The sequence below is a fragment of the Lithobates pipiens genome, unplaced genomic scaffold (genome assembly GCF_037356315.1).
Source record: "Lithobates pipiens isolate NorthernLeopardFrog02 unplaced genomic scaffold, aLitPip1_a1.2 Scaffold_8, whole genome shotgun sequence".
Lineage (NCBI taxonomy): Eukaryota > Metazoa > Chordata > Amphibia > Anura > Ranidae > Lithobates > Lithobates pipiens.
The window spans coordinates 494537205-494609293 of record NW_027507903.1 but is presented as its reverse complement, the minus strand read 5'-3'; the positions used below and the strand labels follow the sequence as shown (position 1 = coordinate 494609293).

The window sequence follows — 72089 nt, the reverse complement described above, 5'->3', positions numbered from 1 at the left end:
CCCACCGCTCGCCGCGATGCATGCCCCCAAGGGCACGTGAGTGCTCGTTCTGGAGAGCCGTCATGACATCCACCCAGAACGAGAGCCACCCCACCCAGCCGTCATTTGACGGCCGGTGGGTGGGAAGTGGTTAACCACTTTAGCCCTGGAAGGTTTTACCCCCTTCCTTACCAAAGCACTTTTTACAGTTTCGCCATGCGTCGCTTTAACTGGTAATTTTAAACAAATTTCTTCATCCGTTTAGGCCAATATAGATTCTTCTACGTTTTTATAGTAAAAAATTGCAATAAGCATATATTGGTTTGCACAAAAGTTATAGTGTCTACAAACTATGGAAGAGTTATGCCATTTTTTTACTAGTAATAGCGGTGAACTGCGATTTTTTTTTATTTATTTTTTTTTGCAGTATTACGACATTGCGACGGACATATTATTCACTTTTGACACATTTTTGGGACCATTGACATTTTATACAGCGATCAATGCTATAAAAATGCTCTGATTACTGTGTAAATGTCACTGGCAGGGAAAGGGTTGACACTAGGGGGCGATCAAGGGGTTAAATGTGAGGAAATAAAGTTCCTCCACCCTAAACTCGCTCATCCATGTCTTTATGGACATGTAGAAGAACAGTAAACTAGCCCTTTGTTTAGAAAGTTTGGAGACCTCTGTTCAACCACTTCCCGACTGGCGCACGCAGATGTACATCGGCAGAATGGCACGGGCAGGCATATTAGCGTACAGGTACGTCCAATCCTAAATGCCGCCCTGCCATCGCGAGTGCGCCGGTCGGGACCTCCGTGAGTCCGGTCGCAGGTCCTGCAGACTCGATCGCCGCGGGCATACCCGCGATCGTCTCACGGGGCGGCTGAACTGGGAGATGCGGTAAACAGCATCTCCCCGTTCTGCCTAGCAACAAGTGACGCTGATTTCTGCTCCATGTGATTGGAGCAGAGATCAGTGTTCACTAAAAGAATGCCCAGCCCCCCACAGTTAGTAACACACCCCTAGGAACACTTAACCCCTACACTGCCACTCACTGGTTAACCCCTTGACTGCCAGTGTCATTTACTCAGGAATCACTACATTTGTATAGCAGTGATTGCTGTATAAATGACAATGGTCCCAAAAATGTCCGATGTGTCCGCCATAATGTCGCAGTCACAATAAAAATCGCTGATCGCCATCATTACTAGTAAAAAAAAAAAAATATTAATAAACATGTCATAAAACTATCCCCTATTTTGTAAACGCTATAACTTTTGCGCAAACCAATCAATCGCTTATTGCGATTTTTTTTTTTTAACCAAAAATATGTAGAATACGTATCGGCCTAAACTGAGGGAAACTTTTTTTTTTTATATATTTTTGGGGGATATTTATTGTAACAAAGTAAAAAATTTGTTTTTTTTTCAAAATTGTCGATCTATTTTTGTTTATAGCGCAAAAAATAAAAACTGCAGGGGTGATCAAATACCACCAAAAGAAAGCTCTATTTGTGGGAAAAAAAGGACGTCCATTTTGTTTGGGAGCCATGTCGCATGATCGCGCAATTGTAAGTTAAAACGACGCAGTCCCGAATTGCAAAAAGTGGTCTGGTCTTTGGCCAGCAAAATGGTCCGGAGCTGAAGTGGATAATCATGTGGGCTGCTCAGATGTGATGGAGAGGAAATGCTTAGCATAGAAACTCGCTGAAAACTGAGCATGTGCAGAGTTGCCACCACAGCTGCAAAATCCCTAGCTGAATTGGGGACATAGACAGAAGGTGGAGATTGGGAGTAGCAGGATCAGCCAGGTTTTTTTCAGAATACAAAAAATTAATCCCATAGTGACGGATTGATTATGAACAGCATGTAATACAGCATTTATTAAAAGTTTTTTATGATGTGGGTTTAGGGACACTTTTAACTCTTCTTCTGGAGTTCCCTGCTGGTGCTATCCGCTCCTCCGCAAGCTGTGTGCTAAGGGGTAGTCATGCAGATATGCTCTCGATTTGAACTGTGCATCTGTAGACATGCACAGCTCCCGTATGTCCTGCCGTCTGACTCCTCACTGGAGTTTGACTGATAGTGGCAAGAACCTATGGCAGTTTCCTGTGAGACCAGGCAGAACCAGCAGTGGTGCTGCAGCCAGGGACAGTGCTGGATCGTGAGAGGAGGCAGATAATTGTTTGGGGATGGTGGGTGGGAGAGGGCTTTACAGGTAGTGGGAAGTGTTTTTTTTTTGTGGTGACAAAGTTTAGACTCTAGAACCACTTTTAAAGATCAAATGCTCTGTGGCCTATGAAAAAGATTCATCCTATTTTGCTTAATGTCTAGTATTCTACTGATCTGATTCGGTTATTTCTGTTCTCTACCTTTTTTATTTTCTCCTTCCATGAGTTGTTTCCTGTGTGATTTGAATATATTTGTATCCGTAGAAAAGAAACTACTAACAGCAGCTTAAGCCATGATAGGTAGATAAAGAGTTTTGCTGTGAGAGAACTCCAGGTAGACTGCTAAAAACAGAAAAAACACACGTGGGAGCTATTGCCTGCCAAAGGATTTGTATTTCTGTCCATGTGGCACTGCAGGAAACCCGATTTTTCTCTTTTAGTTAGGCAAAACTTGCAGGTTTTGTCTCCTCCAGTCTGTGACTTGACAGTAAAAGGAGAAGCACTAGAATAATCCTGAGGGGGCGTGGTTGAGATACTGATGTGAGAGGATGCTGCGCTCTACATGTCCAACTCCTTGCTTACTATCAGCCTCGCACTGGTACTGTAGCTCCCGCTTGCAGCGCTTATTATCCTCCACAGCCAGCTCTCTCTACTGCAGCGATACCAGAGCCATGACAAGGCACAAGGAGAAGACCAGGATGCCAGCCCAGGGCAGCCAAGATGGCGCTGATCCACTCCCACCTTGTGATTCCCAGGACACAGGCAAAGCAGCTGCAGTCCGGCTGGAGAGATTTGCATGGCTCCCTGAAGAGGAGCAGCCGAGGCTGACCTCCTCTAATTATCCCTTCTCTCTTGTGAACAGGCTGCATTACATGGCTGTGGGTGAGTCGTCCTCTTCTAATTGTCCTGCTAATTCAAAAGAGAACAGGTCCCCCAACTACTGATATGCTGGAGCCTGCATGGGCTGACCAGATATGTTGCTAGATACACCTCCAGAATCCACTCTGAGATGTTTTCATGGCAGTCCAAAGCTGTAACTCCTCTCTCACTACCATTACAACACAGTTTCAACACCTTAGAGAGGACATGTGACTAATTCGACATGACGTGTAAAAAGTGTGGGAGCGCACTTCTGCGCTGGAAGGCAGAGTGGGTTCACTAGAAGATGAATTGGCTCCAGTTAGGAGAGATGTCCTGGCTAACCGTGTAGTTGTTTAATGTCATGCTAATAGCATCGATGACCTGGAGAATAGACTGTGGTGGAATAACATGTGTATCCTGGGTCTACCTGAAAATAATCAAGGTTAAAAATCCTACGGAATTTATCGAATTGGTTGCTTGCTACGTTTGAGGAAAAAAATTTCACACCTACCTTTTGTGGTGTAGAGGCTGCATCACATACCCACTTGCCCAGTACCTCCTGGGAAATACCTTAGACCAGTGGTTCTCAATCTGTCTAGTGCTGTGACCCCTTGCTAAAATTTCCCAAGTTGTGTGAACCCCCTAACAGTAAAATTATTTTCGTAGTGTGGTTGTCAACACCCAAGATAAGTACTTTGCGCCCCTAACCCAGTGACATTTAGTGCTCCCCGAGTCCCTTCCACTCGTACAGTATTAAAACCCCTTATGGTACATTTTAGGATGTACCACTCTTCTCCCTTCTTTCCTTTTTATCTCTCTCTAATCACATCCCCCTCCCTCTCTCTAGCTGTGTTTCTTGTTCTCTTATTCCTTCTCTCCCTTTTTCTTTGTTCCTCCCCCTTTCATGTATTCTCTATTTTTATTCCTTCTCTTACACCTTGGTGGGGGGAGGAACTGGGATCAGTGGCAGTGCTGGGGGGAGTTTTGATCAGCTAACTTAGGTGCTCTTGATCAAAGTCATCTGCTGATCTGGGAACTGTAATGGCAACTATAATCACTGGTAGTATTACTCACTGTGTCTCAGGTTTTACTGTGTCTCCGACTTTGTGGTGTTTCGCAGCAGTGTCACCTATGCTGAAATCAGAAGATGGGGTCTCTTTCAACCCCTCCCGCTTCACATTCCTCACCAGTCAGCTGACCTATAGTCTCTGCCCCCCAGCCATGCAGTGAACTCAATGGGCAGCTCCGAAGAGGCTGAGTGGGCGGCCGCAGGCTCCAGGAACAGCCCTGCTGGCCAGCTGCAAAAAAGGCTGGGAGAGTGGTGCGGGCTTCAGGAACAGCCCAGGTTTCGGTGACCCCTGGCAAATCATCATTTGACCCCCGAGGGGGTCCTGACACCCAGGTTGAGAACCACTGCCCTAGATCATTCATTCTCAAGATGCTACACTACAAGGATTGAGACATTATCTGGCTCGCACCAAAGGTCCGGTAGAAATGAATGGATCAAAGATTTCATTCTTCTAGGATTTGTCGTGGAGATACAAAAGCTGCGAGCACAACATGACGTGAAGTGGTGGCTTCGGCCATTGCAAGTCCCATACGCAATCTGTGACTCAGTTTTCTCGTCAAATATTAAAATGAAGTCTTAGAAACATATGGCGTGTATGTAATCCCCATGCCTCTCAATATTCTTGTTGTTCCAGTACATATCTAACACTTTCTAGAATTGAGCCCTAGGTACAGACTCCCTGCTGCTGCACATAATTGATATTTCCTATCAAGCTAGAGGCCTCTCTGATCATTCCCTTTTAGTTCTTAAGATGCATTTGTCTCATTGTTATAAACGCACCTTCTGGAAGGTTAGTCCATTTTGGCTAGAGACACTCCCAAGTGGTGAATCTGAATTTTTTCGAACCAACAAGGGGTCAACCTCACTATCCTATCTATGGCATGTAATGAAATATTTGAGGGGGCTATTAATCAAGATCAGCCATTTTAAGAAATCTAGCAGGGAGTGGGAGAGTTTTTTGTCAACTGAGGTGCACAGAACTAAGAACATCCTTCAATTAATGTATAAAGAAAAACTGAGGGAAAAAGCAGAAAGGAAACAATTTTTTACTCTGATGGTATTTGGCAGATGGCAAAACTACTGGTCACCTACTAGCGGTAATAGCTAGCTTCCAATCACCTACGAATCATATTGCATCTCTTAGTTTAGCTTCAGGCCTGGTTACCCAGAAGAAATCTTAGGGGCTTTTCATGACTTCTATAAGAATCTGTGTTCTATTAAAGTACATTATGCACCACAACTATATGATTTTCTAGACCCCCTTGTGCGGCACTGATGATAGCAATTCACTTTCCCCCCCCCCCCCCCCCCCATTTCGCTCAAGGAGTTAAGTAAAGTGGTGGCTGAAGCTCCTAATAATAGGGCACCAGGCGTAGATGGCCTCCCTATGCAGATATATAAACAGTATGGAGATGTACTTTTACCAGAACTGTTAAGCCCTATACACACTATCAGATTTTCTGCTGATTTTTTCCTTCCGATTTACCAAAACCATATAATATGAGGTCAAATCTTAGGAGTTTCAATTTGTATGCAATCAGGCAGGCCCTTGCACTACATGGTTTTGGTAAATCTGAAGGAAAAAATCAGCAGAAAATCTGATAGTGTGTATGGGGCTTTAGAGGTTCTGAACTCAGTATATGAGTCCTAATTCTCTACCAGAATCTATGAATAAGGCAGACATATTAGTTCTTTCGAAACCAGGCAAGAACCGCTTATATGAGTCGTATCGTCCCATTTCCTTGCTGAATTTGGATGTCAAAAATTCTTGCAAAAGTGTTAGCCAATAGACTCAGTAAGGTGATGATGCATTTGGTACATCCTGACCAGTCAGGTTTTATACCTACCAGATCAACGTCTCTCAACATCCGTAGGTTATTTCTTAACCAACAAATTACTTATTTATTTCTGACTATATATACAAGTGTTTAGTTGGTTAGGGTTGTTTCGTTTTTAAAGGTAAAATATTTCTATTCCTCAGGGATTTGACTAAAAGATCATCCAGTAATGAACATATGTAGATTGTGGCTGAGAAGGGGGAGGAGGGGAAAATAGGATTTTTTGTACTCACCGTAAAATCCTTTTCTCTGTAATTCACTGACTGACACAGATTCTTCTCTTTAGACCATTGGGTTGTTATGCCACCTTCAGGAGAAGACTAGGCATTCATTACATGTTAACATGTGATAATAAAACTAGAACTTTCTATTTGAGTCCAAGGGGCGGTCCCTGAGGTAACAACCCCTCAGCATGCTGCTGCAGCCTCAGTACGTCAACAAGCAGTATGACGTAAAGAAAAATATGAGGGGCGGGTGCTGTGTCAGTCGGTGAATTACAGAGAAAAGGATTTTACGGTGAGTACAAAAAATCCTATTTTCTCTTATATTCACCGACTGACACAGCTTCTTCTCTTTAGACCATTGGGACATACCCAAGCAGTGCCAAAACGAGGGGTGGGAAAACAGCATAAAACTTCATCCACCATGGCATGTGGGAACTAGTACAAACTTTACCTACAAAACAACTAGTGTGTGGAAAAACCAATCACAAAAATACAGGGTGCTCCTCAACGGAGAAGCACTACCCTCAAAGCACACCAAAAACTGCGGTAACGAATGCAACAGTACATTAACTTAAAGGTACTGCGTTTTACCCAAAAAAAACAGGAAAAATTGCACATGCAATTGCAACTATACAGCCACCTGCAAAACTTTGCAGCCAAAACAGGCATCACCCGATGCATTGACATCTACCTTGTAGAATGTTGTAAACGTGTGGACAGATGACCAGGTTGCTGCTTTACACACTTGAGAGACAGGCGCTTGATGTCGGAAGGTCCAAGATGTTCCGATTGCCCTCGTGGAGTGGGCCATGACTGGAAAGGGGGGCACCTGTCCATTCAATTCGTAGGCTTGTACTACAATCTGTCTGATCCACCTGTAAATGGTGGCCGACGAGACCGCCATGCCTTTCTGTGGACCAGCCACCGAAACAAACAGTGAGTATGACTTCCAGAAGGGAACCGTGGCAGACAAATACACCTTCAGAGCCCGAGTCACGTCCAGAGCATGAAGGGCCACGTCCTTAGGATGTGTTGGCTTAGGACACATAGATGGTAACACAATGTCCTCATTGATGTGAAATGCCGAGACTACCTTCTGGGAAAGAGTCAACAGGGGAAACACTCTTGATATTTTCAAATGGCGGTTTCTAAAGCGCCGATAATACCAGGTTCAGATCCCAGGGGGGTAACGGTGGACGCACAGGAGGGACTACATGTCGCACCCCTTGAGCAAAAGTACTCACTATAGAGTGGGACGCCAGGGGTCGCTGAAAAAGGACAGCCAAAGCTGATATTTGTCCTTTAATGGTGCTTAACGCCAATTTCTGGTCCACCCCTTGCTAAAGAAACAGCAAGATCCTGGATATAGAAAAGGAGCGCGAATGCCATCCTTTCTCCTCACATGGAGATGCAGGCCTTCCAGGTACGAAGATATATCTTCCAAGAAGAAGATCTCTCAACAGTTGGGATCACCGAGTCTGAAAGACCCTGGTTCCTCAACACCTGGCACTCAATAGCCATGCCGTTAAAGCCAGCGATGGTAAAGCAGAATGGATAATTGGACTTTGAAACAGAAGGTCCTCTCGCAACGGCAGTCACCAGGGAGCGTCTGCCACCAGGCGCACTAGGTCTGCGTACCAAGGACGCTGAGGCCAAGCTGGTGCAACCAGTATTACTGGGATCCCCTCGGCTTCCACTCTGAATCTCTCTCTCGATTGAGAAGGGAGGCCAGAAGATCCACGTCTGGTGTGCCCCACCACAGGCACAGTAACATGAACACCTCCGGATGCAACACCCATTCTCCTGGGTCCAGCATCTGACGACTTAGACAGTCGGCCTGCCAGTTCTCCACACCCGGGATGTAAATGACCGACAGGGCAGGTACATGTCGCTCTGCCCACCGAAGTATGTGAGCGACCTCCCATTCGGCGGCCGAGCTTCTTGTTCCTCCTTGGTGATTGACGTATGCCACATGCATGACGTATGCCATGACTGGATCCTGATCAGACGCCCTTGCAGACTCATTGACCATGTGGAGAGGCATAGCCTGATCGCTTTCAGTTCGAGCAGATTGATCGGCAACCTGGATTCCTCCGTCGACCAGAGGCCCTGAGTCGACTGAACTCCCATCACTCCACCCCAGCCGAATAGGCTGGCGTCCGTTGTGATCACAGTCCATTTCAGAGGTAGGAACAACTTCCCGGACTGAAGTACCGGGGACCTCAGCCACCAGATCAGGGAACCCCTGACTAACTGGCTCACCTGGATCTGTCAATCCAGGGACAACAGAGATCTGTCCCACTTTGTCAAAATCTCCTTCTGCAGGACTCTGGTGTGGAACTGGGCATATGGTACTGCCTCGAAGGAGGCCACCATGAGTCCCAGGACTCGCATGCAGAAGCGCAGCGTCGACCACTTGCGGTCAATCAGCAGTTTTACCATGGCTCTGAGAGTCTGCAGCTTGTCTGAAGGGAGAAACACTCTCGCTTCCCTGGAGTCCAGCAGCAAGCCTAGGTACTCCAAACGGTGAGTTGGTACTATCACCGACTTTTTTAGGTTCAACAGCCACCCAAATTCTTGCAGGGTCTGCATGGTGATCGCCACATCCTCTTCTAACTCTGAGATGGAAAAAGCCCTCAGGAGGAGATCGTCTAGGTAACCCACGATCGCGATCCCGTGTTGCCGTAGCAACGCCAACACAGGAGCCAATACCTTGGTAAAGGCTCGGGGGGCTGATATCAAACCAAAAGTGAGAGCCACAAACTGGTAGTGGGCTTCCCCGACTGCAATCGCAGAAATTTTTGATGCCAGAGGCATATGGGTATGTGCAGGTATGCATCCTGGATGTCTAAGGACGCTAGGGAGTCCCCTTGATGGAGTGCAGCGACTACTGAGCGAACTGATTCCATTCTGAACCTCTGCACTTTCACAAAGTGATTGAGGGCTTTTAGATCCAAAATTGGATGTACCCCTTTCCTTCTTGGGAACTACAAACAGGTTTGAGTAGAACCCCTGGAAACGTTACGATTCCGGAACAGATTCACCCCGTGATTCAGCAGCTCCCCTACTTCCCCCAAGAGGGCCTCCCGGCAAGTCGGGAGAATGGGTATGCTGGAGGGGAAGAATCTGTTTTGCGGCCAAGAGAGGAAATCTATCTTGTAGCCGTAGGAAATCAGATCGCAGACCCATTGGTCGGACAGTCGAGAGGACCACCGGGCTGAAAACTCCCGAAGGCGACCCCCCACCCGAGTCATGGGGGGGCAAACCTTCATGCGGTAGCACTTTTGTTCACAGGCTTGCGGTTCCAGGGATGTTTCCGCCCTTCCGTGGTTGTCCTGGGGTTGTTTAGCCGAAGCTCTGGGCGGACGAAAAAGCCGTTTGTGAGCGGAAAGAGAGTGCCTTTGCCTACGGCATGGCTCCTTAGCCTTCCTGGCCTGTGGGAATAGAGTACTCCTCTTACCACCTGTGGCATTCTTAATAATGTCATTCAAAGAGGCTCCAAAGAGCCGGTTGCCAAGGAAGGGAAGATCCATCAGGGCTTTTTTGGATGCCTGTTCAGCAGACCAGCATTTCAACCAAATCAGGCGCCTCAGCACCACCGCTGACACAGAAGCCCTGGATAACAGGGGGAGGGTATCCAAGGCCGCTTCACAAACGTACTTAAGGCCTTGCACTAGTTGGTCTGCTAGTTCCACGCAGACAGGAGAAGCCTGCTGTTCTCCCAATTCACAGTGCAACAGTTTTGCACACTCAGTGTCTACGACACAAGTGCGGATGCCAGTACTGGTCGCATGGTTGACCCCACAACCATAAACAAGGAACGAGCCACTGCCTCAGCCTTCCTGTCCATGGGATCCTTAAATGCAGGAGTCCCTGCTACCGGGATCCTGGTTACTTTGTTTAACCTGGATACTGGGGGGTCCACGACCGGAGCAGCCAACCACTTTTTGAGAAGGCTCTCCTCAAAAGGGCAAAGCACCGCCATGTATTTGGGGACCGAAAGGTTTGTTGCGTTCGACCTCATACCTTGTAAATGAACTTGTCAAAATAAGTCAGATACGGGAACACCTTAGGTGAATGGCTGGCTTACGGGACCCAAAAGGGACCTCTACATCAGCAGAGGGATCTGCTGGCTCCTGAATCTTCAGGGTATCACGTACAGCTGTGATAAGTGCTCCAACAAGCGCTTTGTCACGCACAGACCCAGATGGGGACTCATCCTCACTGTCCGAACGGTCCTGGTTAGCATCATCTGAAACGACAGAGCAGGGGTCACCAGCCTCAGCAGGGCCCGAGTCTGCGTCCTATCCAGCCTGTCACCCAGCCGGCTGTTGATAGCAGATCACAGGATCTATCATCTTGCGCAAAAAGCCAAGCTTCTGCAGAAAAAAAGATGGACCGATGGGCCTGTCAGGGTTCCTAGGTCCTTCTCCTTCACTAGGCAAAATAAAACTGAGGCTGCAGTAGCATGCTGAGGGGTTGTTACCTCAGGGACCGCCCCTTGGGCGGAACTAGAAAGTTCTAGTTTTATTATCACATGTTAACATGTAATACCTAGTCTTCTCCTGAAGGTGGCATAACAATCCAATGGTCTAAAGAGAAGAAGCTGTGTCAGTCAGTGAAAATAAGAGAAATATATAATTACACTTGTTACTGACGAATTGTTAAAGGTACACTGAATTTGCTATGTACTATGTTTCTAAATGTATCCTGTATGATAATGATTAATTTAAAAAAATGCAGTTTAAAAAAAAAAAAAAATACTTCTGATAATGTGGGTAATGGTCATTCTTTCGCTGGATGCCGCCAACGCATTTGACAGCATGGAGTGGCCATACTTGTGGGTGGTCTTCAAGGGCTTTGGTGTAGGAACTGAATTCGTTAGATGGGTTCAGCTACTTTACTCCTGCCCTCAGGCCTCTATGTTGATCAATGGATCCCAGTCAGAGTCCTTTTCTCTTCATAGGGGAACACGCCAGGGGTGCCCTTTCACCCCACTTTTATTTGCCCTAGCAGTGGAACCACTGGCAGAGGCTATTCGCCAATCCCAGAAATATAATAGGTTTCAAAATGGGAGTATTTGAAGATAAACTAGCTCTCTATGGGGATGACGCATTACTTTTTCTAGGGGACTCTTAATGAATCCCTTTCCTCCCTTATTACTACATTTGGATCCTTCTCGGTTTCCACAATTAACTGGGACAAATCTCTGCTCTTCCCTGATCCTCTGGATCTCCCTGCTGACGCACAGCAAAAAAAATTGTTTCCAGATTTAAATATCTGGGACTCTGGGTACATCCAGGCGCATGAGATTATTTGACATACAATTTACAACCCGTTAGACAAATTTAAATCTAAAAGTAAGACATGGTGCAAGCTCCCTCTGTTGTGGGGAGGACAAATCTAAAATAATTTGGGCTCCCCAACTACTGTATATATAAGACAATTCTCCTGTGTGGGTTCTGCAAAAATGGTTCAAGAAGACGGATTCCCTTTTCCATGCTCTTTGGAAGGGGAAGCAACCCAGAATCCGCTTGCCCATCTTACAACTGCCTAAAGAGGAGGGTGGATTGGCTGTCCCATCTGCAAGACTTTATAGCGTCCCAGTTGCAGCACTTCTCTAGATTGGGAACCATGGACACCCAAGACCCCACTCAAGCATTGTTGCTATCCAGGTCATCCAAATACCATTTATTGGCCCAATTGAAAGCGGGAGGGTATAGGACTGGTTTTCAGTATCCTACCTTACTAATGATGGCCAAGGTTTGGGATGAAATGCGCAGGATTTTGGGATATGTGGGTATCTCAACTTTTCACCCAATTTGGGAAAGAGGAAGATTGGAGGAGCTTGAAAAGCTACAGGGATTTTTTAGCTGGTATAACCAAGGAATACATTTTCTTCACCAATTATACGCTAATGATCATCTTAAATCATTCAAAGATATACAGGATGAGTTTGGTGTCCCTCGCTTGTGCTTTTTTCAATACCTCCAGCTTCGCCATGCACTTCTTGCCCAAGTTAGTTCTACATCTCTAAAACAGCTCGACACCCAGATTAATAGAACTAGCTAATGTTACTGATAAAGGCCTTATCTCCTCGATCTAAGGGTCATTGGCACTTAGTTGTCAACATAGGGTGCAGGTTCAAGGTAGAAGGGACTGGTCATCGAATATCCCAACCATTGATGATGAAATATGGCAGTCCATTTTAGAACAGGTCCCATTGGTTTTCATTTCCCCTACTCAGTGCCTGCTGCTCCACTACATCCACGCTCTGCCTCTGATGGACTCCCTCCTGCTGGATGGTTCAGTGGTTTCAGATGGTTCAGTGGCACTGATACAGGGCTATTTCCTCTGCCTATCATTGTATAACTTGCTACTAGAAGTAAGAAAGTTTTTGTATAAATACATGTTTTATATATTGGTTGTAAGTGGTGGATATTGACATGTGCATTAACATGTTACAATGACTCTTCTTGCTAGTATAATACTATAAGTCTGCAAATAATGCAATACATGATGTGAGATCAATTGCAACATGTTTGTAATGTGAGCCCTACCTCTGTACAGTGCCAACTGTTTTGGTTGTATGTTTTAAGAAAAACATTAAAAAAAATTTTTCAATAAAAAATAATTGGAAAAAATAAATTAAAAAAAGAATAATCCTGAGCCTGACGTCAGTGGATTTCAGGAAGCTAATACTAGGTCAAATTCTGGTCCTTACACCATTTGCATTATTAAATAAATAGCTGCAAACTCCATAGATTTTCAGTAAAGTAAACCTATAAGTGTTTATGTTAATTTCCTCTGGCACCTAAAATGGACATGTGAGAGAAACATGAATGCTGCAATTGCTGACCACCTCCTAAAAATTCAAGTTGCCTGGCTGTCATGCTAAGCCACTAGCTTTAATACTTTTAGAAACACAGACATAAAATATATAAATGTATGAAAGCCAGAAGTCCTTAGTTACATGCATGAATGTCAGAGAATCACCAGACTTCAACGTCGGCACTTCCCCGTGCGCCTGCAGGGAAGAGCGGCACAACGACGCACGCATATGCATGATACAATACAACGTCGTACGCGCATGTGCACACGGCTATGGGCCTTACCTGATTGGCCTGACAGGCCTATAAAAGGCATCAATGTGCTCTGTCTCTTTGCTGGTTTGCAGTTTACCACTTCCTGTTGTGACCCGGATTGCCTGAAGACTCCTCTGATTCTCTCCTGACCTGACCCCTGGCTTGTTTAACGTACTTTCTGCACTTTGTCTTTCTGGCTCACGGACTGATACCTGTGTTTGACCCTCGGCCTTCACTCCAGGTGTTAGAACCCCTGCCAGGCATTCCCTTCTAACAAGTTCCAAGATCATCTGCATGGGCATCTCTTCCTTCAGAAGACCTTTTGCATACAAGTTACCTGCTGGCAACCCGTGCCTCTCCGTGCCCTGTACCCACTGTTCCATCCTCAGGGGTACTGTGCACCCAGCTGCAAGGGAAGCCGCTCTCAGCACTTCGGCTCTGGTGAGTACCTGACAATGAGGGTCAGTGTGACTGCCATACAAGTGACATCCCCCAAGCTTCGCTCATGAGTTTTCCTTCAATTGCTTCTAAACTCCATCAAAACCATATAAAGTATGTGGTTATACATGGGTCCCCACCTGAATAAGATGCAGGGATATCCTCTAATGTTGCTCTGGACACTGGATTCTGCATGGCGATTCAACTTGCCACATAGTGCATCATGTTGATTTTGCATGCTAACTGCTATTCAGGTCCAGGGCCATAGTCTGCACCCATCATAGAGGATGAAGCCTCTATGGGGCTGGTCCCTATGCATTTTTTTTAGACTAAGAAGACAAGCTATGGTAAATAACAGGGCTTATGCTCTTCTATGATCCAGTGTGCGTGTGCTCCGTTGCCATATGGGTGTGAGTAAATGTTGGACACTTAAAACTGTAATAACATGCAGGAGGGTTTATGGTGGTTTTGGTTTGGCCCCACTGTTCATAAATGGATAGCACTATTATATAGTGTTAAGCTCCATGGGATAGTGTCAGAATTTAAGATAGTTTGGGGGAACACGTCAGGGCTGTCCACTGTCTTCGGGTTTATTCGCCTTAATGATTGAACCTTTGGTGGCGTCCTTTGGGGTGCAGGGGATCCAGGTGGGCGTGTTAGAAGAAAAAATGGCAGTCCATGCCAATGATATGGTACTTTAAGGAGGGACCATGAGTCGCTATCCTTGGTGCCGTCTCTATTGAACAAGTTTTCTAGATTTCCGGGTCTCAAGGTTAATTGGGGCAAGTCCCAAATTTTGCTGCTGAAGGTTGCATCCCCAAGTTTGGGGGCTCCAGTGGGTTCCCTGCTTCAATAGGTTAACAAGGTAAAATACTTGGGTTTAACTATATCGCAGTCTGTATTGGACTTTATTCCCTTAAATGCTACTCCAATTCTACAACACCTCAAACACCGAATGCAAGCCTGGTGTAACTTACCACTTTCTCTGATTGGGAAAATGTATTTGTTGAAAATTAAGTTTCTTCCTCTCTTTTTATACATTTTCAGGAACTCGCCCATTTGGATCCCCAAAACTATCTTTCAGGCCATATATAGAGTAGTCTCGGATTTCCTGGGGAAATCGTATTAGACTACAAGTGCTGCAGCAGCCTTGGAAGGAAGGGGGACTAGCGGTACCCAATTTAGCTAGATATTTTTTAGTAGGACAATTGGTCTTTGCACGCAGATGGTTGACACAGCCTGACAATGCTGTAGTTGACACAGCCTGACAATGCCACAGTATCGCTGGAGGCCACTGTCATAGGATCCTGTGAGGCATTGTCTCACTTAGTGTTCCATAGGTGTAAGACCCCTTATCCCTTCATGGGTCTATGAGATCTGTTGTTAGGGCGTGAGAGGTAACTAGGGGAGCTGAATCTCAAGTTGGTGTGGTGTCCCCTTTAATGCCATTGTGGCATAATCCTCAGCTGACACAGTTCTTTTCCTACCATGACCCAATTACTTGGACGAGGTATGGGATTAAGAAGGTGGGTTCTGTTCGCTATTGACATTTGATGTACTCAAGTGCCAATACCAGCTTCCAAATTCACACTTGTTTCATGATCTCCAGTTTAGGCACGCTTTTTCTGCCCAATTTGGATCTTCCAGTCTGTGTGAAGTTTGGGATCAGGACCTTACTAAAGCCCTATCCACTATTTATAAATAACTGTTCATAGATACCACCAAGGTTTTGTCCTCCTGTCGCGCTGCATGCCAGTCAGACTTCCCACAACTGGGCAGTGATGACTGGGACAACGTATGGTTTCACTTTTTCTAGGCAGGCGGTCCTCCGAAGAGGCATCTCCAGGGAGCGTCCATGACCAGCTGGCCCATGTCAGAGTACCACAGACCAGTCTGAAACCACCAGAAAGATCAGAATCCCATCGCCCTCAAACCTACAAACCTGTGCAGTAGACAAGGGAGCAGCTAGAGAGGAGGAAAGGTGTAAATGATACTATACTGGTCCCACAAGGCCACCACGCATCTGTTGCATCTGCATGGGGGACCCGCACTCACGCCTCAACCGCGCCACCTCCTCACTGGGCAGGACGGCAGGAGATCCATATCCAGGGTTCCCCAGCATAGGCAGATCTGATGAAACACATCCAGGCACAGGGCCCCCCATCACCCAATCCAGTGTTGGACAGCTGAGGGAATCCGCTTGCCAATTCACAATGTCAGGAATGTGCACAGCGGAGAGCCAGATCTAACTGGTCTGCCCACTGCAAGTCGTGGGAAGCCCATAGACTAGTAGACCATTTCAGACTAATCTGGTTGAAAAATAAGGCTGTAGATTATTCCCATGGAGGCAGGTGTTCCTGCTGCAGAACTCCCATGTGGAACTGTGCAGTTGGGACCGCCTCGAAGCTGGACACCATAAGGCCCAGAGCCTGTATTCAGGACTGCTAGTGGAACAGGAGCAGGTGGACAGAAATCCAAAGCCGCTGGTAAATGTATACCACGAGAAGCATTTTGGCCTGCTTTGAGTCATGAAAGAGGCCCAGGCACTCCAGTCTCTCAGACAGGGCAGACTTCCTGAGGTTCTGGACCCCACCAAAGTCCTGCAGGGAGCGCATCACGAGAGCTACATCCGACCGTGAGATCTGAATGTCCGACCGCAAGTGTAGGTCATCCAAAAACCCAGTTACCAATCACCGTTTTTTCAGAAACACCAGGACTGGGGCCAGCAACTTGGAAAACACCCAGGGAGACCACCCCGAAGGGAATGTCCTAAATAGATGTGCATCCCCAACGCAAAGTGTTAAAAAAAAAAAAAAACGCTGATGTCTCTTCTCTCTTCATGATGTTTACGGATGCTAAAATCTCCCCTCGAAAAGGGGAGGGCACCACCGAAACAAATGAATTCCAGATGGAACCTCTGAACCAGCACCAAGTAATTCAGGGCCTACAGACCCAGAAAGAGACTAACCCTGTCCTCTTTTGAGACCATAACAGATTAGAGTAACACCCTCAGAGCCGGTGTGGATTGGGGCCACCCTCAGGAAAAAATAGGATTTTTGTATTCACCGTAAAATCCTTTTCTCTGTAATTCACCGACCGACACAGCTCCTCTCTGTAATTAAATGGGTTGTATAGCCTGCCATTAGGAGAAACTAGGCAAAATTGTTACACAATACACAGAACTTTAATCCCGCCCCAGGGGGGGCGGACTCCGTGCTATCAACCCTCCTCCTGCTGCTCATTGATATGAAAAGCCGAAACCACCTTCAGTAGAAAGGCCGGTTGCGGATGCAACACCACCTTATCCCTGTGGATGACCAGATAAGGCAACTTGCAGGACAAAGCCGCCAGTTCCGAAAACCTCCTGGGCCGATGTGATGGCCACTAGAAAGACCACCTTCTGTGAAAGGGTCAACAGAGGAATCTCCCTGATATTCTCAAACGGCGGCTTCTGAAGCGCCGACAACACCAGGTTCAAATCCCACGGAGGTAATGTAGGACGCACCGGAGGGACTACATGTCGTACCCCCTGAACAAAAGGTACTCACTAATGAGTGAGACGCTAGGGGTCGCTGGAAAAATACAGCCAGAGCTGAAATTTGTCCCTTGATGGTGCTCAACGCCAACCTCTGGTCTACCCCTTGCTGAAGAAACAGCAGGATCCTGGATATAGAGAAGGAGCGTGGATGCCACCCTTTCTCCTCACACATGGAGATATAGGCCTTCCAAGTACGATGGTATATCTTCCTGGAAGATTTCCGCTCCCTCAGCATAGTTGGAATCACCGAGTCCTACAGACCCCGGTTCCTCAACACCTGGCTTTCAACAGCCAGGCCATTAAAGCCAGCGATGGTAAAGCAGGGTGAGAGGTTGGACCTTGAGATAGGAGGTCCTCTCGCAATGGCAGACGCCAGGGAGCGTCTGCCACCAGGCCCGCTGAGGCCAATCTGGGGCAATCAGAATTACTGTAATCTCCTCGGCTTCCACTCTGCGAAGCAGATGTGGCAACAGTTTTAGCGGAGGAAAGGCGTAGATCAGCTGGTACTGATCCCATGGAGCCACCAGCGCGTCTGCCCACGGATCTCTGGTCCTGGACACGAATCTCGGTACCTTCCGATTGAGATGGGAGGCCAGTAGATCCACATCTGGTGTGCCCCACCTCAGGCACAGCAGCCTGAACACCTCTGGATGCAATGCCCACTCTCCTGGGTCCAGCATCTGTCGACTCAGATAGTACGGCTGCCAATTTTCCACCCTGGGATGTAAATGGCCGGTACATGTCGCTCTGCCCACCGAAGTATGTAAGCGACCTCCCGAGCAGCGGCTGAGCTTCTTCTTCCTCTTTGGTGATTTATGTACTCCACAGCAGTGGCGTTGTCTGACTGTATTCTGCTTTGACGCCCTTGAAGACTCATCGACTATGTGTGGAGGCACAGTCTGATCGCTCTCAATTCGAGCAGATTGATCGGCAACTTGGATTCCTCCGTCGACCAAAGGCCCTGAGCTGACTGAATCCCCATCACTCCACCCCAGCCGGACAGACTGGCGTCCGTAGTGATCACCGTCCATGTCAGAGGAAGGAGCGATTTTCCGGACTGAACCTCCGGGGACCTCAACCACCAGTTCAGGGAGTCCCTGACTAGTTGGCTCACCTGGATCTGCCGATCCAGAGACAACGGAGATTTGTCCCACTTCATCAGAATCTCCTTCTGCAGGACTCTCCTGTGGAACTGGGCATAAGGTACCGCCTCAAAAGGAGGCCACCATGAGCCCCAGCACTCGCATGCAAAAGCGGAGCGATGACGACTTGCGGCTCATCAGTAGATTTGCCACCGATCGGAGAGTCCTCAATTTGTCTGAGGGGAGAAAAACCCTCGCTTCCCTGGAGTCCAACAGTAACCCCAGGTACTCCAGATGCTGAGTCGGTACCACCAACGACTTCTTGAGGTTCAACATTCACCCAAAATCGTGTAGGGTCTGCAAGGTGATCCCCACCTCCTCAAGTAATTCTGAGGCGGAAGAAGCTCTCAGGAGGAGATTGTCTAGGTAACCCATGATCACGATCCTGCGTTGTCTCAGCAACGCCAATACTGGAGCCAGTACCTTGGTAAAGACTCGGGGGGGCTGATGCCAGGCCAAAGGGAAGAGCCACAAACTGGTAGTGAGCTTCCCCGACTGCCAAACGCAGACATTTTTGATGCCGAAGGCATATGGGTATGTGCAGGTACGCATCCTGGATGTCTAAAGACGCCAGGAAGTCCCCTTGATGGAGTGCAGCGACTACTGAGCGAACTGATTTCATTCTGAACCTCTGCACTTTCACAAAGTGATTGAGGGCCTTCAAGTCCAAGATTGGACGCATCCCTTCCTTCTTGGGAACTACAAACAGATTTGAGTAGGACCCCTGGAAGCGTTCCCGAATCCAGAACTGGTACGATCACCCCCTGACACAGCAAGTCCCTCACCGCCCCTAACAGGGCCTCCCGGCGAACGAGGGACACGGGTATGCTGGAGGCGAAGAATCTGTTTGGCGGCCAAGAGAGAAACTCTATCTTGTAACCGTGGAAATCAGATCGCAGACCCATTGGTCGCATAACCGGGATGTCCACCGGCCTGCAAACTCCCAAAGGCAACCCCCCACCCGGGACATGGGTGGGGGCAAACCTTCATGCGGTAGCACTTTTGTTCAAAGGCTTGTGGTTCCAGGGACGCTTCTGACCGTCCGTGGGCATCCTGTTGGGCTGGGGGCGTTTTGCCGAAGCACTGGGCGGACGAAAAAGCCACTTGTGAGTGGAAAAAGAGGGCCCTTGCCTGCTGCGTGGCTCCTTAGCCTTAGTTGGTCTGCTAGCTCCACGCAGACAGGGGAGTTATTCTGCTCTCCCAATTCACGGTGCAAAAGTTTTGCCCACTCAGTCAGTGTCTGCGACACCAGTGCAGATGCCAGTAAAGGTTGCACGGCTGACCCCACAACCATAAACAGGGAACGAGCCACAGCCTCGGCCTTCCTGTCCGTGGGATCCTTGAATGCAGGAGTCCCCTCAACCGGGATCGTGGTTACTTTATTTAACCTAGATACTGGGGGGTCCATGACCGGAGGAGCCGACCATTTTTTGAGAAGGCTTTCCTCAAAAGGGTAACGTACCGCCAAATATTTTGGGACCGAAAAGGTCCATTGCGGATGACCCCATTCCTTGTAGATGAACTTGTCAAAATAAGTCAAATACAGGAACACCTTAGGTGAACATGCTGGCTTGCGGGACCCAAAAGGGACCGGAACATCAGCAGAGGAATCCGCTGGCTCCTGAATCTTCAGGGTATCATGCACAGGTGTGCACCCTCCTGCTGCTGCCACGTGGGGGGGGGGGGGGGGGGGGTGGGGAGGTCCTTAGAGCTACCTGGGGCGTTCTGTGAATGCCAACAACAGTGCCTGTAGTCCCTAGGAGGTTCCCAGTTGCAGAGAGGAGAAAAAACGGCAGCAGCTCCAACAGCGGTGCAACGATCTGCAGAACAGCTTCAGCACAGAGCCATCCAGTGTCCCACATACAGTAGATACAGGAAGTAACAAGAGAAAGTACATGTCATGCTGTCGCAAGAGGACAACAGTGAAGAAAGCATTCAGGCTTTCACAAAATGGCCGCCAATGTAATCAATAGGAATCCTAAGGAAAATGGCTGTTGAAGCTCACCAGGGGAATCTATAGCTTTCCCAAATCCAAGATGGCCGGCGGAACGGAGCCATGCGGTGAAAAGAGCAAAAATAAAACCGAGCTGCCTGCTGACAGACAGACAACCTCCACAAAAACTGCTTTTTGGGACCCCAGACCTTGGCCAGGACTGAACAGCAGCCGCACAGAGCCCCCACAGGTGAGAAACAGCGACACACACACACCGCCCACAGCGCATGCAGACATCCCCCTCAGAAGGGGGAGGGAGGAGTGATAGGGACTTGGGAGAGAAGATAAGGAGGTGAGGTGGCCCCCGAATCCACCCCCCAGGGAATCCCCAGCTGCTCCCCCCACTGAAGCAGGGAGAGCCATACACTTACCAGTCCTGAAGAGCTGGGAGACATTCCATCACAGGCCTACGCCTGCGCAGTTACAGGGTAGCTATTGGCCTCGGTATACTGTGATCCAGACATCAGTAGCCCGGTCATATATATACTCCGGAGCATTGAAGCTCACCGACCACCTCTGGAGCATGAGGTATGTCATGGCCTGCCGAGCCGTAGCTGCGGCCTGCTCACGCTCGATGGCCGGACTGGGGAGACTACAAGGATATCATTAACCAGCCTGTCACCCAGCCGGCAGTTGATAGATCTCAAGATCTCTCATCTTGCGCAAAAAGCAGCAAACCTGCAGTAAAAATATGGACCGAGAGGCCCGTAGGGTTTCATAGGTCATTCTCCTTGCTAGGCAAAATAAAAACTGAAGCTGCTAGCAGCAGGAGGGGAGGGTTGACAGCACGGGGTCTGCCCCCCTGGGGCGGGATTAAAGTTCTGTGTATTGTGTAACAATTTTGCCTAGTTTCTCCTAATGGCAGGCTATACAACCCATTTAGTTACAGAGAGGAGCTGTGTCGGTCGGTGAATATAAGAGAAAAACTTGTCCTGCCCTCCACCTTACAGGGCTGAAGGTGGAGGATGAACTTAGAGCGAAAAAATTCCATTCTGTGATCGGACACAATCCGATTAAGGAGCTACTTATCAGGAACAAGGGTAGTCTACGGGCCTGAGAATCAGCAAAGACGATTTAAGACCTATACTGAAGACTGGCCAGCAGCCAAAGCACCCGCCAAGGAATTGAAGAGTACATACAGCAGGCCCTGGACCAGCTGGTTCGCCAGATCCACATGCACCTGATTACATGTCCAGTGTTCAAACCCTGCTGCAGAAGCTTGGCCCATCAGGTAAACGGCAAAGACACCAGGGCCATGGCCAACCCAGGCCACAACACTGAACACGCAGCTGAAAACATAGAGAGTGACCGAGTCCGCAGGATTCACAAGAGAGGGACACTCTGCTACCGAAAACATGGTTGCTTGTCCAACCGTAGGCATGTGAAATAAGCTGATGAATTCAAATAGTAGACTCAGAAGTTGTGTGACCTCTCTTTGGGCCCCTGGGAAGCACAAAGTGGAGACTCCCATTGCCAAAGCATGGCTGTCGACTTCGGGTGAAGCCTAGTACCACAAAAAACATTTAAACTGTGAAGAGCTTTGTCCCCCAGCATCTTAGGACTACAAAAAAATTAAAATAAATAAAAGACAATAGAATGTTCTGTTTATCTGGATGCAAAGATATCGACACCCAGAGTGCTCCATTTTTCATTGGGATGCAGGTACCATTTCCCTTTGCATACAATACCCAACATGGATAATACAGTCCAAAAGGAGTCAAACCTGGGACTTGTAGTGCTCCAGCGAAGTGTATCCAGGGGGAGATGAAGCATCTCTGACCCTTTATAGATCCAGGTGTCGTCAGCCAACATGTAGCGCTGTGATGGATGGAAGAAACTGGTTCAACCCATGTATGCGCCCTCCAAGAGGTCACACTTTTTCCTGCCACTCTGTACAAGACAGATGTGGCAGCCATAGCCGCTAGCAGCAATCATTGTATTCTGCTTGCCAGGAAGGCCCCACCCTGCTGAAAGGACACAATAGCTCTGCTGAAGGAATTGTACCAACAACACCTACTGTGTTAATAGGGGAATCTAGCAATTTTCTTTCCTTCCACCTGTGGTGAAAGGAGAAAAAAATGGATTAATCTATGGCTTGCCTCAGAAATACTGGTTGCATGCCTGTTTTGTTAATTTACAAGTATCTATATACTTTTACTCACATTAGTTATGCAGATCAAAAGTCCTGACTTCACTGGTGTCAAGCTTGGCCAGTTCTTTAACCACTTGCTGCCCGCCATATAGCAAAATGACGGTGGCAAAGTGGTTTTAATATCCTGACCGGACGTCACATGACATGATCAGGATATTAACCCGCTGCGCGCCCCCGGGGGTGCCCATCGCGGTGATCGTTGTTGCGGGGTGTCAGTCTGACACCCCGTAACTACGATCTCGGTAAAGAGTCTCCGATGGAGACTCTTTACCACGTGATCAGCCGTGTCCAATCACGGCTGATCACAATGTAAATAGGAAGAGCCGGTGATCGGCTTTTCCTCACTCGCGTCTGTCAGACGCGAGTAGAGGAGAGCCGATCGGCTGCTCCTCTGACAGGGGGGTCTGTGCTGATCGATTATCAGCACAGCCCCCCCGAGGATGCCCACACTGGACCACCAGGGACGCCACCAGAGCACCAGGTATGCCCCCCTAGACCACCAGGGATGCCAGCCAATGCCCATAATGAATGTCAATCAGTGCCCATAATGGGCATCACTGATTGGCATGCATTATTGTTTGGCACTGATTGGCATCCATCCCTACAATACTTTAAATTACAATGCCGCCTATCAGTGCCCATCCATGCCGCCTATCAGTGCCCATTCGTGTCGCCTATCCGTGCCACCTATCTTCATTGGTGCCACCTCATCGTTGCCCATCAGTGCCACCTTATCAGTGCCCGTCACTGCAGCCTTGTCAGTGCCCATCAGTGAAGGAGAAAACTTACTTATTTACAAAGTTTTGTAACTGAAACAAAAAAAAAACATGTTTTTTTTTCAAGATTTTAGGTCTTTTTTTATTTGTTTAGCTGAAAATAAAAACCCCAGAGGCGATCAAATACCACCAGAAGAAAGCTCTATTTGTGGGTACAAAATGATACAATGGATACAGTGTAGCATGATCGCGCAATTGTCATTCAAAGTGCGACAGCACTGAAATCTCAAAATTGGTCTGGGCAGGAAGGTGTATAAATGCCCTGTATTGAAGTGGTTAACCTTTTCTTCAAACATCCAATCTTGTGCTTCCCCATTCCCCAATTTTTTCATGAGCCATCTTTTGCTCACAGAGATTACTTTTAGTGTTAGCAAAAGAAATCTAGATAGAACTGCCTGTTCTGCTCCATACAAGAACATAAGAAGCTGCAGACACCCCAGTACAACTATTTTATTTTATTTTTATTTAAAGAAAATGCAAAATGAAACAATCTGAGAAGCCAAGTTTATTGTATGTATTTGCAAAAGCAAATCTAAATAACTGCTAATTGTCAGAGGAGTTGCTGGCAAGTGCTTTCCCTGCAGGAGGAGTAAATTGGAGTGTGGTGACAGCATGTTGCTCAAATTTCAATATGACTACTTTAATTAACCCTTCAAGTGAAAAAGAATGGAGTGGGGGCTGTAAAACAAACAGGAGGCTTTTGTATGCTCAGTTAGTTTGTTATAGAAATTATGTTAAGGCAACCTCCCAACCTGCAATCATATATTCCTGAATCAGGCACTTTTTGTTTTTTGGAGAAATGGATCAGTCGGATGATGCAGTCCCTCCTTGGCTTCACTCCTGACTGCTGAACTATGCATTCTACATAACAAAGGCTAGACATCGACTAGAAAACGCAAGAACACAACCACGGCTTTTACCAGAGACACATCCACTCAATACTCAGCAATGAACGGGTAGTCCTTATGTTTTCTGGCTCTGTAGGGCAAGAAAGAAGGCAAATGTATTTTATACAAAAAAGCAACAAATCTTTCAAAATGTAATTTAGGGCAGAGCATTGTGTAACATAAAAGAAGGAACAAACCACTTTTTTAAGCTACTGATGCTGGGTAAAGAGTAAAAACTGAGTTTAAGAAAACCAAACATCAGGAAAACAGAAATAATCAACCTTTAATCTAGTTAGATATTCATTATAAACCATTTTTACCCTTTCATGACTAAGCCTATTTTTGACATTTGGTGTTTACAAGTGAAAATCCATATTTTTTGCTAGAAAATTACTTGGAACCCCCAAACATTATATGAATATATTTTTTTAGCAGAGACTCTAGAGAATAAAATGGCGATTGTTGCAATATTTTATGTCACACGGTATTTGCGCAGCGGTGTTTTAAATGCAACTTTTTGGGAAAAGGGACACTTTCATGAATTTAAAAAAAAACGAAACAGTAAAATTAGCCCAATTTTTTTGCATAACGTGAAAGATAATGTTATGCCGAGTAAATAGATACCAAACATGTCACACTTTATAATTGCACGCACTCGTGGAATGACAACAAACTACGGTACCTAAAAATCTCAATAGGCAATGCTTTACATTTTTTTTCCGGTTACCAGGTTAGAGTTACAGAGGAGGTCTAGTGCTATAATTATTGCTCTCGCTCTGACAATCGCGGCGATACCTCACATGTGTGATTTGAACACCATTTACATATGCGGGCGCGACTTCCGTATGCGTTTTCTTTGTTGCGCGAGCTTGCGGGGGCGCTTTAAAAAAAAAAATTCTTATTTATTTTAAAATTAATAATGTTTAGAAAAAAAATAAATAAATAATAATTTTGATCACTTTTATTGCTATCACAAGGAATGTAAACATCCCTTGTGACAGTAATAGGTGGTGACAGGTACTCTTTATGGCGGGATGGGGGGGGGTCTAAAAGACCCCCCATCCCTCCTTTACACTTCAAAGTATTCAGAAAGCCGTTTTAAATCCGGCGCCATTGTCAGCCGAGTAAAACGGAAGTGACGTCACTTCTGTGTTTACAATTAGGAGACTGGAATGAAGCCGCTTACGGCTTCATTCCAGTCCCTCCCTAGCCGCCAGAGGCATCGGATTGTGCATCGGTGCTCCCGATTGAACGGGAGCCCCGGTAAGAGCGAGAGGACGCCCCCTCCTGCATAACAGCCGAGCGGCTTTTAGCCGCATCGGTTGTTATGGCTGGAAAGTAAATTGCCCGCTCTAGAAATCAGTACCGGGATGATGCCTGCAACTGCAGGCATCATCCCGGTATAACCCCCGGAAGCTGAGTACACATATCTGCATACGCTCGGCGGCAAGGGGTTAAATACAGCTAGTGTAAGTACTGGAATGCTATTTGCCTAAGGAACTTCTGAGCTTAGCGTTATTTGCTCACAAAGATGCATGCAAGCATTCATATCGCCATGGTTGAAAACTCTTATGATATCCATAGCCATGTGGTAAGCTATCATACGTTTCAAGGATAAAACCAACTTTGCCTCATCCCTCTTCCAATCTATTTTCAATGTTCACAATGAGATCCTTCAGCGAAGGAAAAATGACCAGGAAAAGCAAAATGAATACTTACGTAGACAATGCACAGACCCTCCAGCCCCGATCAAAGTTCATTATCTCTTTCATTTCTTCCTTAGACAGCTCAAAATCAAACACCTGCAGATGACAGAAATATGAGGGTTCATAAAAATGTATATTACACAGGCAACGGGACTAACCCAAAAATACAAACATAAGTTTCCATACCTGAAAATTCTCCACAATGCGCTGAGGAGTTACAGATTTTGGGATAACAACCAAGTTCCTCTGAATTGGGAAGCGGAGCAGAACCTGAAATGTAAATCATATTAGCTAATGTGTCTTCATAATCTTAAAGCGGTAGTAAACCCGCTAATGTTTTTTTTTTTACCAACTTCAAAGCAAAAGGAATAATGGGCTAGTATGCACCGCTCCACGCCGAGGGAGCCGACATGCTCCCTCAGCGTTTCTTCCGAGTATACAACCACTTTAACAGGACAGATGTCTTTTTATGCCTAGCAGCAATCTCTGATTTTGGTTCATCTAAATCCCTGGTGCCCAACCTGCAGTCCCTTGTCACTTATTGTGCAGGTCTCAGGGGCTCTGCAGACAATAGTCTGTTTTCCTTTGCCAAGGCACTTATTATTCAAGGCAGAGATAGAAAACTTTTCTTTAGACTAGGTTCTAGTTAAATAGCATGTTTTATTTCTTTCACACTATCGTATTTGTTTCTGTGTTGTCTGTCCCTTTCTACTTTCTTTTCCCCCCCACTGATCTTTGATAATAGATCTTGCCCACTGAAAAACCAAATAAGTTACAAGTCATTTTTAAGGGAAACAAAATTGTGGAAGCCCTGATTTCTAAAGGTGTACATTTGGAGAGCTGTGATGTCTAGCAGTCTCATATAATGTGTCTCCAGTGACTGGTCTTTTGAAGCGTGTCCCCAGTCTTCAACTGCTATAGCATTTTTGCAGTCTCTGACCATCTCTTGTAACATGCCTGCATTATATTCACTGAACATTATATGTGGCCCTTGGTGCTGTCAAGAGCCGTATCTGAAGCCCTCTATATGAACAAAGGTACCGTCATTAATCAAAATAATCTCACCTGGGCAGATGTCTTTTTATGTCTATTAGCAATCTCTTTGATTTTTGGTTCATCTAAAAGGGATGGATCCTCTGGCTTGGCCCTTTAAAAACAAGATATGGTTCAATTTTGCAATTGTGCTTACTGAAAGAAAATGTAAAGCAAAGAATTTTATGACTACAAACCTAAGTTCTCAAATTTATAGAAATGATATCACAAAAAAAAGTGATAGCAGCAGGTAAGGGTGTTGATCTAAAGGGGGCTAAAGACACACACAGTCCAGAGCATAAAGGCTACTTCAGAGATATTTGACGGCGCCATGAACCTGAACAGTATCTAATTTGAGATTAGGAAACCCGGGTAAAATTGAAGTATTGTTACAATAAATAAAATTCCTATAAGAATTAAATTGTATGCATTATTTAGAATTAAATCTAAAGCTTAATCTGCTAATATTTTACTTTGATCATCCCTTTCCTTTATTAAGATGCTAAGGAATAAAAAAAAAAAAAAATTAACCTGTTTTAATTACTTAATGACTGCCCACTGCATATATATTGTGGCAGGGCGGCCCTATTGTACGAAACAACGTACTCATACATCGTTTGTGCAGGAGACACTGCACACCAGCCTGCCACACAGCGGGTGGAGCCAATGCACAGTTCTGGCGGCCACCTGCGATTGCTCCTCAGAGAGGCAGAACGGGGATCTGCCAATGTAAACACAGCAGATCCCCATTCTGACAGGGGAGTAGTGTGATCGTCTGTTCCTAGTGATCAGGAACAGCGATCACTCTGCACTCCCAGTCAGTAAATACCCCCCCCCCCAGTTAGAAACACCTCCCTAGGAAACACTTAACCCCTTGATTGCCCCCTAGTGTTAACCCATTCCCTGCCAGTGACATCTATACAGTAATCAGTGGATATTTTTAGCTCTGATCACTGTAATAATGTCACATCTGTCCGCCGTAATGTCACAGTCCTGCTAAAAATCGCTGATCACCGCCATAACTAGAAAACAAATAATAATAAAAATGCCATAAATCTATCCCCTATTTTGTAGAAGCTATAACTTTTGTGCAAATCAATCAATATACGCTTATTGTGATTTTTTTAACCAAAAATATGTAGCAGAATACATATTAGCCTAAACTGACTGCAGAGGTGATCAAATACCACCAAAAGAAAGCTCTATTTGTGGGATAAAAGATCAATTTTGTTTGGGTACAACGTTGCACGACCGCACAATTGTCAGTTAAAGTAACGCAGTGCCGTTTTGCAAAAAAAATGGCCTGGTCATTAAGGGAGTAAATCCTTCCGGGGCTGAAGTGGTTAAACCCAGTAATTCCATCACTGGTATTCTGTGCTTCCTTATGCAATGCAGAGAGATCATGGCTGGTGGGAAGGATTGCACATAGCTTCTTGAAAACATCAGACCACCGTAGGTAGAGTGCCCGCATGTGATGCCGAGCCTTCATGACTAATAGTGATAGTACACCTTCATTTTTTTTATTTAAAAAAAAATTTATACTTACCTGCTCTGTGCAGGGGTATTGCACTGAGTGGTACCTGTACATGATCATTTGTGTACATCTGTCCGTGATCACACAAACCAATTAATATGCACTTAACTGAATTTTTTTTACCAAAAACATGTAGCAGAATACATTTTGGCTTAAATTTATGAGAAAATTCGATTTTATTGGATTTCTTTTAAAATAGAAAGAAGAAAATATTGTTTTCTTTCCAAATGTCCGCTCTTTTGACGCTTATATCGCAAAGAAAAAAAAAACAGTCCTGAATAAATACCACCAAAAGAAAGCTCTAGTTGTGTGAAGAAAATTATCAAAATTTCATTTGGTACAGCATTGCATGACCTCGCAATTGTCAGTGAAAGTGCGAGAGCGCTGAAAGCTGAAAATTGATCTGGGAAGGAAGGGGGTGAAAGTGCCCAGTATTGATGTGGTTAAAGCTGAAAATAACGATTAAATAGAATATATTAATTTTACAGTCTACAAAATGAAGAGAATGCATTCAAAAATCACAAGGATCCGTCTTACCAGGGTCGGTCTGGAGATCCCAAGGGGCTGTAAGCAGTCACTGCAATGCCTTTGGAATGGCAGTAATCAATAAGCTTCTGCTGGGTTAGGTAAGGATGACATTCAAACTATTGGAAGACAAAAACCATGAGTTATTAATGTAGACAGACAAAAAAAGTACCGTTCTAATGCTCCTATTGCTGATATCAGTCACCTGGTTGACAGCTGGTTTGTGTTTCAAGTTTGGTTTATTCAACAACCGCTCAATTTGTTCATGGTTGAAGTTAGATATTCCAATGGCTTTCACATACCCTGCATCCACAAGCTCCTCCATTGCCTGGGGAGGGAGTTAGGGAAAAGACAAGACAAAGATAAGACAAGCAAACAGGTCTCAGCTCGTAACTTACTTTTAACGTTTTGTCCAGTTTTGAAGCTCCCAAAAGGAGCATAAAGTATCCATTCATCCATAAGCTGAAAATGTACAATTTGATGAGATAGAAGCAAACACCTACCTCCCATGTGTCCAAGAAGTCTGTGTCACTTTGGACCACAAGTCCTTGCTCATCAGTGGGAAATAATGCATCTCCAGCCTGCAAAAGGCATATAAAATATAGACCTTTATTTTGAACATATATTGATAATAACCAATTTCACTTTTAAAAATACAACCTTTAGCCTAATCCTCCATCTGTATCAGCGTGTAAGGGTATGGTTAATAGGGCTGCACCCTTATTCAAGGCTACAAACATTAGCAAGAGCAAACCACAAAAATTTGATAAGGTGTGGGGAAGTTGGATGAATAGTGAAACTACGCTGGCGGATTGAGCGATACATAATAGCATGCACCTGCTGTGGGCTTTTTAACGTGTATGTAACTATCTGACATACTTAACCACTTCAGGACCGCCGTATTGCCAATGTACGTCAACACAATGGCACAGGCAGGCACAATCACGTAGATGTACGTGATTGCCTTCCAGCGGGTGGGGGGTCCGATCGGACCCCCTCCCGCTGGTTACGGCGGTCCGGTTCGCTCCAGGAGCGCTCCGTGATGAGGGGATGGCCGTTGGTTTTCGGCCACCCCCTCTGGATCGCTCCTGGCCAATGAGAAGCTTCCTCCCACTGTGTATTGTTTACACAGGAAGGAGGAAGTGATGTCATTCTCCTCGGGGCGGTCTTTTTGACCGGACTACGAGGAGAAGACTAATAGTAAGTGTGCACCAACACTACACTGACATGTAGGTACACACAGGCACACAAACCCCCCCCCGATCGCCCCTCCCCCCCCAGTCACAGTGTCACTGATTGCATTGATCATTTCTTTACTGATCAATGCATTCAGTGTCAGTTGTGACAGTAAAAACTGTCAGGACAGTTAGTGTTAGGTCCAGGGTAGCCCCCTATCACCCCCCAATAAAGATTTAACCCCCTGATTGCCCCTAGAGTTAACCCTTTCACCCCCTTTTGCCAGTGTCACTAAGCGATCATTTTTCTGATCGCTGCATGTGTCGCTAGGTAGCTAGTTATTTTTTTAGGTTCACCGCCAGGTTTTTATATCGCTAGGTACCCCGATATACTACCCAATAATGGTTTTAACCCCCTGATTGCCGCTAGTTAACCCTTTCACCCCCTTTTGCCAGTGTCACTAAGCGATCGTTTTTCTGATCGCTGCATTAGTGTCGCTACAGTCGCTAGGTAGCTAGTTATTTTTTTAGGTTCACCGCCAGGTTTTTATAGCGCTAGGTACCCCGATATACTACCCAATAATGGTTTTAACCCCCTGATTGCCGCTAGTTAACCCTTTCACCCCCTTTTGCCAGTGTCACTAAGCGATCATTTTTCTGATCGCTGCATGTGTCGCTAGGTAGCTAGTTATTTTTTTAGGTTCACCACCAGGTTTTTATATCGCTAGGTACCCCGATATACTACCCAATAATGGTTTTAACCCCCTGATTGCCGCTAGTTAACCCTTTCACCCCCTTTTGCCAGTGTCACTAAGCGATCGTTTTTCTGATCGCTGCATTAGTGTCGCTACAGTCGCTAGGTAGCTAGTTATTTTTTTAGGTTCACCGCCAGGTTTTTATAGCGCTAGGTACCCCGATATACTACCCAATAATGGTTTTAACCCCCTGATTTCCGCTAGTTAACCCTTTCACCCCCTTTTGCCAGTGTCACTAAGCGATAATTTTTCTGAACGCTGCATCAGTGTCGCTAGGTAGCTAGTTATTTTTTTAGGTTCACCGCCAGGTTTTTATAGCGCTAGGTACCCCGATATACTACCCAATAATGGTTTTAACCTCCTGATTGCTGCTAGTTAACCCTTTCACCCCCTTTCACCAGCGATCACAGTATAAGTGTCACTGGTGACGCTGGTTAGCCAGTTAGTTATTTAGGTTCCCCGTCAGGTTTTTATATAGCGCCAGGGACCCCCATATACTACCTAATAAAAATTTGAACCCCCTGATTGCCCCTAGTTAACCCTTTCACCACTGATCACCGTATAAGTGTTACGGGTGACTCTGGTTAGTTTGTTTTTTATAGCATCAGGGCACCCACCATTTATTACCCAATAAAGGTTTAACCCCCTGATCACCCGGCGGGTGATATCAATTAGGTTTTAGGGTCAGGGTCTGCGTCGCCCCAGGCAGCGCTAGGTTAGTGCCAGTACCGCTAACACCCACACGCAAAGCATACACCTCCCGTAGTGGTATAGAATCTGAACAGATCAATATCTGATCTGATCAGATCTATACTAGCGTCCCCAGCAGTTTAGGGTTCCAAAAAAACGCATTGTTAGCGGGATCAGCCCAAATACCTGCTAGCACCTGCGTTTTGCCCCTCTGCCCAGCCCACCCAAGTGCAGTATCGATCGATCACTGTCACTTACAAAACACTAAACACATAACTGCAGCGATCGCAGAGTCAGGCCTGATCCCTGCCATCGCTAACAGGTTTTTTGGTAGCATTTTATATTCAAATCCGGAAGGCAGTGCTTGGTTTTCGGGGTCCCGTACGTGGCTAGGCTCCCAAAAAGTCCCCCACATGTGGTATCCCCGTACTCGGGAGAAGCAGCAGAATTTATTTTGGGGTGTAATTTGACTTCTGCCCATAGCATGTGTGAGCAATATATCATTTAGTGACAACTTTGTGCAAAAAAAAAAAAAGTTTGTAATATTCCCGCAACTTTTGGCAAAATATAAAATATTCCATGGACTCAACATGCCTCTCAGTAAATAGCTTGGGGTGTCTACTTTCCAAAATGGGGTCATTTGGGGGGGTTTTGTGCTATTTTGGCATTTTATGGCCTTCGAAACTGTGATAGGTAGTGAGGAGTTAAATCAAAAATTTGCACCCTTAGAAATCCTGAAGGTGGTGATTGGTTTTCGGGGTGCCATGCGCGAATAGACTCCCAAAAAGTCCCACACATGTGGTATCCCCGTACTCAGGAGAAGCAGCAGAATGTATTTTGGGGTGTCATTTCACATATGCCCATAGCATGTGTGAGCAATATATCATTTAGTGACAACTTGGTGCAAAAAAAAAAAAGTTTGTAATATTCCCGCAACTTGTGGCAAAATATAAAATATTCCATGGACTCAACATGCCTCTCAGTAAATAGCTTGGGGTGTCTACTTTCCAAAATGGGGTCATTTCGGGGGGTTTTGTGCTATTTTGGCATTTTATGGCCTTCGAAACTGTGATAGGTAGTGAGGAGTTAAATCAAAAATTTGCACCCTTAGAAATCCTGAAGGTGGTGATTGGTTTTCGGGGTGCCGTGCGCGACTAGACTCCCAAAAAGTCCTACACATGTGGTATCCCCATACTCGGGAGAAGTAGCGGAATATATTTTGGGGTACAATTCCACATATAACCATGGCATGTGTGAGCAATATATCATTTAGTGACAACTTTTTGTAAAAAAAAATTTTTTTGTTTTTTGTCATTATTCAATCCCTTAGGACAAAAAAAAAAAATATTCAATGGGCTCAACATACCCATCAGCAATTTCCTTGGGGTGTCTACTTTCCAAAATGGGGTCATTTGGGGGGGATTTGTACTGCCCTGCCATTTTAGCACCTCAAGAAATGAGATCGGCAGTCATAAATTAAAAGCTGTGTAAATTCCAGAAAATGTACTCTAGTTTGTAGACGCTATAACTTTTGCGCAAACCAAAAAATATACGCTTATTGACATTTTTTTTTACTAAAGACATGTGGCTGAATAAATTTTGCCCTCAATGTATGACTAAAATTTAGTTTATTCGATTTTTCTTATAACAAAAAGAAGAAAATATCTTTTTTTTTCAAAATTTTCGCTCTTTTTCCATTTATATCGCAAAAAAAAAAAAATCGCAGAGGCAATCAAATACCATCAAAAGAAAGCTCTATTTGTGGGAAGAAAAGGACGCAAATTTCGTTTGGGTGCAATATTGCATGACCGCGCAATTACCAGTTAAAGCAGCGCAGTGCGAAATTGCAAAAAGACCTCTGGTCCTTAAGGTGTTTATTGGTCCGGAGCTGAAGTGGTTAAATCTACCATTGACTGTTATTGGGAAAAAGTGGCCTTATTATGTTGATTTTTTCACTGAGCAAGGGTCTGGAAGGAGGAGCAAGAGTCAATGCTGAAGAGATGTAAATAGTTTATTTTTGTGTGGCCCATTGGGTCTTGTATGTACCTATTATGTTAAAAAAGTAATACCGTATATACTCGAGTATAGGCCGACCCGAATATAAGCCGAGGCCCCCAATTTACCCCCAAAAAAACTGGCAAACTTATTGACTCGTGTATAAGCCGAGGGTGAGACATGCCTGTCCATCCCTGTGTGTGTGTCCGTCCATCCCTGTGTGTCCGTCCATCCCTGTGTGTCCGTCCATCCATCCCTGTGTGTGTGTGTGTGTCCATCCATCCATCCATCCCTGTGTGTGTGTGTCTCCATCCATCCATCCATCCATCCCTGTGTGTGTGTGTCTCCATCCATCCATCCCTGTGTGTGTGTGTCTCCATCCATCCATCCATCCCTGTGTGTGTGTGTATCCATCCATCCCTGTGTGTGTGTGTGTCTCCATCCATCCATGTGTGTGTGTGTGTGTGTGTGTGTGTGTGTGTGTGTGTGTGTGTGTGTGTGTGTGTGTCCAGCCTACCTGTGTCCCGAGCCTTTGTCCCGAGCCTCCTTGCCTCCTTGCCTCCGTCCCGTGCCGTGCCTTGCCTCCGTCCCGTGTCGTGCCTTGCCTCCGTCCCGTGCCGTGCCTTGCCTTGCCTCCGTCCCGTGCCCTCTTCGTCGGCGCCTCGGCGGCCATTGTAAAATTCAAAAGCCGCGCCTCCGCCTTCGCCTGTGATAGGCGGAACACTGAATTTCCCAGCAGCCTGTGTTCCGCCTATCACGGACATCGTATCATCCTCGTCCGTAGTACGAGGATGAGACGATGTCCGTGATAGGCGGAACACAGGCTGCTGGGAAATTCAGTGTTCCGCCTATCACAGGCGAAGGCGGAGCCGGAGGCGCGGCTTTTGAATTATAGAATGGCCGCTGTCTGTCTGCTCGACGCGCTGATCGAGCGGGCAGACAGCGATGACTCGAGTATAAGCCGAGGGGGGCACTTTCAGCCTCAAAAAAGAGGCTGAAAATCTCGGCTTATACTCGAGTATATACGGTAAATAAAACTTTTCAAAAAAAATTAAAAATAAATACAACCTTTAAGGTTGGCCCCTTCCACACATATACCGTCTGGTCCCTTTAGCTGGTTCCCAACCGCTCTATAGTCAAAAGATGGCTACAGCGTGGCTTTCCAGTTTTGGGAGGATGTTCATGTACATCCTTCCACGTGCCCCCCTGGGGTGCACATCGGGTGTGCTCTGTGACCGCTGTGTCCTTTAGACACAGCTATTCACAGATCGTGGTAAAGGGCCAATCATAACAGCCATGTGATCCAGCTAGGTCCAACAATCATAGCTGGTCACATGTAAACAGACTTTTTACAGGAAAGGAAAGGAGAGCAGATAGCCAGCAAATCTGACAGGGCACAGTGAGTACATTGTTTATACTGGTTATTAGGGCACTGCCCATCACAAAGAAAAAAAATTACCTTTTTGCAATATTTTATAACAGAAACTAAGAAAAACTTTTTTTCCCCAAAATGTTTGGTCTTTTTCGTCTGTTTAGCAAAAATCATAAAACCAGTGATTAAATTCCACCAAAAGAAACCTCTATCTGTCTCAAAAAATGATAAAAATGTTGTTTTAGTACAGTATTGCATGACCGTGCAATCGTGTTTAAAAGTGCGACAGTGCTGAACGTTGGAAATTAGCCTGGGCAAGAAGGGCGTGAAAATGCCCTGTATTGAAGTGATTAACAGGGCATCCATGAACAGATCATCTACTGAATTTGAGCATAACGGGACATATGTTTAACTTCTTTAAAAACCTGAGGGCTGGATGAAAACAGACTTGCATCTTTTTACATCGGACTACATCTGATATGTCATGTTTAGGTCTGAATAAAAGGAAAAAGAAAGCGGACCTTTTCCATTTTTTTTCCCAGACCTGTATGGACTTAAAAATAAGTAAATGGACAAATGTCAGTTTACATGCCTATAGACTTACATGGAGCTTCTTAAATAGGTTCACCTGAAAGGGGCCGTAACCCCCTTCATGACAAAGAATAAAACAAATCTAATGCCGCGTACACACGACCAGACTTTTCGAGGGACTAGGTCCGTCAGACTTTCGACGGAGTTCTGACAGAGTTCTGACGGACTTTACGAATGAGCGGACTTGGCCACACACAATCACACCAAAGTCCGACGGATTCTAACGTGATGACGTACGACTGGACTAGAATAAGGAAGTTCATAGCCAGTAGCCAATAGCTGCCCTAGCGTCGGTTTTTGTCCGTCGTACTAGCATACACACGAGCGGATTTCTCGGTAGGAACTGGGTCTGGCAGAGTTCTGGCGGAAAAATTTGAAACATGTTCCATTTCTAAAGTCTGTCAGACTTTTGCGAATCAAAAGTCCGCTGAAGCCCACACACGATCGAATAGTCTGCCGGAATCATTCCGTCAGACTTTTGATGTTGAAAAGTCCGGTCGTGTGTACGCGGCATAATGCCCAAACAGTTTGGCAACTTTGACTAGTGTTAGTAAAACTGTACATATCTTCGCAACTACTTAATGTATCCCAAGTGAATTATACCTTGTTTTGTTTCAGGACAAATTGGGCTTTTATTTGGCAGCAAGTGTTAATGGACTTTTCAGATTTTTTATTTTTAAAGAAAACTTGCACAAACTATTAAAAAACTAAATAAGTTCTCCTAATATTATTTGTTTGTTCCCATAGTAGGGACCAGAAACAGTATGCATTTTGCTTTCTTTTTTTTTTAATACTACCTAAAACAGATTGACCCCAACTGTCACTGGCACTTTTCAAGCCTACTTGATCACTGTGATAGCTAATCAGAGGCAATCAGGAATTGGGCCTCCTGATCATTAGCACGAGACCCGGGTTTGTGTGATTTTGGTCTCTGTGCTGGGAGAGAACTATACAGCACACTCTCAACACAAATGCTACTGCGCATACATAATGACCCATCCTTGAGGCTGCAAGCAAGTGCAAGCTCAGCGGGAAGAGGTTAATCTCCTCAGCTAATATACCCCCCTTCAAAACGACTTAATATACAATGACAGAAAACTATTACTTAAGCATAACCATTTACTGATGATTTACTTTCATGTGGAGACTTCTAAGCTACGTTTTTCTAAATTACAAAGCTCAGTGAAAAAAAGTCTCCAGTAGCTAAACCAGGTTATAATACATGAAACAGATGATGTATAGAAAACTTGATTGCAAAAAAAAAACAGAAAACAAAAACAAAACAAAAAAAGCAACAACATCTCTCACTAGGTCTGCTAAGGATTATTTATGCTTTAGTATCTCCAAACATTATACATGCAAATAAATACCTTAAATCCTGTTGGCCAGTGGATCAGATACAGGTCCAGGTAATCAAGCTTCAAATCAGCAAGTGTTTTCTGACAGGCTCCTTTTACCAGAGACTTCTCATGGAAAGTGGACCACAGCTACAAATAGATGACAATAGCACTTAATTGCGGACAGGAAACCTTCCATAAGAGTAACACGAGACTGCCGCTGCTGACCCCTCCTTTTGAAATTGCTAGTTGCATAGCTGTCAGTTGACACTCTTTCCCCCATACCTTTTAGATCACTGACCCAAAACATTGAAGGGCTTCCAACTTTTCTCTGACGGGTATAGTTCTTCTAGGTGACAGACTTAAAGGTACAAACGTCTGACAGGCAGCTAGCATTTTTTGGTAAGTAAGCAAACATTCAGTATTTGCTTGCTAATGTTTTGGCCAGATGAGTGGAATCAGGTGTCAGGCTTTTATTTCTGAAATTCCACTGCAAAATTTTAGTCTATTCACCATAGAACAGAATTATTAGTACTCGTTGCTCCTTGTTTAACACATCCTTGATTTTCAATGACCACATTTCGCCAACCTTACAGATCTCATAATGGAAATTTTGTTTGCCCAAGTGGTTTTGGGTACCATACTTCTCAGAAGAGGTGCAGGGAAATATATAGCATTTAGAGATGCGTTCATCTAGCTAGGCAAATATTTTTACAAATCTAAATGTTTTACCTTGCTGGTGATGAAAAGGTCTTCCCTTTTCACAACACCCTCTGTGACCTTTTTCTGAATGCCCACTCCGACTTCGTTCTCATTCTGATACACATAGGCGCAGTCCAAATGCCTGTATCCCGCATCTAAAGCTGCCTCCACAGCCGCTGTCACTTTGCCTGGTTCAGACTACAAGAAAAGAAAAAAACATATTTTTCATTCACGTTTTGCCTTAAAGCTGAATTTTTGTTTTCAGCTAGTTCTTCGTCAGAATTATGTAATTATCAAAAAGCATCAATGGATGGATGTCAGCATAGAGGAGTGGGCATTCCTAGGCAGGCAACATTTGAATACAGACCACCCTAGGTAATGCCCACATGTGAAGATCAGCCTTCATGATAGAAAGAACTGAAAATGTCAGCGAGGCACAGTAATACTATGAAGGAAAGGACTAGATACTGCACAACATCTTCCAGCCAGCAAATGAGCTGAGCTCTATCTGGCTTGTCGCATCTTTTAATACATACTGCGAAAAGCTCACAGTATGCAGCAGAATCATAGTCAGCTATTTCACTACAGGAGAGGAGCCTGTTCAACTCTACAAGACTGAAAGAAAAGTTTGAGATCAGATTTAATTTTTGTTTAGATTTGTCTGTGCTGACAAGAAGCGGAATTAAAGGGGTTGTAAAGGTAAATGTTTTTCACCTTAATGCATTCTATGCATTAAGGTGAAAAAACATCTGACACTGCCTGCGCCCCCAGCCCCCCCATTTTACTTACCTCACCCCTCGAAAATCCTGCTCTCGCCCCCATCTTCCTTTCCACTGTTCAGCCTGGCCGCTGATTGGCTGGAGTGGATGGATGGAAAGCAGCGCAGCCATTGGCTCGCGCTGCTGTCAATCACATCCACTGACGCGGGGCGCCGGGCCATGTGATACAGCGAGCGGCTACAGCCACCAGCTGTATCACGGGAGCGCGCCCGCAGATGCTTCTCACCATGCGAGGGAGCTCGGATGAACGTGAGAAGCATCTGCGGGAGGAAGCCGAGACAGCCGCCGAGGGACCCCAGAAGACCAGGTTCAGGGCCACTCTGTGCAAAACAAGCTGCACAGTGGAGGTAACATGTTTGTTATTTAAAAAGAAAAAAAAAGTTCACTTTACAATCCCTTTAAGGCAAAATTGTAAAAGTATCAATAAAATGTGAATTCTTCCCACCTTGCTGGAAGACCAATATAGTGCAGACAATGCTACGCTGGATACAGGCAAAATAGGATAAAAACAAAAACACCACTGGGCTTGTGTGCACACAGGGAAAGCATGTTAGGTTAGATGGCTTGTCTGCTAATCCAGTGTTCAGTAAGCTGTATTTTTCAGTGCAGGATAGGATTGTAAACATTGCTCTGAACAATAAAACTTATTGAGGGCTGACAAAAGTGCCTGCGGTCTCACTGGTCTGCAAATAAATAACCTAAAGTATTTGGTAAATGATGTCACCAGGTTCACAAACAACTATATCTATACATTTAGCTGAAGATAAAAAGAGAAATTTACTTTTTATTGCAGTTCAGTTGTAAACGTTAAGCTTTAGGTTAATCATACAGCTGCCACTAAAGGTTATATGACTGATCTACACTGACGCAATAACCACTTGTGTGAGCACATGTAAATAGTACTACACATCATACACTAAAGTCTTTATGCCCTCATTACTTCTTGTATCTGCGATCATGGGAAGAATTGGGCAAGTCTGCCCGTGATTCCAAATCATGCTAAAATCACAGCAAAACACACAACGCACTAGGGCTGAAACAACTAATCAGCATAATCGATTATGAAAATAGTTGTCATCAAGTGGAGAAAAGATGGCACAACAGTGACATTACCAAGAACTGGACGACCCTCCAAAATTTATGAAAAGACGAGAAGAAAACTGGTCAGGGAGGCTGCCAAGAGGCCTACAGCAACATTACCACTTGTCACCCAGGCCAATTCTGACATTTCTCTCCTACATGTAAAAATCATCATTTTGTTTGCTAGAAAATTACATAGGACCCCCAAACATTATATATGTTTTTTTTTAGCAGAGACCCTAGAATATAAGATGGTGGTTGTTGCCACTCTTCATCTCGTATGGTATTTGCGTAGAAATTTTTTAAAGTTTCATGCATTAAAAAAAAAAAAGTAAAGTTAGCCCAATTTCTTTGTATAATGTGAAAGATGATGTTACGCCGAGTACATAGATACCTAACATGTCACGCTTCAAAATTGCACACACTGCAGGCATCATTCAGATATCACCGTTCAAAGTCAGCAATGTCATATGACGCTACGCGGGCAGCAAGCAGTTAAAGGAGCTGCAGGAATATCTGGCAAGTACTGGCTGTGTGGTACATGTTACAACAATCTCCCGTATTCTTCATACGTCTGGGCTATGGGGTAGAGTGGCAAGATGGAAGCCTTTTCTTACAAAGGAAAACATCCAAGCCTGGCTAAATTTTGCAAAAACACATTTGAAGTCTCCCAAAAGCATGTGGGAAAATGTGTTCTGGTCTGATGAAACCAAGGTTGAACTTTTTGGCCATAATTCCAAAAGATATGTTTGGCGCAAAAACAACACTGCAGCACTAGGGCCGAAATAACTAATCGATTAATCGGCAACTAATCAATTATGAAAAAAGTTGTCAACTATTTTCATAATCAATTAATCGCCAGCCAATTAGTTGGCCTGCGTACAGAATGCATTATTTGTTTACATATCAGGAAATACAATGCAGCACACATACAGCTCAGTACACCATCCATACATGTCAGAGGACACAGTGCAGCACACATACAGCTCAGTACACCGTCCATACATGTCAGAGGACACAGTGCAGCACACATACAGCTCAGTACACCATCCATACATGTCAGAGGACACAGTGCAGCACACATACAGCTCAGTACACCGTCCATACATGTCAGAGGACACAGTGCAGCACACATACAGCTCAGTACACCATCCATACATGTCAGAGGACACAGTGCAGCACACATACAGCTCAGTACACCGTCCATACATGTCAGAGGACACAGTGCAGCACACATACAGCTCAGTAAACCATCCATACATGTCATTAAAGGGGTTGTAAAGGTAAATGTTTTTTCACTTTAATGCATCCTATGCATTAAGGTGAAAAAACATCTGACAGTGCCTGTGCCCCCAGCCCCCCCCGTTTTACTTACCTCACCCCTCAAAAGTCCCGCGCTCGCCCTCGACTTCCTCTTCACCACTCAGCCTGGCCGCTGATTGGCTGCAGTGGATGGACGTAAAGCAGCGCAGCCATTGGCTCGCGCTGCTGTCAATCACATCCACTGATGCGGAGCACCGGGGGGCGGAGCCCTGTGATACAGCGAGCGGCTATAGAGAGCTCGCATGAACGTGAGAAGCACCTGCGGGAGGAAGCAGAGACAGCCGCCGAGGGACTCCAGAAGAGCAGGTTCGGGGCCACTCTGTGCAAAACGAGCTGCACAGTGGAGGTAAGTATAACATGTTTGTTATTTTTAAAAAATATATATATTTTTACTTTACAATCCCTTTAAGTGCCTGAGAACTTGTGAATGGAGCAAAAAAAAAATGACTTTAAAGACTGTGTGCAGGAAAATCAGCATCTGAATCCAAACAAGGTGGAGGCTGATAGACTGGAGGTAATATAAGACATTACAATTACATTTAACCACTTGCCGACCAGCTCATGCAGATATACTGCAGTAGGTCGGCTCTCCTGCTCGAACTGCCGTACCTGTACAACGGTCTGTGCAAGGAGGATTTCGGGCACGCGCGCCCATGGACTCGATGTCCACCAGCATCCTGCGATCACTGTGTACAGAGGCAGAATGGGGAACTGTAATGTAAACAAGGCGATTCCCTGTTCTGCCTAATGACGTCAGAGATCTGTTCCCAGTGATCGGGAACAGTGAACTCTGTCATGTCCCAATGGGCCCACCCCCCTTACAGTTAGAACACGCCCAGGGAACACACTTAACCCCTTGATCGCCCCCTAGTGTTAACCCCTTTCCCGCTAGTGTAATTTATTTATTGTAATCTAGTGTAATTTTTACATTGATCAGTGCATTTTTATAGCACCGATCAATGTCACTAGTCCCCAAAAAGTGTAATTTGGGGTCAGATTTGTCCTCCGCAATGTTACAGTCCTGCTAAAAAATCACAGATCGCCGCCATTACTAGTATAAACAAAATAATAAAAAGGCCCTAAATCTATCCCGTAGTTGTAGACGCGATCACTTTTGTGCAAACCAATCAACATAAGCCTATTGCGATTTTTCTTACCAAAAATATGTAGAAGAATATATATCGGCTTAAACTGATGAATAAAGATTTTTATATATTTTTTGGATATGTATTATAGAAGAAAGTAAAAAAAATAAAATAAAAACCAAAGAGGTGATCAAATACCACCAAAAGAAAGCTCTATGTGTGGGTAAAAAAGGACGTTGTTTTTTTGGGTACAGCACGACCGACCAATTGTCAGTTAAAGCGATGTAGTGCTGTATCGCAAAAAATGGCCTGGTTATTAAGGGGGCAAATCCTTCCGGGGCTGAAGTGGTTAAAGTAAACTTTTACCAGTATTGTGCATTAAAATTATTATTTAAATTGATTAAATCCATGAAGAAAAAAGTCTCAGTTTTTAGTACTACTTTAATATAAAAGATTTATATCTTTATCTCCCTTCCACCCTTCATATAGCTTCATGTCTGACTCCTGGTTATAATGCCCATATATCCTACTTCTGGGTGTATTTATTTATTATTATATATAGGATATAAGTAATCTATATCACTTTCACTGTTTCACAGTATAAATGAACCCCTTATTATAGTAGCGATTATATGCTTTTTGTACTATAAAGTGCTCATTTTAGTTTTGCTGCTGCTACTAAAAGGCTTAGGCCTGGTTCACATCTATGCATTTTTTGGTGCTTTTTGCAGAAACGCACTACAATTCATTTAACATGGTTTCCTATGGTACATGTTCACATCTTTGCTTTTTTCAGCCACTGCGTATTTGCAAAGGGTCATGGACTATTCAACTGACAACTGTGCTTTTTTGGTTCAATAGACTTCAACGGAGAAGCTACAGGAAAGCATGTAGTGTGTTTTTGCAGCAATTTGCATTTTTTTATCTGCCCAACAACAAATTGCCAAAATGCAAATCATAGAGAAATCACGTGTGCAAAAATGCAAAATGCACAGCAAAAAGCACTATAGAAACAGATCAAAAGCAAACTACATAGGTGTGAACTGAGCCTTATGCTGGCCATACACGTATCGATTTTCAGTTGAGAATATTCATACGAAAAATCTTTGTACATTCGCTGAATGAAAGAATATAATTTGAAAATGTCACTTGCTTTTAACATTCAGTTTTAAAATGAATGTAATTTGTGAACGAAAGCCACGTACACTGTCTGAAAATTCTTTTGACCAAGAAGTACTGTGGTAGAAAAGAACATCAATTTGACCCAAGTAATGATTACAAAAATCGAACAAAAGTTCTTAAAATTTAATTTTCTTAACGTACATCACGGGACACAGAGCCATAGTAGTTAAAATTTGGGTTATAGGCCACCTTCAGGTGATGGACACTGGCACACCCTAAATTAAAAAGTGCACTCCCTATATAACCCCTTCCACTGGCGCGAGTACCTCAGTTTTTTTGGCCAGTGTCTAAGTTGTTGGTCACGAGTAAAGATGTGCTGTGTTGAGCTCCACTGGAGCAATCCTTGCTGGGGCTAGCCATGCTGGCCGGATTCATTCAAAGTGTCTTATTTTTGGCCAGACTGAATAGTACCGGACCTCGTATCCGAAGAAATTAGGTTTTTCCTGTGAATGCTTCTTTTTTAGAGAGCTGGACCCTGGAATCCACAAGGATCCCCTGCTCCTGAAGGTTTAACAGAACCCACAGTGAAGGGTGAAGATTGGGTCTGTTGGTTTACCACAGAAAACCCTGCAGCGGGAAAGGCAAGTGGAGTTTTCTAAGAAATTTTTTGAATTTTCTTATGAATGTCTCTTTTAAACATAATAATGTTGCCATGCCTATGTCTCACCACTGGGGGGCTGTATTGAGCACTCACCGCCTCATGCTGGAAACAGCACTGTCAGGAGCCGAATACTTCCTCCTCCTCCTCCAGCCGAACAGATCCTCTAGTAAGCCTAAGGGGGTTTGTCTCCCCGCCTATTGCCCCCTATGCTGGTTTTTCCCCTGTTGTGGGGTAAAAGCGCTCGGATTTGTTTAAAAAAAAAAAGCTTTGCGAGGGGCGGGGCTTAGCTGCGCAGACATACTTCAACGCCAGGTGCACGTGGAGGCAAGTTTTTAAAAGCACACTGTGTGCTGCTGCAGGCTGTGGAGGGACACAAGAGCAAAGAGGTGGGCATTATTAGGTCGGTGGCACAGGCATTTCCTTTGACACATTGTTACTGCTGCATCAGGTTGGGCATTAATAGCAGCAACTGTGCTGAACTATATCTCAAGCAGTATATGCATTCCTTCTTGTACTACCTCTAGAAGGGGGTTCAATAAAGGGCTCTAGAAAGACTTATCTAGTCACACGGAAGCCTAGATCCATCCCAGTAATCCTCCCCTGAGAGTAATATGGCTCCTCATGGTGAGCCGTCAGGAGGGGTAAGTGTTGCAGCTGCTCTTAAACACTGCAGGCCCTGTGTGTGTATGACCCAAAATATGAATATATAGTTTGCCTTTAAAGTGATTGTAAAACTTTGTTTTTTAAAATAACAAACATATCATACTTACCGCCACTTTGCAGATCGCTTTGAACAGAGTGGCCCGATCCTCTATTTCTGGGGTCCCACATCAGATAACCCCCTAGGAGAAGCACTCTCCCAGGGGGTTACCTTGCCGGCACGCTCCCGAGTCCAGCGTTTGGGTCCATAGACCCGAAGGTCGGACTCAGCCCCGTCCCCGCATCATTGGATTTGATTGACAGCAGCGGGAGCCAATGGCTGCGCTGCTATCAATCTATCCAATCAAGTGCCGAGAACCCCGGGCAGAGGGACAGCTTGTCCTCGCCGTTGGAAATTCAAGGGCTCAGGTAAGTAAACGGGGGGGAGGGGCGATGACTGACAGAATTTTTTTTGCCTTAATGCATAGGATGCATTAAGGTGAAAAAACTTAAGGGTTTACAACCCCTTTAACTTAAAAATCAAATGAAAGCACACCCATCACTGGTCATTGCATACATAGGTCTTGAAATCAGCAGATAATAAACAAGGAACAAAACTAACTGTTGTGTAATGTGATTCCAGTCAAAATACACCAGTATAAGGCTTAATAACCACAAAATGCCTTGTAATCTGCAAACAATTTGAGTCGATTTACACAAAATTTGGGGATTTTGAAAAAGTATGGAAAATTTAAAAGAGAAGTATGACCAAAGCTATTTTGGTCATACTTCTTCTATCGAACACAGGAGTGCAGTCTATTCTGCAATCCTGTGAACTGTTTTCAGCTGACAGTGGGCTGAAGTCTGCTGTCGGCTGATGTCACAGAGCCGGCCCAGGCTCTGAAAAGATCCTGACCATATGGTTGGTATCCACCCAGAAGCCTGGATCGGCACCTGGCTCAGCCTCTTCTGAGCCTGAGCCATCCCCTCCTGCCCTCTCCACAGCCTAGCGCTCCTGTGAGCACTGTAGGGGAGAGCAGAGAGCCACTAAGTTAGAGTCACCACTCTCTGCTCAGAGCAGAAGAACAGTTTCACTACAGAGCCAGTGGGGGAAAGATGTAGCATCGTCCACCTAGGTATACATTTTTTTTTTTAATCCAGAACTTCTCTTTCAAGTGCAATACTCACCCCGCGTGGACACAATCACATTTTTTCTGTCATAAATATATAGCAACCTCCTAATTTTAAAGCAGACGTTTATATCTAAACCCAAAATGCCACATCCCAAAACATCACTGCTTCATTTGTGTAGTGAAAAGGTCTTTTGTGAAGTGACATTTTTTTCCTCGTTCCTCCAGGTTCTCAATAGCCATTGGTGGCATAGCCAGGGCATTGCCCTCTGGGAAAGCCAGATTACCAGTGCTTTCCATGGAGATCTTGCCTATCATGCGTGTGCATCGAATGGGACCTAGGTTGGTTTCACTATTCTATAACAAACTGTACAAGATCTCATAGGCAGATGTTTCAATCCTGTATATGTGTTGTACAAGACCTGGCAATCGGGAGATTTCAGAAAACCTAGCCATTGTTAATACATTTATTGATCGTCATATTAGGAATGCATTATGGTTATCAGTTTTATGGGGAGGTCTCCACTTACTTTCAGCAGTCAGTGAAAATGTTTTTACTAAAGTTGACTGAACTTCTGTATGTGCAATTACTAATTTGAACTAAGATGTATAAACCTCTGATCTATCTATGAACATACAGTGTATGCAACACGAGTGGATATTTTTTTCAAATTCTGATGAAGATACAACTTTCTTATAAACAATACAGTAGATGGCCTCATAATATTAATATATTCATCTATAAGGTTTCGGTTTTACTTTTTTTTCTTATATATATTGGTTTTTAGCAGAAATAATATATGCATTAGTATTTATACTTTTGTTACTAACATTTCAGTTCTACAATAACAACTTTGCCATATTTTTTGTCATGCCTAAATGATTTGACTAATTTAACAGCAGCAAGTCAGTTAACCTAACAAATAATTTACATTTTTATATAGTTTGTTTTTTAAATAGAAAACTGTTATTTTTCTTTAAATATTAACTTTTTTTTGTAAACACTGCGCTAACTTCTTTTAAGCCGCCCTCCTATCCCCAAAGCAATAAAACAAAGTTGCATGTAAAAACGTTCTAGTACAATGTTGAATAAACATTATTTGAGTAAATTTACATCTATTTGACACACTTTCTGCTCTTCTGAGGCACAGGTGATATATCCAGCTTCCTTAGCTGCCCCATGGGAAGGCTACACAACCAGTGCCTTTCTGGAAGACCTCATGGGCAAAATCCCAGAAAAATACTTTATTTTTGCAAAGGAGATATGTAATGTCACCTGCTCATGTTTCTTATGCCGCGTACACACGGGCGGACTGTATGGCGTACTTAGTTCGTCATACAATCCGACGGACAGTCCGTCATACTTTCGACTGAACGGACTTGACCACACACGGATACCCAAACAGTCCGTCGAAAGCTTGCGCGATAACGTGTACAGCACGTACGACGGGACTAGAAATAGGAAGTCCAATACACAGCAAAGCACCCTTCCGCCGTGTAAATCCTTTCTGGGCATGCGCCATTCTTAGTCCGTCGAACTAGCCTACTGACGAGCGGATTGTCCGCTGAAACCAAAGTACGACGGACAGAATTTCGAAAAATCCAAAATACTTAGTACGCCAGACTGCACGCTGAAAAAGTCCGCTGAAGCCCACACACGAGCGGACTGTCCGCTGAAATGTGTTTCGACGCCATACAGTCCGCCCGTGTGTACGCGGCACTAGGCCCCTTTCACAATGACTGATGCACATATCTCCGCTGACACCCACCAACATCCAATTTGCTAAAAACAAACAGATGGGGATCCGTTCCCCATCTGTCTATCAGATCGTATGACAGTTGGGCAGAAACGGACAGGCGGTCCTTTTACATCCAACAGCCCATTGAGGAAAGCAGGCGGTGTTCATGTCTGCTCCGCATTAGCGGAGCAAACACTGACTTGTCATCCGCTTGCTCAGTGGGGATCAGAGAGGAGAGATCCCGTGCTGTGCGGGCAGATCTGCTGGTGGACTTCGCTAGTGTGAAAAGGGGCCTTAAGCAATATAGAGCAGTTTGTAAATGTTATACATTGTTTATAGCTCTTACAGCATATGTGATCTGGCACAAGACATCTTTTGTGGGTCAGCCCAGAATATGCAGAAGAAATCAGCCAACAATTACTTTTTTTTAAATTTCCGTGCAGGTTTCCTTGCTGGGGTGGAACGGAGCAATAGAATGTGGGATACTAGAAAAAAAAAAGAAAAAAGGAGGGCAAGTGACAATATGTTTATTTCTATATTTTATTATTATTTCATTCATGGTAGTTTACTAAGACTGATGCACTCACAATCTGGTGTAGCTGTGCATGGTAGCCAATCAGCTTCTAACTTCAGCTTGTTCAATTAAGCTTTGGAAATAAAACCTGGAAGCTGATTGGTTTCTATGCAGAGGTGCACCAGGTTTTGCACTCTCCAGTTTTAGTAAATAACCCCCTGTGGCATTTAAGAGGTGTATTTGATATCATAGGACACCATTTAAAAAAACAGCCCTGTGAGCACCTCCAGCGGCCATGATTTACTATCGGTGCAACAGGGACACTATGCAGATTTTGCATTTGACCAGATACAGTGCCTTGCAAAGGTATTCACCCCCCTTGGCATTTTTCGGGTTGCCCCACAACCTGGAATTAACATGGATTGTTTGAGGATTTGCATCATTTAATTTACAGAACATGCCCACAACTTTGAAGATGTTTTTTTTATTGTGAAGCAAACAACAAATAGGACAAAATAACAGAAAAAGTCAATGTGCATAACTATTCACCCCCCTAAAGTCAATACTTTGTAGAGCCCCTTTTGCGGCTATCACAGCTCCAAGTCGATTTGGATAAATCTCTTTTGAGCTTGTCACATCTTACCACCGGGATTTTTGCCAATTTATCTTCATCTTTAGCTACTTCAAGTTGGATGGTTTGCCCGTGTGAACAGCAATCTTTAAGTCTGGTCACAGATTTTCTATTGGATCTGGGCTTTGACTAGGCCATTCCAACACATTATGTTTCCCCTTAAAGTGGAAGTAAACCCACTTTTTTAACTTTTACCTACAGGAAAGCCTATAATAAGGCTTACCTGTAGGTAAAAAAAATATCTCCTAAACCTGTATGGTTTAGGAGATATTCCCCTCGGTATGCGCCGCTGACTGCAGCGGCGCATGCGCACAAGGGGGTTCTCTCCGCGAAAATCCGGCAGCGCTCGTCCGGCCGGATTTAAATCTCCCGCGCGCATGCGCGGGAGTGACGATATCGCGGCTCCGGCCACTCACAGCGCCGGAGCCGCGATACCCGGAAGAGACGCCGAGGGAGCATGTCGGCTTCCTCGGCGTGGATCGGGCGAGATGTCGGGGCCTCGTTCTAAGGTAAGTATTTCATAATGAGCTAGTATGCGGTGCATACTAGCTCATTATGCCTTTTGCTTTGCAGGTTTAAAAAAAAAAAAAAAAAAAAATGCGGGTTTACTACCGCTTTAAATCACTCATGTGTTGCTTTAGCAGTGTGTTTGGGGTCATTGTCCTGCTGGAAGGTGAACCTCAAATCACACACAGAGTGGTACAGGTTTTTCTAAAGAATATCCTTGTATTTAGCACCATCCATCTTTCCCTCAACTCTGACCAGTTTCCCAATCCTGAAAAACATCCCCACAGCATGATGCTGCCACCATAATGTTTCACTGTGGGGATGGCGTTCTTTGGGTGATGTGATGTGTTGGGTTTGTGCCAGACATAGCACGTTCTTTGATGGCCAAAAAGTTCAATTTTAGTCTCATCAGAGCACCTTCCTCCATACATTTTGGGAGTCTCCCACATGACTTTTTGCAAACTCAAACATGCCATTTTGTTTCTTTTTGAAAGTAATGGCTTTCTTCTGGCCACTCTGCCATAAAGTCCAACTCTATGGAGAATACGGCTTATTGAAGTCCTATGTACAGATACTCCAGTCTTTGCTGTGGAACTCTGCAGCTCCTCCAGGGTTACCTTAGGTCTCTGTGCTGCCACTCTGATTAATGCCCTCCTTGCCCGGTCCTGAGTTTTGGTGTGCAGCCATTTCTTGGCAGGTTTGCCGTTGTGACATGTTCTTTCCATTTGGTTATATTAGATTTGATGGTGCTCCTAGGGATCATCAAAGATTTGAATTGTTTTTTATAACCTAACCCTGAACATTGTCCCTTACTTGTTCGGAGAGTTCCTTGGTCTTCATGGCAGTTTGGTTAGTGGTGCCTCTTGCTTAGGTGTTGTAGCCTCTGGGGCCTTGCAAAAAGGTTTGAATATGTAATGACAGATCCTGTGACACTTAGATTGCACACAGGTGGATATCATTTCACTAATTATGTGACTTCTGAATATAATTGGTTGCACCAGACATTTTTATGGGCTTCAAAACAAAGGGGGTAAATACATATGCACATGCCAATTATCAGTTTTTTATTTCTGAAAAGTTTTATGTATATATTTTTCTAATTTTACTTCACCGACGTAGACTATTGTGTTCTGATCTATCACATACAGTGTGATACCTGTTTGCTAACTAGTTAATAAACTTTCTTTTTGTCATTTCCTACTTACACTTTTTTTTAAATATCTAAGACATACATTTCTTAGGTCCCAGGATCTCGAGGCTATGGCCTTGCTGTCTTTGGTTGCTAAGCAACTGTTGAACATCGACTCTCCATCACGTTTAGGGGATATTTCCATTACATGCAGCCAGTGACATAACTGGCATATGTGCACTGAAGGATGCTGTTCCTTCCAAACCCTGTGGCATGAACGGGGGCTCCTGCATGCACGGGGTTATGTCATTCCGGTTCCGACCACCATTATCCTTATATTGATTGGTGTCTGTATGCAGAATGATTCCTATATTGGTGTCAGTGCAAAGAATGACTCTTATATTGGAGTCAGTTCAAAGAATGACTCTTATATTGGAGTCAGCAGGAAGAATGATCCTTACATTAGTGTAAGTGAAAAGAATGCTCAGTATATTGGTGGCCTTTGGGAAGAATGCTCCTTAGACTGTTGGTCAATGGGGATGCTCTTTACATTGGTGGTCAGTGGGGAGAATGCTCCTTACATTGGTGGTCAGTGGGAAGGGTCCTCCTTACATTGGTGTCAGTGGGAAGAATTTTCCTTACAATGGTGATCAGTGGGAAGAATGATCATTGAATTGGTGTCAGTGGGAAGAATGCACCTTACATTTGTGGTCAGTATGCTCCTTACATTGATGTCTGTATGAAGAATGACTATTATATTGTTGTCAGAACAAAGGATGACCCTTATATTGGAGTCAGCAGGAAGAATGATCCTTACATTAGTGTAAGTGGGAAGAATGCTCCTTATATTGGTGGTCTTTGGGAAGAATGGTCTTTACACTGGTGGTCAGTATGAGGAATGCTCTTTACATTTGTTTCAGTGGGGAGAATGATCTTTACATTGGTGTCCGTGGGAAGAATGAATTATAATGGTATCCGTGGAAAGAATCACTCTTATATTGGTGTCACTCCCCTGCGGCTTGCTACACTGTATTCCAATCGCAATGCCCTTGCGATCTGCTGCAGGGGTCACTTCAATTTGACACTCTAAACGCAGTTCGTGAACACACTGCGTTTGCCCGTATTGGATCACATGGTACAAAAGTATCATGCAATGCGATTGCCATACTTTTCAAAAAGTCATGCATGCACTATTGGTGTCTGTGGGTAAAATGGTAATTTGACTGGTGGTCAGTGGGAAGAATAACTCTTATATTGGTGCCAGCAGGAAGAATGTTAATTAGATTGGTGGCCAGTGGAAAGAATTCTCTTTACATTTGTCAATGGGAAGAATGATTTATAATGGTGTCAGTAGGAAGAATGCTTCATATGTTGGTGTCAGTGGGAAGAATGTTCTTCATATTTGTGTCAGTGGGAAGAATGACTTATATTGATGTCAGTGGGAGAACTTCTGGTGGATTACTGTGATGAGCTGACTAGACGTGGGAACGGGTACTTTTTAAAATCATGTACCCGCTCCCTTGCCCTCAAAAAAAGGACCAAAAGTAGAAAAGGAGGGAGAGAGGAGAGCATAAAGGAGAACTTCCTCTTTCACATATGTATCAGTGGCAAGAATGCTCCTTACATTGGCGGCAGCAAATAAATGCTCCTTTATATTGGTGATCTGTGGGAAAATGCTTCTTACAATGGTGACAGTGGGAAGAATGTTCCTTACATTGGTGATTTGTGGGTACATTTTTTTTATCAGTGGGGGCCATTGGGTAACTGCTCCTTACACTGGTGATTGGTGAGAAGAATGCTACTTACACTTACACTGTGGGGGGTCAGAACGGCATACATTGGGGGGTTGGGAAGGGCACACACCAGGGGGGCTAAAAGAACATACACCAGGGGAGGTTCATGAGGGCAGACACTGGAGGAGGGCACAGACCAGGGTCAAGAGGGCACACAAAAGGGTGGTCACAATTCTTTAATGAGCCCAATTTCTCACTGTGCTACATGAAAAGCTAACAGCACCTCTATGCTAAGCTGCAATAACTCAGCAGACTAAGCATAGAGGTGCCTGTAAACTAACCCATGTTGTACTGCTAGTTAAGCTTACCTCCAGGAAGTTCACAGTCACTCGTCTCCCTCTGCTCATACCTCCCTCTTCCAGGTGGGCGCTATCTTGGGGGTCAGGCACATCCCCATCCCTCCCTCTCAAGCAGCAGAAGCCAGGAAACTCCAGCCTACTTAAGTAGCAGTCTGCAGAAGAGAGGCTGGGAAACTGCTGGGGGGGGGGGGGGGGCTACAGGGATGGAGAATCCAGTCCCAATGTGTCTGTGCAGTAATTCCTAATGCTGTGAGAATGGCTGTGAGCTGTCCCATCTCCTGGGGCATGCTCAGCCTCAGAGTCTGTAATATTTTCTCAGGGGGAGCAATTGCCCCATTGACCCCCCCCCCCCCCAGAGCCGCCCCTGCTTATAGCAAAGTGAATTTTCCCATAAGAAATAATGGAAACTCAGATGATTCGTTCACAACCATATTGCTACACTTGGAGGCACAAAAAAGGTTATTGGCGCACTCCAGCTGGGTTTGTTTCCATTACCATTAGAGGAGAGATATACTGTATATACTATTAGAGAAGAGATATACTGTATATATTATTAGAGGAGATATACTATTAACTGGTCAATCTGGTAAATAACATCAGACCCATTAACTTTAACCCCATTTTGTTACTGGCCGATTAATTGATCATGAAAATAGTAATCGATGAATTTCATAATCGATTAGTTGTCGATTAATCGATTTGTTGTTTTCAGCCCTAGTTTAGTAGACTTTTTTCACTCATCAATATTAACAATATTTTATTTAAGTAGCGCTGTTTATTTTTTGATTTACTGTTTATGGTGTGTGTATATCTCACATGAAAATGGCAGCTTATATGGTCACATTCATTTTTTTTTCATTCAGCGCTGATCTCATATATATATATATATATATATATATATATATATATATATATATATATATATATGTCTGTAGATATCTATACAGACTTATGAATAAGAGAGAAGAAGGCACACTGGCTAATCCATACAACATTGACAGTAAGTACAGGGTGTAGAGAATGCACAGATTTCAAGACATAGAGCACTATGGGGTTGATTTACTAAAGGAAAATAGACTGTGAGTAAATGAGGTGAAGCTTCACTTTTCAAAGAATTACCCAATCACATGCAAGGAAAATATTAAATAAATAAAAAAAACAGCATTTTTGCTTACATGTGATTGGATGATGGGAGTTAGCAAAGCTTCCCCTATTTACTAAGCTATGGAGCAACTGTCGAAGTGCACAGTCTATTTCCCTTTAGTAAATCCATCTCAATAGGGTTGAGTTACTAAAGGCAAACAGACTGCATTTTGCAAATGCAGTTGCACTCTGTAGATCGCCCGCCTGGATAGAGAAGACATAGACACAGAACATGGATATACAGATGATTACAGACGGTATACACGAGTAGATATAGGAAGTGATGTGTGGGGGAAGGGCAGACTACAGACATAGCAGAACACATGGGCACAGCAGTGCCAAGCTTCACAGTCATATATTCAACTAACAATAGTATTTAAAAAAGGAAAGTCCTTGTGATATGTGTATGGAGATGTGTGTGTGATATGGGGGTCAGTCATTTCCTATAAATAGGAGTTATAGAGGCGGAGGGTCCCTATCACACACAGGCAGGTCTCTGTATGGGAGGGTAGATTCCATAGAGGACAGGGTGGCACACAAGCCCACAATAGCCCTCACCTTCCATGTGCCCAGGCCCAGGATGGGCATCTTGGCCCCGGTATAAAGCTCCACATACAGCGGTCCCTTCATATCTTCTGCAGCTCTCAGATGACTGCTCAATCTGCCTCCGATCTCTGCTAATACCAGCCGCTGGGAGGATTCCTATTGGCGGAGAATGAGAGTGGGACGACGCTGATTGGAGGCTGTGTGTGGTGGGGCGGGAACCTGGCCCTTCCTTCAGGCGGGATGGTTGAGACTCACTCGACTTTAACTGGCGCTGTGCCAGCCGTGTGCAGCGTATGACTCCCCTCCCCCTCCCCCGTGTAGCTGCCATTACCTAAACTGTTGTACCCAGATTTCTCCTCACTCTTTGTGACATCTTTACCTTGACAGGAATAGGAGGAATCTCTCCAAAAGAGTTCTGACAACCATAAAATCCTGACAGGAGTTCCAATTCTTCCTCACTCTAAGAACTAAGATGAATGTGTATTGTGTTCATACACTGTGAGTGCAGTTCTCAGAGGAGCGCAGTGCAGGAAAGCCACATTCTGTGCACATTGGACCGATGCCGTCCCCACTGACTCTAAGCCCCCGTACACACAGTCGGACATTTCGACAACCAAATCCGTTGGATCTTGTCCGAAACTGTTGCATACACATGGTCGGACAAAGTTGTCGAAAAATCCGATCTTTCAGAACGTGATAACGTAATTTCGTTACGATGGGACTACGTTCAGGCTAGTAGCCAATAGCTTTGATGTACGAATTTGATCTGAGCATGCGTGGCACTTTGTCCGATCAAAGTTCTCTACACATGATCGGAGTATGTCCTATCGGACCAGTTTGTCGGAAAATATTTCCAGCAAGTTGGAAAATTTGGTCCGACGGAAACAGTCCGATGCATACCACACACAGTCGGATTATCTGACAACACGGTCCGATAGGACACATTCCGACGGATTCTCCGACCCTGTGTACGGGGGCTTAGACTTCAGAAATGAGCGATCGCTTGGCAGGTGATCGCTCACTACTCCGTCCTCCCTGAGAGGAGAGCAGTGATGTCATCCACCAGCTCTCTGCGCTGATAGGCTGAGCCAATTGTCAGTCAGGCATCTGGTTTGACCCCAACATTATTGTCAGCATCTCTCCAGTCTGCAGTGGCTCTGTGACAGGATTGAGGCCTCTGTCGGCTGAATCGGGGTCACAGAAGTAAAGAAATAAGGGCACTCCTGTGAGCCAGAAAAGAAGAATGACCAAAAAAGCTTTGGCTGTTCTTCTCTTTTAACACCTTCCCGCCCGGTCTATAGCACATTTATGGCCAGGTGGTGGCTTTACCATTCTGACTGGACATCATATGATATCAACTATGCCTCTGCCTACTGTCTATTTCTGCCTTTTACCTCCACTGACCTCAGCCTGTTGACCATGTTTTTTCCTGACCCTTGGAGTGATCTTTCACCCTGCTACACAGGGGTTTTACATATGTGAGGGGCTCCAGAATAGTGTTCTGAGTTGAGAAAAACTGTTTTTGGTTTTCTGTGTTCCTAGAACAGGGTCTGGTTGCCCAGCGGCTTCAAAGCGATTTGGGTGGGAGAAGCCTCTACCCCGTCCCCATTCTTTCCTGACAGATGCCCTAAGCTTGATGGACCATGTACTAACTATGGACAGTATTCCTGCCTGCTGCATGGACGATCCTTTTGCTGCTGCTAACCACATCCCTGCCTGATATCTGGACCCAATGCTTTGGCTGTGCCAGGGCCGTTTTTAAGGCAGGGCAAAAGGAGCAGCTGCCCTGGGCCCTATCATTGTTGTGGGGCCCAAAGCAGCTGCCTCATACTTCCCAACTATCCCAGTTTAAATTCCCTTATCCCTTGAAGTTTTAGTCCCGTGCTGTGTCCCGATATCTCAGTGTAAAGTTCTGTTGCTGCTGCCCAGCTCTGCCCTTTTGCCATGTACAGAGGACTCACCTGCAGACCCTGTGTTTACATGTAAATTAATATGTAAATAGCCATGGACCACTGCATTGATATGTAAATAGAGGCGACATTCATATGTCTATCATGTCCCCCTGAGGTCATATCTACCATCACTTCTGCTGAATGCTGCCCACTGGGGAGGTAAAGGAGCATGCTTGAAAGTCCTGCCCACAACTATAGTCATTAAGCTGAACATCAGCCTGTTCTACAAAAGGTAAGCAAACTGAAGGTGGAAGCCTTCTTCAAAATAACACGCTGCCACAGCACCCTGAATTTTGGTGCATGTGAACAGTCATTGCACGGTAAGGATATGCAGTTACCTCTAGGAACCAATCAGTGAGCAGTAATAATGTGCAGTAACCTCTAGCAACCAATTAGTGAGTGGTATAGATGTCCAGTAACCTCCAACAATCAATAAGTGAGCAGTATTGATGTACAGTAATCTCTAGAAACCAATCAACAAGCAGAAGTCATGTGCTGTAAACTCTAGAATATAGACAGTGAGCCATAATGTGTGCTGTAGCCTCTAGCAGCCAGTCAATGAGCGGTTATGATACACTGTAACCTCTGGCAACCAATCGCAATCGCTCTGATTCAGTAAACTGATTTTAAGTCTTGCTGCTATTTATTGTATGTCTCAGAGCACGTGGAGAGCGAAATTGGATGGGGGGGCCCAAGAAAACATTTGCCCAGGGTCCAATCAATAATAAAGACGGCCCTGGGCTGTGCTGACAACATCTCTACCTGTACTGACTATTCCTGCCTGTTTTGCTGTCGCTGTCCACGTTCCTGCCTGCTGCCTGGACCGATGCTCTCCTCTGTGGACCACTGCACTACTAAAACCACAGCTAATCTTTTCTTTACCCTTTGCCCAGCAGAATGTATTTTGTTTTGTAATTGGTATGTACAATACATGCTATGTGTTAGAAATATGAAGGGCCTTTAACAATGTGATTGGTTGGCAGGAACGTATGTGTGTATTTTATGCTCCTATAACACCTGACAGTTCTACTTGGATGTTGGGCCTCTGTATGTGACCAGGCTATGTAAAAGTTACACCATACTCAGGAGGAGTAGCAGAATGTATTTTGGGGTGTCCTTTTTGCTACGTACATGCTGTGTGTAGGAAATATCTTATAAATGGACAACTTTGTGTAAAAAAAATGGGTTTTCATTTTTTTTTACACATTTTCCCAAAACTTCTAAAAAAAAATAAACTATTCAAAACACTCATTATGCCTCATAGATTATACATTGGGGTGTTAGCTTTCCAAAATGGGGTCATTTTGTGGGCGTTTCCATTGTCCTGGTGCTCCAGGGTCTTCAAAACTGTAATAGGTGGTTGAGAAATGAGATGTGTAGTTTATGCTTGTAGAACGCCTGACAGTGCTACTTAGATGTTGGGCCTCTGTATGTGGCTATGTAAAAGTCTCACACATGTGGTATCACCATGCTCAAGAAGAGTAGCAAAATGTATTTTGGAGTGTCATTGCAAGTATGCATGTGCTGTGTCAGAGAAAAAACTTGTTATTATGGCAATGTTATGTAGAAAAAAAAAATGTAATGTTCCCAAGAATTGTGGGAAAAAAAATAAAATTTCAAAAAACTCACCATGCCTCTTACTAAATACCTTGGAATGTCTGCTTTACAAAAAGGGGTATTTGTACTTTCCTGGCTTGTTAGGGTCTCAAGAACTGAGATAGGCCCTTCAGTACATCAGGTGTGATCAATTTTCAATGATTTGCACCATAGCTAGTAGACTGTATAACTTTCAACGAGACCAAATAATATACACTAATTTGGGTTATTTTTACTAAAGATATGTAGCAGTATACATTTAGGCCCAAATTTATCGGTTCTCGGCTATCTTCAGCCGTTCTCTGCTATTTTCGGCCACATTCGGCCGTTCTCGGTGGCTTTTGGCTTTCCGAAAGCCGCCGAGAACGGCCGAAAATAGCCGAGAACGGCCGAGTGCGGCCGAAAATACCCGGAAGCCACGAGAACGCCAAAAAGTCTTAGAAACAGCGGGGGATCGGCGTATAACACGCACCCCCGATTTCCCCCTGATTTTAGGGGGGAAAAAGTGCATGTTATACGCCGATAAATACGGTATTTGCAAAATTTTACAATAGAAACTAAAAAAAAGTGTTGTTTTTTTCAAAAATGTCTCTCTTTTTTTGCTCATATTGCAAAAAATGAAAAACCCAGCAGTGATTTAATACCACCAAAAAAAAAGCTCTGTTTGGGACAAAACAAATGATAAAAATGTAGTTTGGGTACAGTGTAGCATGACTAAGTACTTGTCATTCAAAGTGTGAGAGCGCTGAAGGCTAAAAATTGGTCTGGGAAGGAAGGGTATATAAAAGCCCTTTATTGAAGGGGATAAACAAAAAATAGACAATTTTGAAAAAAAATATATATATTTTTACTTTATGCTAGAAAACTTTTCCAGAAAAAAAGAAATATATTTATCAGTTTAGACTGATAGACAAAAGGTACAGTGTCTACTAAATAGGGTATAGATTTATGGCATTTCTATTATTATTTTTTTTATACTAGTAATGGCAGCAATCAGTGATTTTTAGCGGGACTGCAACATTGCGGCAGACACAGACACCTAACTGACATTTTTTACACTTTTTTTGGGGACCAGTGACATTATTACAGTAATCAGTGCTAAAAATATGCACTGTTATTGTACTAATGTCACTGGCAGGGAAGGGGTTAACATCAGGGGCGATCAAGGGGTTAAATGTGCCCCCTGTTTGTGTTTGGGGGACTGTGTGAATGGGGAAACACACAGATCTGTCTCACTGCTTAGCAGAAAGACAGGATCCGTATGATCTCCGCAGTCAGAACAGAGATTTGCCTCGTTTACACAGGCAGATCCCTGTTCTGTCACTGCGAGGAACGATCGCAGGTGGCTGGCAGGACCCGCTGATTGGCTTCCCCGCTGGCCAATGGGAGCGCACGTGCCACCGGCCCACAAAAGCGGGTTTCATGAGCCGACATACAGCTATGGCGATTTGCGGGATCGTGCTATCCTGCTGTAGTATAATGACGGCGACTGGTTGGCAAGCGGTTAAAGTGCAACAGTGCTGAAAGCTGAAAATTGGCCTGGGCAGGATGGGGGTGAAAGTGACCAGTAGGCAAGTGGTTAAAGATAAGGTTCACCTTTACAAAAAAAAAACTGCCTATGCAGATAAGGGGCATCTGTAGATAAGAGTAAAGTGTGCAGCTTTGAGCAAAGTTGAATAATGTCCTTGTTATAACTGTAGGCCATTTGTGTACCTTATAAAAGCTGACTTCTAGGACATTGCTAAGCGAGGCCCAGCTCTTACTGTTCACCTTCACCAACACAGAGCGAGCTCTTTCTCTGATTCAAGCTCCCTCACATGCACTTCCTCTCCTCTGTTGCAGTACCTCTGGGCTCAGCGTTTGAGAGCTCACTCCTATGATGGTGAAGGTGAACAGTTAGGCAGCTATTAGCAACATCCTTAGCATTGTCCTAGAAGTTTTCCCACCAGGCTTCATTAGGTACATGCATAGCCTACACCTATAGCAAGGGCATAAACAAAAAGAAGGGGGGCTTAAAGTGGTTGTAAACCCACAAAAAAAACCTGCAAGACAAAGGCATAATGAGCTAGTATGCATAGCATACTAGCTCATTCTGAAATACTTACCTTAGATCGAAGCCCCCGTAGCGGTCCCTGCACACCGATCCTGCTGGCGACATCGCTACCGGAGTTACTTCCGGGTACCGCGGGCTGCGATGACGGCACACTAACGCGCCGTTTCTTCAGTGCGCATGTGCCAATGACGTCGGCACATGCTGATACAGGGGATAGCACCTAAACTGTGACGGTTTAGGAGATATCTGGGTAGCTACAGGTAAGCCTAAGGCCTCGTACACACGATACAAAAATCAGAAGGGAAGTCTGAAGACAAACTGTCTGCAGATTTTCTTATCGTCAGTACAATGAAGGCCCCTTGAACCACTTTTAGGGAAAGGGAGCCTTGACTGTTGGAAGCATGGCATCACTGTGGGTGTGAACCTGAAAGAGAAGTTAATTAGTTCCTTTAGGATTGGCTACAAGACCTGAGGTGACTGGGTGGAAAGGCTATGGCAGTGGTCATCAACCCTGTCCTCAGAGCCCACTAACAGGCCAGGTTTGCAAGATAACTGAAATACATCACAAGCGATATGATTTGCTGCTCAGTGATTGCAGTATTCTAGTCTGCATCTCTCCAAGGTAATACATAAAACCTGGCCTGTTAGTGGGCCCTGAGGACAGGGTTGATGACCACTGCGCTATGGTGAGGCACATCCAACTGCTCTGAGGAGATTCAGCTGTCACAAGAGTTGCTAGGTGAGTATCCCTCCTCTGTTCCCAGGCCCTTCACAAAAAAAATCTCACAGGTGCTCTGATCCACCATGCTGACTGATCCCCAGCCCCTGTAAGGTCCTCAGTACTTCAGTCAGACATTGGATTAGTACTGGAGCCAATGGTAAGGATGAGCTCAGGGTGTTCGCATGCTCCACGTGCAGAGCCCGCCAGGAAGTCGGCGCAGCGCTGCGCTAATCACAGGCAGTGAGACATCGTGCGCCTGCAGAGATTGGGCAATGTCTCACTGCCTATGATTAGTGTAGCGCTGCGCCGACTTCCTGGCGGGCTCTGCACGTGGAGTATGCGGACACGCCTGAGCTCATCTCTAGCCACTGGCAATGAATTTGCTGGCTCCACTCCTACAATCCCCACTCTGCGCATAGCTCTACAGGATCATTTACATGGCCCTGACCTTCCTAGAATTCATGGACCTCTGTTGCTACCCCCACCAGAGTGCGTCTCTCAGCCATCACATCCCCTGAAAACTGCTGCTCTGACCAGAAGGTGTCTCTCCTCCACACCCAGCGGCCTTCCCCTATGCTCATTCCTGCATGGAATGGGGCCCTTCACCAGATACTGGCGCTAGCTCCTCTTCTGCTTTCATCGCTCACTCCTCTGCCCACAACCTGTGAAGACTTTTAATGCAGCATCTTCCTCTATTAATGGACACCGCCTTCCCTATCCTTGGATCCCAGAGCACTGCCATCATGTGTGAATGGACCTCAGACCTTGGACACTTCACACCCTGGATTCTATCAGAGAGACTGAGTTTTCTGTGCTCTACAGGGCTGGAACTGATGTGTCCTGTCAGCTCTCATCTCCTCCAGCATATAACTCATCTCCTCTCACTGCCTGTGTGAGAGATCAGGTTTCAAACAGCAGGAGGCACCTATTAACTCTTTGCATCCCTGCCTCAGCCTGCATGCCAGCCAGCTCTCATCTTCAGTGCCATGTGATTTCAGTATTATAGCCTCCCCAAATGACATGCCTCAGATTCTCAGGGCTTCTGTGTCACTTGAGGCAGGAGGCTCCTTCTTATTAACCCTGCATGTCCCAGCACAACCTCTGACACACAGGGTCAAATCCTGGAATCCAGACTCTCCTTCCAGCTCTGTCTACAATCATCAGTCCTCCTACTCTACCTTCTTTGGGTAAGGCCTGTTTCACACGAACTGTCCCCATTAAGGTACGCCTGTCAGTTTTTTAGGCGGACCTGAACGGACGCACCATAGACTTCTATGGAGCATCAGATGTCAGCGGTGACATATCCGCTGACATCCGACCCACTTTTCCATCCGAGGATCGGATTGGGTAACCACGGACTCTACGGTCCATCTTCATTCCGATCCCCCATAGGGGAGAGCAGAGCTTTGACAGGTCCGTCCCTGCACAGTGTGCAGAGACAGACCTGTCATGTTCCTGCTTAGCGGGGATTGACATAGCGATCCCCCGCTGAGCAGAGCAGGCTCCGTACATGGACACGTCCGTGTGAAGGAGCCCTAAGTATAATTATGGGGTGGTCTGAGATAAGTCAAGTGTAGCTGTTTTAGGGCCCCTGATGCATTTGTGCAGCAGTCCAATCAAATGTTATGTTTGCTTTATTGTCTGTCTAGCAAGCTGTGGCTTCCACCCCATCCCTAGGGTCTGGTTCTCACCTACGTGGCCCTCTATAATCAATTTTGCCATCAATTTGCACTTAGTACAGGGGATTGAATAAATAAATGTTAAAAATGGCACAATGAGTTCACTGATGTGCTGACGCTGGTGCTTTCCACAGACATTTGAGATATAGAAAGATATTGATGTTAATACTAAAGGGGAAAATCTAAGCAGCTTCCTTGTATTGTTGGGAACTGGCTGCATAGTTTCTGTGCCTATGCATTTCTATACAAAAAAATAAAAAATGAATTACAGAATTAGTCCCTTCTTCCCTATTCAGTTCTGCGGATCTCAGTTGGGAGATCTACAAAATATATGGAAGGCTGTGCTGTTTCATTTTGATACCCAGTTTTGCCCAAAAATTGGCTGCCTGAAAATAACTACATTTTGACTGCCGAAATGTTAGTCTATGGCAGTGATGGCGAACCTTGGCACCCCAGATGTTTTGGGACTATATTTCCCATGATGCTCATGCACTCTGCAGTATAGTTGAGCATTGTGGGAAATGTAGTTCCAAAACATCTGGGGTGCCAATGTTTGCCTGGTCTATGGTATATGTATATTGACCTGCGTTGGTAGCGGCCAACTTTTTTCACTCTAGCGCTGACTTTTACTCTGCATATGGTTATTACTCATGTGCCAGCACAGGCCAACTTCTTTTCAGTCACATGCAAAGATCCTCAGTGGTATACAAATAGGCAACTGCTTATCTGTTTAATGAGAGCCACTGTGTGCACACGACTTTTCCCTTGCCGGTGGTGCCCACTCAGTAGTCGACTGTCTGAATGGGGAATACACCACCAGATTCCAAGTTCAACCCTCCTAAGATGAAGGATGCCAGTGAAAGTCTCAAGGATGTTGTACTGGCTAGACCTGTACCCTCACAGTAGGGAGGCTTGGATCTTACAGTTGGGATTTAATCAGGGGTTTTGGATCCCTTTCATCCACCCCTAACGCTCCTTTGGGTTTCCTCTCTTGGTTTAGTAACCAAAAAAAAAATGTGTGTGTGTGTATATATAAATATACCAACTTATACAACACTTTCTTTCCTTGCAGGCTTGTCAGTTAATGGTGGTATTGATCAGGAGAATTATTGGGACCAATACTTTTTTGATACAGCACTTTCTTTGCTAAGTTCTCTGGTGCTTCTACACTTCTGGTGAAGGCTGACATTGAATCTGCCTTTCGTTTCCTTAATGTAGACTGCGACTGTTCCATCCCAATAACATGGAAGTCCTGCCATCTTCTGTCCTTTTGGGCATTGAGAATGACATTGTGGGGATGGTCTGCCGACTTCCTGGGGTTAGCTTCTTTCCTTGCTTAAATTCCCAAGGGACTCTAGGAAGCTATGGCTGTAGCAGCTTCAACCTTTTTGGGCCATCTTGTTTTCACATTCCACATGCTTCTGATGGGCAGCGTCTTCTGTGGGTGCCTATGAATAATAATGTATAACAGATGTATATCAGATGTATATCAGATACACGTCATTACGTACCAATTATCAGCTCCTATGTGTGCTCACTTGGAAAGGCGGTTGTCCTTCTTGCACTCCTCTAATTGTCCTTCTTTGAAGAATGGAGGAATTGTCGAATACTGCTGAACTTTGGTCAGCCTCATTGGCCCAACTATTTGTTGTGTAACATTATGCTCTTAGAGCCCTTACCTATTATGGTCAAGTGGTTAACTGTGTCTCTGCACACTCTCCACCTTTGTTCTCCCTGTTGTGTTTTTCTGGTGCTTGGATGTCTTCAGTTGACTGTGTGGTTTAGATGTAGCTAATTGCTGTGGGTCTTCCTTGTCTTTCCTTTTTTGTGTAGTCTCATTTTGACTCCTGTTGCTCCCCCTCCGTGCCACCCCTCCCAGACCTCCCAGGTAACCCGTCTGCAACTTTTGGATGAATGGGCTCCTCCACCTGTCAATGATATCTATCTTTACCCCTGGGGTCGGGCAGCTGGATCTTTTCTCCTTCCTCCTCTACCTGCAGGATATAATTGTGGCTGGTTCGACAGTGGGTACCGCTCCCTCTGCTGTATTGTTTGGCTCAGACTATTTAGCTGGGAGGACATCGCCAAAGTTTTCTTTCAGAGGATTTTAAGGAAAATGGTTGGAAACATCTGACTTGCTTCCCTTATTCTTGGCACCTGTTTTCTGTGCACAACTTAACTGACATCCTCTTCATTTTGCCCTCTGTCTGTTTTTGCATATAGATACAAGGTAAGGTCTGGTGTCACCAGTAACACACCTCCATCCCTGTAATATGCAAAAAAAAAGAGAAAAAGTTGCCCTGGGACTTTAGATGAGGTGAGCACCACTAAGCCAATAAAAAGTAACAAGAGTAAGTTCAGTATATGTTTTTATTCAGTAAAAGTATTACAAGCATTATTGTCGTCAAAGAAAGCCACTTAGTACAAGGTACATAAAACTGGGTTGAATAAAATTGGTAGTAATAGTACATTTGTGTATGAACAATCACATAACATAACATACAAACATCAGGTGTACCCGACATGTTTCGCGAGTCCCAGCTCGCTCTTCAGGGATAGATGTGTATGAATTGTACCTAAGTTGAAAGGATACAGTTTGGTATATGACATGAAACTTGGTATTTTAAGGCAGAGGGTAAGAGGGGCCTAATAAGTAGAGGCCCCATACTCACCATTACAGATAGCCGAGCCAACGTATGTGAAGCCTCCAGACAGTGGCAGCAAGTGTATCGCCAGGGAGCTGAGGAGGCAAAGCCAGAAGAAACCCCACACAGGGCAGATTGGAGGGAAAGCATCGCATGGATGGAAAATGTGTATCCCTATTGGTCTCACTTTGTCCATGGTAAGTATTGACTGTAAACATAAAGGTACCGTATATACTCGAGTATAAGCCGAGATTTTCAGCCTCTTTTTTGAGGCTGAAAGTGCCCCCCTCGGCTTATACTCGAGTCATCGCTGTCTGCCTGCTCGATCAGCGTGTCGAGCAGACAGACAGCGGACATTCTACCCTTCAAACGCCGCGCCTCCGCCTCCGCCTTCGCCTGTGATAGGCGGAACACTGAATTTCCCAGCAGCCTGTGTTCCGCCTATCACGGACATCGTCTCATCCTCGTACTACGGACGAGGATGAGACGATGTCCGTGATAGGCGGAACACAGGCTGCTGGGAAATTCAGTGTTCCGCCTATCACAGGCGAAGGCGGAGGCGCGGCTTTTGAATTTTAGAATGGCCGCCGAGGCGCCGACGAAGAGCGGCGATCCTGGCAAGGCACGGGACGGAGGCAAGGCAAGGCACGGCACGGGACGGGACGGAGGCAAGGCACGACACGGGACGGAGGCAAGGCACGGCACGGGACGGAGGCAAGGAGGCAAGGCACGGCACGGGACGGAGGCAAGGCACGGGACGGAGGCTCGGGACACAGGCTCGGGACACAGGTAGGCTGGACACACACACACACACACACACACACACATGGACACACACACACAGGGATGGATGGATGGATGGAGACACACACACACAGGGATGGATGGATGGAGACACACACACACAGGGATGGATGGATGGATGGAGACACACACACACAGGGATGGATGGATGGATGGAGACACACACACACAGGGATGGATGGATGGATGGACACACACACACACAGGGATGGATGGATGGATGGACACACACACACACAGGGATGGATGGACGGACACACAGGGATGGACGGACACACAGGGATGGACGGACACACAGGGATGGACGGACACACACACAGGGATGGACAGGCATGTCTCACCCTCGGCTTATACACGAGTCAATAAGTTTGCCAGTTTTTTTGGGGGTAAATTGGGGGCCTCGGCTTATATTCGGGTCGGCCTATACTCGAGTATATACGGTATATGTCAGATAATCTGGAGTAATAGGTAAAATACAAGAGTAATAACATGGACAATTCTATATATAATATATACAGTGCCTTGCGAAAGTATTCGGCCCCCTTGAACTTTTCAACCTTTTGCCACATTTCAGGCTTCAAACATAAAGATATACAATTTTTTTTTTTTTGTGAAGAATCACCAACAAGTGGGACACAATTGTGAAGTGGAATGAAATCTATTGGATTTTTGAAACTTTTTTAACTAATAAAAAAATGAAAAGTGGGGCGTGCAAAATTATTCGCCCCCCTTGCGGTAATACTTTGTACAGCCACCTTTTGCTGCGATTACAGCTGCAAGTCGCTTGGGGTATGTCTCTATCAGTTTTGCACATTGAGAGACTGAAATTCTTGCCCATTCTTCCTTGAAAAACCGCTCGAGCTCAGTGAGGTTGGATGGAGAGCATTTGTGAACAGCAGTTTTCATCTCTTTCCACAGATTCTCGATTGGATTCAGGTCTGGACTTTGACTTGGCCATTCTAACACCTGGATACGTTTATTTGTGAACCATTCCTTTGTAGATTTTGCTGTATGTTTGGGATCATTGTCTTGTTGGAAGATAAATCTCCGTCCCAGTTTTAGGTCTTTTGCAGACTCCAACAGGTTTTCATCCAGAATGGTCCTGTATTTGGCTGCATCCATCTTCCCCTCAATTTCAACCATCTTCCCTGTCCCTGCTGAAGAAAAGCAGGCCCAAACCATGATGCTGCCACCACCATGTTTGACAGTGGGGATGGTGTGTTGAGGGTGATGAGCTGTGTTGCTTTTACGCCAAACATATCGTTTTGCATTGTGGGCAAAAAGTTTGATTTTGGTTTCATCTGACCAAAGCACCTTCTTCCACATGTTTGGTGTGTCTCCCAGGTGGCTTGTGGCAAACTTTAGACGAGACTTTCTATGGATATCTTTGAGAAATGGCTTTCTTCTTGCCACTCTTCCATAAAGGCCAGATTTGTGCAGTGTACGACTGATTGTTGTCCTATGGACAGACTCTCCCACTTCAGCTGTAGTTCTCTGCAGTTCATCCAAAGTGATCATGGGCCTCTTGGCTGCATCTCTGATCAGTCTTCTCCTTGTCTGAGCTGAAAGTTTAGAGGGACGGCCAGGTCTTGGTAGATTTGCAGTGGTCTGATACTCCTTCCATTTCAAAATTAACGCTTGCACAGTGCTTCTTGGGATGTTTAAAGCTTGGGAAATCTTTTTGTATCCAAATCCGGCTTTAAACTTCTCCACAACAGTATTACGGACCTGCCTGGTGTGTTCCTTGGTCTTCATGATGCTCTCTGCGCTTTCAACAGAAACCTGAGACTATCACAGAGCAGGTGCATTTATACAGAGACTTGATTACACACAGGTGGATTCTATTTATCACCATCAGTCATTTGGGACAACATTGGATCATTCAGAGATCCTCGCTGAACTTCTGGAGTGCGTTTGCTGCACTGAAAGTAAAGGGGCCGAATAATTTTGCACGCACCACTTTTCAGTTTTTTATTTGCTAAAAAAGTTTAAATTATCCAGTAGATTTAGTTGCACTTCACAATTGTGTCCCACTTGTTGGTGATTCTTCACACAAAATTTACATTTTATATCTTTATGTTTGAAGCCTGAAATGTGGCAAAAGGTTGAAAAGTTCAAGGGGGCCGAATACTTTCGCAAGGCACTGTAAGACTAGAGCCATGAATGGCATGGACAAAGGACTATAGGGAAATGTGGTAAAGAAACACCAGAGACTGGCACGAGTAGAAATAAATAAGGTGAGCAAAAAGAGATGAAAAAGTAATGAAGTGCAAAATGTGGGAGAAAGCCAATGTGATCGGAAACAAGCTACAGGTGAGTACTTGAGGAAAACCAATGAGTATACCTGAGTGAGATAGGTGTATAATTGTATCAGTGGTAGATTCCAGTAAGGGGCATCCACAAGCATGGGTGTCCAGTGAAAGACCAGCTGCAAATGAATCCATGCAGTGCTAAACCTCCAAGTTATATCCAGAAAGGGCTCAAGAGGCTCCGCCCCCAACGTCATGTGTGGATGACAGGAAGGTGCACAAGCACTCCTATAGGTCATCCAGATGGTACAATGCGTGCAGCCGTAATAACGACGCAAAATCTGAGACATTGATCGACTGGCGCATGCACATGGCGCCGATGTGTACTAAGGCCGCGTACACACGGGCGGATTGTCTGTCCAACTTAGTCCGCTGAACCGTGTTTCAGCGGACAATCCGCTCGTGTGTGGGCTTCAGCGGACTTTTTCAGCGGACAATCTGACGAACAAAGTCCGTTCAAACTTGGTTTTGTCCGTCCAAACTTGGTTTCAGCGGACAGTCCGCTCGTGTGTAGGCAAGTTGGACGGACTAAGTATGGCGCATGCTCAGAAAGGATTTACATGGCCGAAGGTTGCATTGCAGTGTATAGGACGTCGTTTTTCTAGTCCCGTCGTACGTGCTGTACACGTCATCACGCACGCTTTCAGCGGACTGTCTGCTCATCGTGTGTGGTCAAGTCCGTTCATGCAAATTTTGAACGGACTGTCTGTCGGATTGTCTGACGAACTTAGTTGGGCAGACAATCCGCCCGTGTGTACGCGGCCTCAGTGGCTTTCTTTGACGACAATAATGCTTGTAATACTTTTACTGAATAAAAACATATACTGTACTTACTCTTGTCCCAGGGCGAAATTTTCTCTTTTTTGTTGCATATTACAGGGATGGAGGTGTGTTACTGGTGACACCAGACCTTACCTTGCTTCTATATTGAATTCGGGTGGAAGACACCCATGCAGCCCAAAACTGGTCTGCTGTCACCTCTGCCAATACTTGCACTATACTTGCATTCTGCGTCATTATAATGTACTAGTTAATATACCATTCAATCTAAAGCCCCATACACACGATCGGACTTTGTACAAACTTTCCCGTGGACTTTTGTACAAAGGGCGTGGTCCACAAGTTTGTATTGCATACACACGATCAGACTTTTTGACAACAAACACGAACGTAGTGACGTCACAACGTACTGACGCCACTTCAAAAGAGGACGTTCAATGACTCCAGCGCCACCTTTGGTCAACTTCTGTATTGTAGTCTGATCTTTTGCATTGGTTCTGAGCATGCGTGTTTGTACCTTGTACAAAAGTCCGATGCTTTTGCATACACACGGTCGGACTTTGCTCCATCGGACTTTTGTTGCCAGAAAGTTTGTCCGTTCGCACAGCCAACAAAAGTCCGATGAAAACAGAAAAAGTTTGTCCGATGGAGCGTACACACAGTCGGATGTTGCTCCAAAACAGCTAATTTGCATGTTTGTTGTCAAAAAGTCCGACCGTGTGTACGGGCCTTAAGGCTCATATCCCCACCCATTTGAAGTGTTGCTTCTTGCTGTTGGTGGCTTTGTTTTTGCTTTGGGAGCTGCGATGAGTATAAAGGGGGATTTCTTGTGCCCTGCTACCCCCATCTGCTCTTTTGTGCGGGTGGGGCCACCTACACATCGGCGCCATGTGCATGCGGCAGCCGTTAAATGTCTGCGATTTTGCGGCGTTGTTCCGGCTGCACGCATTGTACCATCTGGATGACCTATAGGAGTGCTTGGGTACCTTCCTGTCATCCACACATGACGTTGGGGGCGAGGCCTCTTGAGCCCTTCCTGGATATAACTTGGAGGTTTAGCACTGCATGGATTCATTTGCAGCTTGTCTTTCACTGGACACCCATGCTTGTGGATGCCCCTTACTGGAATCTACCACTGATACAATTATACACCTATCTCACTCAGGTATACTCATTGGTTTTCCTCAAGTGCTCACCTGTAGCTTGTTTCTGATCACATTGGCTTTCTCCCACATTTTGCACTTACTTTCTTTTTCATCTCTTTTTGCTCACCTTATTTATTTCCACTCGTGCCAGTCTCTGGTGTTTCTTTACCACATTTCCCTTTAGTCCTTTTGTCCATGCCATTCATGGCTCTAGTCTTATATATTATATATAGAATTGTCCATGTTATTACTCTTGTATTTTATCTATTACTCCAGATTATGTGACATATATCAATATGTTTACAGTCAATACTTACCATGGACATAGTGAGACCAATAGGGATACACATTTTCCATCCATGCGATGCTTTCCCTCCAATCTGCCCTGTGTGGGGTTTCTTCTGGCTCTGCCTCCTCAGCTCCCCGGCGATACACTTGCTGCCACTGTCTGGAGGCTTCACATACGTTGGCTCGGCTATGTGTAGTGGTGAGTATGGGGCCTCTACTTATTAGGCCCCTCTTACCCTCTGCCTTAAAATACCAAGTATCATGCCATATACCAAACTGTATCCTTTCACCTTAGGTACAATTCATACACATCTACCCCTGAAGAGCAAGCTGGGACTCGCGAAACATGTCGGGTACACCTGATGTTTGTATGTTATGTTATGTGATTGTTCATACACAAATGTAATATTACTACCAATTTTATTCAACCCAGTTTTACGTACCTTGTACTAAGTGGCTTTCTTTGACGACAATAATGCTTGTAATACTTTTACTGAATAAAAACATATACTATACTTACTCTTGTTACTTTTTATTGGCTCAGTGGTGCTCACCTCATCTAAAGTCCCAGGGCGAAATTTACTCTTTTTTTTTTTTGCATATAGGGCTCTCTTGTTTCAAGTTGCTTTTTCGTGGGCATTCTTTGGCACCTTTAGGGTTAGTATACTTACTGCCAAGGAAAAACACCCAGTTCATGGTAACTCAGAGGATGTGTTGATCACAGAATCCTTTGTTTTTATCTCTCGCTTATTCTTCCAACCTCAACTAATTCGAATTTTTTCGGTTTTGTGCCCTTTTCCCTGCTGGTCTTGTCTCCTCATGATTTTTCCCACGTACTCTTTTCCCATTGGCGCAGCCATTGCTGCCCATGGGGTGAGTTTTTTCGGATGACATTTATTTTGGATCATCGTTGACTCCTCTGTTTATTGAGCCTCTTGCCATGCCGAATTTTATACTGTGGGGAAAATTTTGCTCTGCTGTTGGCAGAATTAGTTGTCGAAGTTTCCATGGCCTATACTGGCTGCTGGTATTACCTGAGACAATTTGTTTTAGGCCCCTTCATTCTTATCACTCATGTATAGGGTAACAATGTAGGGCATTACCGGCCTGTAGATTCCACCTCCTCTGTTAGGCATGGTATTGCTCAGTGTTGTGCCAGTTTTACCTATCTATTGTTTGGTCCAACATTGTTCCCCCTTTTTCTGGTTTTGGCCCATCACATACTTTGTTCTTGTTTCTAGTTCTTGTTTGGAGCTGTTTTGCTGCAAAGTGAATGCTTAGGTTTTTAAATTTGTCCACAAGATTGGTGGCATTGTTGTCTGCCGCTGGGGTCTTGAGGGAGATAACAGTATTTATAAAGACCTGATGGGGTTAATTTAAACGATTGGCCTAAATATGTTCACCTCGGCCTACAATTTGGTGTTGAGCAGGCGCTGGCTGCGGTTGGGCGATCATCAGTGTACCACTGACTTGCATGTGGCGGTTTTTACCTTGCCAGCTATTGATGTTGCTTTATGGTCTATGCCCTCAAGCTCAATTCTGGGGTCAGTTTAATTCCTGTCTGGCACGGATGGTAAGGACAGGCCTCTTAGACTATGTGAGTTTATGTTTATGGGTGCACATGGTATGCTATGACTGGCATGTTGTTTGGTAAATTTTGGGGTCAGTCTAATGCCTGTCTGGCACTGATGTTAAGAAAAGTCCTCTTAGGCCTCTTTCACACTGACGTACCGTTCAGGCCCGCCTGTCAGTTTTTCAGACGGACCTGAACGGGTGCTCCATAGAGCTCTATGGAGCGTCGGATGTCAGCGGTGACATGTCCGCTGACATCCGACCCGCTCAGATCCGAAAAAGTGTAACGGAGGAAAAAGCTATTTTTCCATCCGTCTGCGGATCGGATCGGGTGACGACGGGCACTGCGGTCCGTCGTCATCCGATCTCCCATAGGGGAGAGCGGGGCTGTGACAGGTCCGTCCCTGCGCAGTGTGCAGAGACGGAGCTGTCATCTCCCTGCTCAGCGGGGATCGGCGGAGTGATCCCCGCTGAGCAAACGGATATCCACGGGGCGGATCAGAACTGATCCGCCCCATGTGAAAGGACCCTTAGACTATGTGAGTTTATATTTATGGGTGCTCATGGTATACTGTGACTGGAATTGTTTGGTACATTTGGAAAGTGGTACTTTTGAAAAGTTCAATAAAGCTGTGGCCTTGCCCTATTTCCAACTTAATCAGCTCCTGTGCTCCTGATTATCAGATGGTCAGTACAGAAATCATCACACAAAATTCGAAAGCACAAACGTGCATGCTCGGAATCAAGGAATGACTGGGAAGAGTTTGGTGTTGTAAACTACTGTTCGTAATCTAGAACTAACATTCGTGACGCGACAATTGATGAAATGTCGAAATGCAGCGCACATTCTCAT

The 72089-nt window shown here is 45.0% G+C and overlaps 1 protein-coding gene across 1 annotated transcript; it reads right to left on the bottom strand.

The window, feature by feature from the left end:
* Window positions 1-23711: 23711 nt before the first annotated feature.
* On the bottom strand, window positions 23712-53870 carry LOC143960488 (aldo-keto reductase family 1 member B1-like). The gene is made up of 10 exons (XM_077469135.1): window positions 53705-53870; window positions 37603-37770; window positions 36904-37020; window positions 29459-29536; window positions 29161-29283; window positions 28968-29074; window positions 26930-27011; window positions 26051-26134; window positions 25878-25960; window positions 23712-24249 (listed from the first exon to the last, which is right to left on the bottom strand). Exons 1-10 carry the CDS (start codon window positions 53774-53776, stop codon window positions 24207-24209), a joined length of 957 nt encoding a protein of 318 aa, XP_077325261.1. The 5' UTR covers window positions 53777-53870; the 3' UTR covers window positions 23712-24206.
* Window positions 53871-72089: the final 18219 nt, after the last annotated feature.

Coding starts and splice junctions, on each gene's coding strand:
- LOC143960488 (XM_077469135.1), bottom strand. CDS start 53,776: ATGAAGGGACCGCTGTATGTGGAGCTTTATACCGGGGCCAAGATGCCC. Junction 37,771..53,704: donor TGGGCCTGGGCACATGGAAG/GTGAGGGCTATT, acceptor CTTTTCTTGTAG/TCTGAACCAGGCAAAGTGAC. Junction 29,075..29,160: donor ACAAACCAGCTGTCAACCAG/GTGACTGATATC, acceptor GTCTTCCAATAG/TTTGAATGTCATCCTTACCT.